The 72,089-nt window shown below is 34.6% G+C and overlaps 1 protein-coding gene and 2 long non-coding RNA genes across 5 annotated transcripts; 1 reads left to right on the plus strand and 2 right to left on the minus strand.

Moving 5' to 3' along the window:
- Positions 1 to 48,015: 48,015 nt before the first annotated feature.
- Positions 48,016 to 50,473, minus strand: LOC143304997 (uncharacterized). 3 transcript variants are annotated; one of them, XR_013061672.1, is made up of 6 exons: positions 50,322 to 50,473; positions 50,014 to 50,109; positions 49,659 to 49,937; positions 49,315 to 49,583; positions 49,135 to 49,231; positions 48,016 to 48,972 (listed from the first exon to the last, which is right to left on the minus strand). It is a non-coding gene; the product is annotated as an uncharacterized LOC143304997 (long non-coding RNA). The 3 variants fall into 3 exon arrangements; XR_013061673.1 differs by having other exon boundaries at positions 49,135 to 49,225; positions 50,014 to 50,473; XR_013061671.1 differs by having other exon boundaries at positions 50,014 to 50,473.
- Positions 50,474 to 50,489: 16 nt separating this feature from the next.
- On the plus strand, positions 50,490 to 56,023 carry LOC143304996 (omega-amidase NIT2-A-like). Its single transcript, XM_076627548.1, has 4 exons — positions 50,490 to 51,063; positions 54,625 to 54,809; positions 55,193 to 55,361; positions 55,636 to 56,023. Exons 2-4 carry the CDS (start codon positions 54,726 to 54,728, stop codon positions 55,767 to 55,769), a joined length of 387 nt encoding a protein of 128 aa, XP_076483663.1. The 5' UTR covers positions 50,490 to 51,063; positions 54,625 to 54,725; the 3' UTR covers positions 55,770 to 56,023.
- Positions 52,152 to 54,143, minus strand: LOC143304998 (uncharacterized). Its single transcript, XR_013061674.1, has 3 exons — positions 53,371 to 54,143; positions 52,935 to 52,986; positions 52,152 to 52,863 (listed from the first exon to the last, which is right to left on the minus strand). It is a non-coding gene; the product is annotated as an uncharacterized LOC143304998 (long non-coding RNA).
- Positions 56,024 to 72,089: the final 16,066 nt, after the last annotated feature.

Here is a 72,089-nt window from a genome sequence, read left to right on the forward strand (position 1 = left end):
TACTCGAGTGTCGTTCATACAGCGTAAATATACGTGCAGATACGTAAACCTTTTATGATTTTTGTATCAAAGGCAGACCTGCTATAATACTCGCAAGTGAAATATAATTCTACGAAAGAAAATGGAGCAAAAGAGTTTCCTTGGTAATATATTCTTCCTTTTTCATCACAAGTTTCCTCTTTGTTGTGCTTCTGTTACATTATAATCCTGTTAGATTTACGCGCGTAAAATTTCACTTTGTTGCACTATATATCTCATCATCGCCATCTGCCGAACACCTGTGAGAAACGCGGTTTACTTTGTCTCAAAGCGAGCAAACGTCTAATTTCACAAATTGGATTTTCATCAACAGCGAGAAGGGCATATGCGATGTAAAGGAGGCTGTAAGGGTGTCCTAGGGCTTACGGTGGTTGTCACGATGCCGGAAGTGGCGCCGAGCAGACACGTCAAGGGAGAATCAGAATCGCTATTGGCAAAAACCATCACGAACATTTGTCCTTCGCGCCACCAAAATTCTATCTTCTGAGATATTTTTCGCGTTTCCGAGGTCATCGCCACTCTCCTTAACTTTGCCTTACGATGTATAATATCTCGATGTTACGGTAGTTAGAAATTTGTATTAATTTGGAGAACCTTGCAAAAGTACGCAAATCTGCTACGATAGTCGGATAGAGAGTATCGGCAGAGATCTGTTCCTTTATCGTGAAACTCTCTCGGACAACTTAGATGCTACCAGATATCGATTCTCGCATCCAACCATTTCGTAATAAACGTAGATCACCCAAGAAATTTCTCAATTGTCATCCGTTAATTTCGCGCAACTTTTGCTTTATTTTAGCTACGTGGGAACCTATTAGTGCGCAAATGTTACCCCGAAAATGTTACTCCTCTGTGCCAAATATCGTTCACGTGTATAATCAAAGTTGCATAAAACCGCGTACAATTGCATCAGGAAATTTCTAATAATTTGCTCGTCTCGCAGGACGAAAACAGGCTCACGAAGGATCCCTCTGTTCTGGCTATCGAATGTACCGCAAGCACGTAGTTTCAAGTGTCCGTTCTCTAGAAAATTCGAAACAATTTATGGTCGATGGTCGAGTGAACGGTGCAACGGTCGAGTCGGAAAAATCAGAAAGACAAATCGTCATAGTTCGAACAGACCGGGAAGCAGAAACGCACTTCCATGATCATTTGTATCGTTGCTCGATCTGTTGCTGCGCAATGACCGAGCAAGCTGTTGATTTTTCTTTTTCTGCAATGCTACTATACTCTACACTCTATGCTTTATACCGTTCTTTTGCCCGCTATTTACCTTGTACGCGAACTTTTTATCGCTAGTGGATTGCAAAAATCCTTTTTTATCACGAATTTTACGTGACAATGCGTAGGTCAGGGTGGACGTAAGACAAAGGAAGGTGTAGATAAATAAGACAGGGTGTATTTAAAAATAATAAGTTATTTATTACAGTTTATTTAATATGTATACAGGCTATTCGTATTATAGCAGCGATAGCTAGTGTTAAATTAACAATGACAGTTTCCATCGTAGTTAATATTATATTGGTTATTGGCCATGACGAAGGCGAATTTTGATAGCCCTGGTCGAGGTCGGTGGTCTGGATCTATAACAAATAATACTATATTAATATAGCAAAGAAATGTCGTAAATATCGATATCATTTGCAAGGCGATTCTTTTTGGGCATAGTGAAATTATGTTGATCAGTTTGTGGATATTAGGTTGAAATTAGATAATAAAGTTATAGATTTACCCGTTTTAAGGGATTGTTCAGGCGCCGTTAATTCACTGGATATGTCGCCCTGAAGCAGGATGTTTAAATTTTGGATCATATATTGTACTGATAGGAAGTATTTTATCGATACAATTATGAGTTTATTTGATTAAAATATCTAACGTAGTGTCTAGTCACCAAACGAATTAGTAGATCAGCCGTGAACAATGGCAGTAATTTGTATAATAACAAAGGATAAGCCAAATATAGCAGAATGACTCATCGGCTAGCGGGAGGTTGTGTCTAATTATCAAAAGCGAAAGAAATATGAAAGATCCTAGTTTGTAGGACTTGTTGACAATCAATGTCAACAATTTTTTCGTTTGGTCCATAGAATGTTTTGAGTGGGCTGTATTTCGACACACGACAAAATTGATAACGTAAATAAATCTTATATATTTGTTTCAAGAAATGATAGCTTGTTTGTGAGCGGTATCTTTAGACAGGTTGTTGAAAACTGGATGTTAATTCGGATTTTATATTTTCAATAACTTCGCATGAGTATTTTAGTCAAATCTAGCACGAATCGAACAGGTGAAAACAATCTATACGGCGTTCGTGCTGAGGTGGTATGGTGATAGGTGCGTAAGGAACTACTCTTGGTGTTTTTAACGAACAATAGTTTATTTAGAACTAATCAACAATCAGAGTTAACAATTAACAATTAACAATTACACTTAACAGACAATTGGTAACAACTAACAAATAACGATAGACACCGAGAGATCATTCGACGCGTTGCTATGCAAATAATACCGAGGAGTTACGCATTTAATGGCGTAAGACAGACTGCCTGTGCTTTTGTTTCGGATCGCGCAGATTCTTCCCTTCGTAGCCCATCGATATCGTAGCTCTTCCGAGCTGTATGCTCTTCCGAGAATTCGGCGGAAAGAGTGTGAAGATATCGATGGTACATTGGGCACGTCGGTGTTGCGCTTTGGCGGCGTCGCGCTTTGCATCCGGAGCCGTTGAAAAGTTCCGTGGCCCGTGCCGCCACAGTGCTTGGCAGGCTTTTATTTTGTTTACCTAGTGGATCGGTATGATAGAGTTCGAGACATGTGGAAAGTACGGCTTCCAGGCAAGCAGGGGCTGATTCAGCGCATTAAAATAAGAAGAAAATTTCGTATAAACGTTTTCGAGTAGACGCTTGCTTTGTGTCACAGTACTTTCTTACCTATCTTTAGAGAAATTACTCGAATCGATCAGTTCCAGTTTCTACGGAAACGCGAATGCGTCGCGTCATAGATCGTCCATCTTGTTCGAACAGCTTACACGAATTTGTCGAAAATTTTGATCGTCACGTCAACTAACGTTTTATAAGTAAGAGATTTTAAACGCCCCCGTATTTAATAATCGAACGGATTCGGATCCGAAGAGCGTATTGGTCCGGAAATAAGGCCAGCACGATTTATCTATTTTCCAAGAAATCGTTCATCTGTGTAATGTTTAGCATCGCAAAATAAGCTATAAGCGGAACGTATGGTCATATTAGGCATATTATGTTATATAAAATTTTCTTCTTATTTCAGTATTCAGAATCAACCTCTGCCATATTTTCCACGTGTTCTGATTCACCTTGTATAATATATAAGAATGATAATTGCAAATATATTTGTATAATAACTCTATGATAAGCGCTTAATAATACATACAGTGAACTTGTAGAGAGTAACGTTTGCTGACTGTCGGAGGCACATTGTTGCTGTCTATGCAAAGACAAGTGCCCATTTCTTGTCGAAGAACTCCAGTCAATTCTAGCGTTTCACCCACATAAGTTTTCAACGCTGAAACATGAAAATATATAGTCGTTATTTTTTAGCTTTGCCTCTATTTGATCTTCATCTTATCTGCTTACGCGCTTAATAATAGAACTAGGTTTGGTCTACGTAAAAAGTAACTTCTTTTTATTAAGACTCATATTTATTAAGATTTAATAAGATACAATTTATTAAGATACATGTAACGAAAGGCAGGAAGTAGTAACATTTTACGTGAATTTGCATGGATCGAATATGCTGATGTGCTTACGAATAAGAGAGTATTGATCGATAATTATTAAAGCCAATTGTTTGTGACATGGGAATAAGCAAAAGTCATTTTTAAGTTTAAAGATCTTTAGTTTAGTATTGAAATGTGTTTAATGTATTTTAGCAAAAGTAGATAAAATAGGAATATTAAAAAGTTGTGTTTGGAAGACAAAATTTGACAAAAATGATGCATATACAAATGCCATCTGTGGTCATTAATATATTTTTTCGTTATCGACAGAACATTTTCCCTTGATTTTATTGACATACTGGATTAATCACTTCTTTAAGTTACTCGTTCTTGAAACAACATCAAAATCGTATATTGTTTCGTGCTAAAAAATCTACTAAATCCATTGACAGTGAAACGATATTTCGTATACGGTTCTTACAAGAATTATTATTATTTAAGACTTAGGAAAACGTATATACAGTAGCCACGCACACTGTGCGTATTTCTGGCGCGCGTTTCCGTTCAGTGACAGTACTTCGGCGGACTGGATTGCCGAAGCGAAAGGGTTAAAAAAATACGATAAAATCACATGTAGCTCTCTATTTGTCTAGTCGCTTTTGTAGCAATATCACTATGTCCTCTGACATACTTGAGGTTTCTTACAATTCATAAATTAAATGAACAACTGTGCAAGCGAAATCGCTGCTGTAGAATCCCCGCTTCTGTAGAATCAGTCGTATGGATTTGAAAATTTAGTGTGTCGCCGGGATTAGCGTTATCCAAAGTACGCCACAGGAATAGAACATAAAGATATTTCTCAAAATTTGTTATTGCTGGTATGATATTGCTGAAATACAAGGCTGCAGTTTCGTAATGTCGTCAAAACATTCAGTTCTTTTTTGGTCAGTCACTTTTCGCGTGCTTTGTATTGCTCTGTCGAATTTGAAAGTTTCTATTACGATAGCGGATGGTGCGAAAGACGCAAGTTTCTAGTATTTTAGAGATGTCTGAACGTCAGCTGCGTGATTATGTAACAAAAAATGGAGATATCCACTGAAATATTTTAACACGCAAGAGATTTCATGTTAAGACAATACACGCAAAGTAAATACACACGAATATAATAGTATATCCCTTTCGATGTCATTCGATTTTTGTATCATTCATTTTTTCCCCGATATATTTGAGCGATTCGAGATAAACAGGATACACTTCTAAACAATTTCTCTCAAAAGTGGCAGGAATTAATATTTTTTTATTCTGAAAACAAATAACTCTGGAAATATTGAAAATGTAAAAGAATAGGAAGCTTAAAATCCGTTCACTTGTCGATGCAATGAGCAGAACTATACATATTTGCGATAATAAGAAGATAAAGTATCTCTAATGATACTTTTAATACATCAAAAGGCAAATACTATAAAAAGATTCGACGCGCTCTTTGAATACAGCTACTATCAAGATGTATAAACATTAGAACACATAATTAGCCTAGATCGTGTCGAAGTAGTAAGTACGTATGTACTTTTGACGAATTTTTAAATTCAAAATTCTTTTGAAATCACGTTTAAAATACAGTTATTCTTAGAATATGATTTAAAATATAATCTTCTTTTTACTTTTTGCGTAATTTATTACGCAAATCATTACTAAAGAAAGTTACTTTCCAGTTGTGTTACAAAGTAATCCACTTTGTATACAGGTATGTAATAAATTGCCAGAAACTTTGATGAGAACGAACTTTTTATTAAAAAAAGTGACATCTTTCATGTATGATTTCCTCTTCAATCTAATATTTGCTTGGTAGTAGTATATCAAATATTTTTCAGCTAAAAGTAAGTAATAAATATTCGGTAGGTTTATATGCGGAATGCATAAATAATTGTTATGAGTATTGAAAGTATTACATTTTTCTGTCTAAATCGTTTCGGTTCAATTTGGAAAATCTTATTCTGCGTGTGCAATTAATACCAGCAGCATGTCAACTCTAAAGTTTCATATCACGAAAAGAGTTTATGCAAAGGACGAATAAGAGTTAAGTTTGACATCGAGTAAAGAAAACCCAATTTGAAATTGATCTAACAGTGTTTTTCTAAATTATTTCTAGGTATTGTTCAATTTGTTCTTTTCTCAATATTGTTGGATTTAATTAACGCAGCGTCATATTTACGCTAATATCTGCTTGTTAAGCATAATTTTAATATATAATAACATGATCTATAACTCTTTACAATTTATATTTTATCATGGCATATGTTTTAGAATATTCTCCGGCTTCTTGTAATTTTTATTCATACCTATTCCACGTGTATCATGTTCTCTTTATTAACTTGAAACGTTTTACACGCACAGGTGTACGCGAGTACTATCAATTACACGTACATACAGAACTTCCTCAAGCTAATATTATCAACTCTAGAGCTATTAATAAATGTTCATAAAGGGGATACTTCTTCACGACATGTAGTTTAATAGTTTATTAACACATTGACTGCCACGCGTGTTTTCAAAAAAATCTGCGTCAGGCCACGCGTACAGCAGTACCAAGCGTTCTCTGCTAGGTGCTCCTATCGATATTTTAGTAATGCGAATCGCTCAAGTGGTGGTCTCAAGAATGATCTTTCGTTTCGCTTGTTCGCTACATTAAAACCGCTAGCTGTTGTCGAATATAACGAAGGAAAGTGTGGTATAGATTATTCCGATCAAATGGTTTCTTATGCCACCACAATTAGAAAAGGAATCAAATGGTACAGAAAACGTGGCATTCAATTCCTTCTGGGAATTTCTGTTGTAAACGCTTTGACGGTTCACAAAATTGCAACAAGGAAAAATATAAATATTGGAATATTTAGACAATTACTAGTTGCAAAATTATTAGGGTTGTCTAAAAATACGAAGAATCCTTGTCTTCGACAGAGTCAGCACAATATCGCCGTTCGGAAAAATGATTCCGGAAGAAGCATTAGACGCGCGTGCAAACTATGTTATGCAAGTAAAAGACGTCGAATGGACCGAACAAAGGCACAAAAGAATTTGAAGAAAACAACAACTTCTTGTCCAAATTGTCCCGACCAACCTCAGCTATGTATAGAATGTTTTTCTTTATTTTATTTTTATTTTATATTTTTTATTTTATAACAATTTTTATTTACAACGTATTACAACGTATTTTTATTTTATAACAATTCAACAGTTTTATTATTATGAAATATCTTTTCAAATACCTACGACGATCCTTAGCAAGTAGTCAAATAAGCGACACCCGAATATGGGTTACGCGGCCTGACCAGAAACTTTGCTGACACCCGAATGCGGGTGTCGTGGTAGTCAACGTGTTAATAAATGTTCTTCAGTAAATTATTAATTTGAATTAAAATACTGGTGGAACTAATATACCTAATTTTGTTTTTATCATGTATTGTTTATGTAGATAGCTTGCTGAAAAAATTGTGCAGGAACGAATCGCGTAACAAAGTACAGTGCATTCGAGATGTAACATTTCAGTGCAAATAATAAATTATTTTCAAACAAATAATCAAAATTTTTATTTAAATCTTCTCGAGATTTTTACGTATTACAAGACAATTGTTATTTTATAAATTCAGAAACATAGTTATATCCACTGTATATACTACGTACATATATGTATAAAATATATGATTTTTTAGGAATATCTCTCTACTTTAAACTGTTACTAGCAAAAATACTTTGCAAGTAGCATTCTTATATGTTGGATTACAAGCTATTTCAATTAGCCTTGTAGTGAATATACTGTACAATATTTGTAATTTTAGCGAATGTCGTGATATTGTTCTGTAGGAGTACCAAAACATAGTTATCTTCTATTAGCAAATAAAATTCTATTTTTGATGAAATTTAGTAAAAAATATTAAAGTATCCGAGGAACAATTTCTTTTGCCTGCAAAAGTCACTTTGAGCAGGTGAAATCGAATCCTCAAGATTTTGATTAACTTGTGATGATCCGAGATACAGTAAAACTTTGCATCGCTCTATTGAAAAATATTCGTGCGCTAGGAATAAATCTCGAGTAAATAATGAGTTTGCTATTTTAAAGATAAAACGTGTAACAGGCATTACATGTAAGAAATACAATGCGGGCAAAATAACAGCTCACTTAACACTTCTGTTAATTTCTAAATACATAGGATTTTTCACCAGATATTAGCGCTTTTATTGGAACAAACAAATGAAAATGAACAATTCCGTGTAACATATTTCGGAGCCATATTGATCTGATATGTCAAACATATACATTGATATTTCGAAAATTAAAAATTATTTTCTAGAGTTGACATGTTGTTTTTCAGGTAAGTAAAATGTTTTTTAATGTATACTATATCTAATTTATTAAGTGTAATTACTAGTTATTTGCCCCACTTTTATAATTTCCTTTGTATATTATATACATTATAATCTAAAACGTATTTGTTCAACGTATTTGTCGTCCAATACCGATGATTTAGTCATAGACCGAATTTCTTTTACCTGTAAGTTCAATATTTTGGCAACTGAGACTAAATTAGAAGGTGTCCGTTTAATTTTTCTTCTACCTTTTCCCATAGAAAAATGTTTGAAAGTCCAAAACAGAAAAGAGAGAAATGGTCAGAGGAGAACATGAATGGGGCTTCGAAGCTACTCTTCAAAAATAAAATGGCCCAAAGACAGGTCACTGAAGCTTTCAATGTTTCAAAAACGACGAATGTGAAGTCTGGGCACACGTCGAATGCGCAGATCAAGAAAATATTAAGTATTTTCCATACGATATACATAATAATCAAATTTGAATAAGAATATGTATACTGACATCTAGAGGACTTTTTAAAACATTATTAACCATTTAGAGCAAAAGATCAAATAATTAAATAATTGATCGGTACTGGACGACAATTTTTCGTTTCCTACAAATTCCGACATTACTATTCTTGCACATTGTTAATTCGTCAATTCGTATTATTGAATTTCATAAAATTAATTTTCCTACTTTTATCAAGTTCCATTTGTGCTATAAAGTCACTTTGTAAATTCTCACTTTTATCAACTCTAGCACAAGGTACCGTGCGACTCTCCCCTGCATCTTAATTTGTATGTGATTCGAAATCCAAATTATTCGATATTTTTCATACCAAACTACGATAAAGATTCTTAACAACTTCTGCAAGATTACCTATACTAGCATTTATGACGTTCCTGTCTCACAAGATCAATAACCAAGCCTTTTCCTCGATTCTTTTTCTCTGATGAAACGTTAAATAGTTTTCTTCCTTCTTTCTGTCCGGATGAATTTTATCTTTTTCGTAGGTCATTGATATCTGGTCGCTTTTTTAAATTACTTTTTCCGTAGTTTTCATGTCACAATAAAGAGATTAAAAAATGCTGGATCAAAATTCTTAATGCTTTTCTCACCCACTCCGTACTGTTATCTTTCTGTTCATGTTCAAAATAGCGAATAGAGGTACATATAGAGGCGAATACTTCTGTGTTTAGTCTATTGACACCCCCTCCCTCTCGCCCCTTGATGAGGTTGACTCGTGTTAGATTACAATATCAGTTTGCCTAACAATCAGAACTACATGGAATTTTGGGGATATACAGGCTGAGTCTTCAACAGCAAACCACCTGAATAATTCTTTCAATTTTTTGAGACGCAGGGAAATGTTTGAAACAAAAGTTGTTTGGTTTCGAGGAGGCTATTACGCGATGGAAAAAGTTTTTCTCAGATGGACGCGTTTACGAGTTTTAAAGAACACTTTAATAGGCTTCGTTTTTTCTTTTAAGTGTAGCCGTGTAGTTTTGAATACCTATTTGTCCCATTGTTGCTCTTTTGAAGACGGATTTAAATATCGCGGTCATTTAAGGTCACTCAAGGTCATAAAACGTAGTAAAATAGTCCAATCGAACGTAATGTTTCAATATTCCGAAACAAAGGAAAATGGATTTACCATTTTCAAGATAAGCGGCCCGTTTATAAAACACCATTAAACTAGGAGACGCAATCAATTGGAGAAAAGATAAATTTTCTGTGACTACTTATCGTACTCGAATTCGACTCTACATCTTCGTTACTTTGTCGAAATTGCTATGTATAATAATTATTAATTATGAATAACGAAAGAAATCCTTAACCGAAAAATACTTCGTTATTCAGTATTCGTTGTTTAATATAATATAATTATACACCAATCAATAATAACACAGGTACTTCACAGTGAGATATTTGAATTATTCATCTAATATAAAGAATAAGAATTTTGGAACAAAAAATTAAACGGTTAGTACAAACATTCGATAATTGCACGAAAAAGTCCTCTACGTAGTTACACAGCCGTCGTGTCCACTTTGAGAAGGACAGATTTCCCTGAGGTATCGCGGAAATTTGGCGGTCCATTGCGATCGAGCAGTGTAACATGATCCAATATTATCAGTTATCGTTGAGACAATGTATCCGAGTAATCATTCAAAACTGAAAATTGCCTTATTTTAGGCTTTTTAAAATTAAATTTCCACTAACGCATTTGTAGGATTTCCCCGACTAAAATAAGATCAAACATGATATAATATGAATAATATTTAATTATCAATTATCAAGTAAGCAAATATGTTCCAAATTTTATCGTGTTTGGTGTCATTTTAACCAGTAAAACGCGAGAAACATATTAGCAAAAATTTCATTGATCAAAAATCGCAAATAAGAATCTTTCAACTTATCGCCAGTCTTTAACGAGGCTCTCTTTCTCTTTCATTCGCGTTGTCAATTTTGAGGAATAGAGTCGTTCCTACGTCTCCATAATTGTAACGTTTCAGTCCCGATTTTTGTGCAATTATCGAATGTAATTATTAAAATTGTATACACGACATATTACAAACATTGAATCGAATCTTCTTCTGCAAAACGTTATCGAACACGAAAAAACGAACACGAATAATCGAATCGAAAATTACTAAACGATCGGCTGTTGGATAAGTGTTTACTAAGAATCTGACTAAGTACACTCTCTTAAATGCAAATGACTCATTGAACTTTTTTGATATTAACTTTTTAATGAACGGCAATCCTCGAATAAAATCTTACTCAAACTGATAACATTAACAAAATATTTAAAAAATGTCAAAATCGGCGGTATCTCCTTTTTTTGTAAATATTTACCGGCTATTGAATCCATTGATTCTCGATTGCCTTATCTGTTTGCTTGTGTATATCTTTTATATATACATAGATGGATACACAAATAAGTTTCGTCTATGGCGAGATCAATTTAGCCACCTGAGTAACCAGCTATCTTTCGAATCAACAGATACAATACCGATACAATGATACGACATGCGATGTACATACTCGAAACGTTACAGATTGAATCAATGAATTAATGAATTAATGAAGAGTAACTGCTAATCATTGGTAGGATACACGCTTGTTAAAGATCGAAGATGTCCGTGAATTAATTAGCTTTGAAATTAAAAGGTTAGGTACGTGGGAGATTTTGCGTTTGAGGAAAATTATTCGAAGATAGCAATATGGTTGATGATACGGAAGTGTAGGGGTAATAGGGTGAATGCAACGAGCAATGTATAATAAACAACTGATAATTGGTAATAATGTATAAATAATTCGTAACGATTAAGAATAGAAGCAGATAGTAATATTTAATTAGAACCCATGTTTTTTGTTTCAACTTCCAATTTATGTTCCTTTGATAGCAAAAACTAAAATAGAATTGATTATAATAAATTTTGAATATAGGAGATTGAAAATTGAAATGGTTTATCAATTGGGCTGATTTCAAACTAATCTCGTAAAAAAGTTGTAAAGAGGAGAAATATAGCTTTAAGAAATACGCAATTAGTCGAGTGTTTACGGTACGTGCCAATAACAAGACAAGCTTTTGACTTTTGGAGAAGTCGACTGTAACAAAAATATATTATATTATATTATATTATATATTATATTATATATTATAGCTATAATTTTAGCAGATACTGTTTATCTATTTCGTTTTGCGTGTATTAACGTTCTCATGGTGTATCGTATAGTAATTAATGCATCAGATTATATACATATCGGTGTTTGTAGGTAACACGTTATACAGAGTGGAGAAGCAGCATCAAATTGTCACGATTGCGAAATAAAATGAGTGAACGGCTGGTGAACGAGCAAAATACTCGTACAATAACAAGTGAATGTAAAGGGAGCTCTAAATTCCAAGAAATTCCATTTTATCAGCCGAACAAAATGTATAATCTGATAACGTTTTGAGGATAGTAAGTTAGGCAGGCGAAAAAAATAGGTGTTAACGATCAAGTATAACAGATACAGTAGTAAATATTCAACAATTTTTCAACCGTAATGTATTTATACACAAATCTGCGTACTTTGTATCAAAGTTTCTGTTGAAAATGACAACGTGAGTTCGTGCTCGCCATCCATATGCAGATGCGTTAGTGATAAGAAATAGTAACTAGAGGATGATGCTAGTTACAATCGATAGATTTAATCGATAGGCTTAAGATGCTTTTTTGTTTTTATCCCTAGTTTTTGTAAGCGTGTGCAATAAAGGCTTTTTTTGGCTCAGAACGGTGTAATAGATTTATCCATTCAATAAAATAATAACTACTCTGATCTTACCTCTGAGTATAGAAATAACAACAGTTTCGATACATATATTTTTATGTACAGCATGTATAAAAAGTGTCAGGGCGTATAAGTGTCCACTAGCGTGATTTCGGAGGATCGGAGCCTCTGGATCGATTGATTCATGCAAAATTTTGTAAAAATTGACGTTTGCTGGCACCGTATGCTACTTAGCACGAGGATCAAATGGAACTTTACTGGGAAAGTATATTTGGATACCATGACGTGCAAGATATTATTCTTGTATATGTAGGATTTCTATACATTTTAATCAATTTACTTTTTTTAATCAATTTAATCCTCATTTTATCAATAAATCCAATTATTTTGCCATCTATCTCTATTACCGACTATCGAATTGTTCGTTGTTCCAAAAATGTGTTGCGCGCAATACTGGGCACTATTAAATAAATTTTCATTTAAATAATTGTTTAAATGTTAAAAGACAGAAATAAATTATTTGCAATTTCAACAAGTTTAGATATATTATTTAAAATAATGAGATTAATTGTTATTTACAAATTTTAGTTTCTATTTATTCTAAAAGAAAGCTAATAAAATCAGAATCTTTGTTTGAAAGTCTTTTTTCACGCAGTAGATAATTCTGTAATAATGTGAAATCACGCTGATTGCTCCATTCTGTTTATCACGGGCTATCCCACCTGCTAACGAAAACTTGTTGTTTTCTCGTTGATGTCACATTGCTTACTTTCTACCTGACTGCGAAATATAAACTTGTTGCGAATAATCTCGATATAAGACCCAATGAAATTTCAACGTCATTTCTCCAGAAAACGGTTCAATTGCGACTCATAGCTTATTTTGAAAAGTTGGCAAGTTGGTCCTCGCGATGAGTAGACGTTTGTAAAACTGTATCATCCAGAGTTGTAGAATTAGGATGGTCCGGTCAAATAAGTGTATTTTTTATATACTCTGTACATATACAGGCTTTTCCAGAATAATTCCATACCGCCAGACAGGATAAGACGTCAAACAAGAAAAAAAACATTTTTCTTTTCTTCAGCTTATTTTTGCGCGTAAACTTTTTGTATTTAAAGCTAAAGTTTGAAATAGTTGTCGATACTCTGTCACACTGAATGTATTTGATTGTAAGCTAGCTCAAGCAGAAACAAAGCCTTATACAAGAAAACTTCATCCTCTTCCTTTGACTTACTTTTGCATACAGAAAAATCTGCAGTCTAAGTGTGCTATCCTGAGGTTCCTTGATTATACATATCTTTTCTAAATTTTTCGTTTCTGTTAACAAAACTTCCATAAATGATAAAGTGCAGGTATTCCTAAAGGAAAAAAATGTAAAGAAACTAAAATTAACGCCCAAACACCCAAAATTTCAACATTAACCCGCCATATATATATTGTTAAATATGTAAATTCGCACGTTCGTGGGGAGACGCGATCTCGAGGAAGTGCGCCAACGGGAATCGTAAATTCCCGTTACGATTGACTAATCGACGCCACGAATCGTTCAATCCCTTATTTCTTTTGGGATAATGAGGGTAGTTAACATGAAGAGAACGCTGCTATTAACAGATTATTATATATGTCGGAGATGAAAGGAAAACCGGAGCCTTCCCTTTGCAATTTTGAGGAAGCCTTCTAATGCTTTAGCCTAGATTTTATCATAACTGTAATTAAGCAATTGTCATTTGTAATTGTTTGACATTTGTGAAAGCGAAAGTGGGTTCGAGGTGACAGCTGGTCGCCGAACGTAGCCACGGTCACGGGATAAACGTTTTGCCTGACGAAGGTGTGGATCGGTTGTATTGTTCTCCCTAGAAATCACATAGAATTGTACTTTGGAGATGCTGATATAATGGGACACACGTTGTATTAGGAATCAATCTCCAGACAGAAACTGCCTAGTATCGGCGTTTGGATCTTTCTCGATGTTTCCAAGGAGTATACAACAAACTTTTGACAGAAATTGCCTAGCAACAACGATTGGAACCTTCTCGATGTCTCCAGCGAGCATATAACAAACAAATGCAGTCGTATAGCGAAAAAGATTTTCATCAGATATTCATTCGTGTGATCGCCTTGGAAAGTGATACATCGAGCAATTTACCGAGTGTCTCAGCAATTGTATTTTGTGTTTAAAATTATTCTACGCATAATAAAGAGTTATCCCTTTGACCGTGGATTCGTTTGGAATCATTAGTTAAACTTATCATTTGTTAATCTTATCATTCATTAAACTCAATACTCATAATATTTTGTAAAATCTTGTATATTCGCGTAAATATAATCTCTGTTTCATAAAACGATAGCTAATTCAAACGAAGAATCGTTACACGCCTTAAATTCTAATGTTAACCCGACATATATATATATATATATATATATATATATATATATATATATAATATATATTATATTATTTATATATATATATATATATAAATAATATAATAATAAATCAAACTTGCTCGAGCCTGCTTGAATCTCTGTATCATTGTATCATAATGAGAACTTTCACAAGCCTAAATCCTGGCAGTCTGACGATCGAGAATATTGCTATCGGAAGAATCGCTCTCATCCGTAAACAAGATATTTCCAAGGATTGCGTTATAATTTTCTTAGCGGCTAACCATCGAATATTCGTCAAACGACATAATTTCGCACACGGCGAACCTTATAACGTACACCTTTTTGGCGTATTATTTTTCCCACTTTTTTTTTTTTTTTTTTTTTATTAACGTGGAGGAAATCCGCACGGACACCAGGTCGCTTCTGGGAAAAAGCGGCGTGGTAGTGGCAGACGCCAACGGACTAAAACCTCCACGATGACCGTCCCGGCAGCGATCTAGAGGAGCCCGGGAACTGGTGTGAGGGATACACCCCCTCCGCGCTCAATACACCCCCTAATGGAGCGATATGCGGCCACGTTACACCGCGCCTCGTCGCCGGAGCCGCCGTGCCAGACAATCCGGTTCCCCTGCCGGGCAGATTTGCGACGGACCTAGCGCACCTCACCGAAGCGCTTCCATGGCCTCTGCCGCGCCCTCGCCGGTCAATTCTCTCAGGGTGAGAGTATTATTTTTCCCACTGCTGCGTGTGAAACCCCTATTGGACAAACTGTTCTTTGCAATACATCGATGGATAAATACGCGCACAAACACGCAATACGTGCAATAGAATGCTCGAGGTCAATTTTGTGATCCTCTTTTTCAACAGATCTTCGCAAATCCGAAGGTGTAGAATTACCTCCCAAAGACATAAGATGACAACAAACACTTTCTTGACACACTGTATAACATTGAGGTATCCAGTTTTGCCACATACAATTTTGTCATTGTCACGTTTGACTTTGTTCATTGTAAAGTCAAATTTGCACACTCCATCTGTGAAATAGTACGAAGAAATCATAGTGACTTGTATTTCTTATGATATCATGATGCCACATAATATATAATACAATACAATAATTCGCGAACAGATCACTCGTTAATTGCTTTTAAAAGAATTACCACGGAAGCTTCCTAACACGGTACCCGGGGGCCAGGGATTTATTTCGTCGATAAGTTAGGTTATTAAACTTATGTTCTTTCATTGAAGACATCGATGGACGCTGTGTTCCAGAAATAGCCAATCACACTTGGCGAAGCATAATAGTAATTTACAATAACAAATACTTAAGAATGCCTAATTTTGTTAAACATAGGGTTCAATTTACAATTATGTAAATATTACTTCTTGAAAGTAACTTCTTAATCAATTTTAACAAATTTTGTAAAATCATGTAATAAATCTTATTATTTATCATACGCGTGTATTAAGCCAATTGCCAACCGAACACGTTCAAACTGTATTTTTTTCAAAACGGGACCTTAAGCTAAAAAGCTTTATTTCACATATTCGATTTGTTCTTGTATGTGGTATCAGCACCTAGTCGGATGCCCGCGTTATGCAGGACACCCTGATGGCGTTGAACGCAACGATTCAAATTGAACTGAAAAGTCGTTATGTTTTCAGAGGACTTGTGTGTAGAGGATGGTTGATCGTGAGATTTATTAGACAAGATTGCTCGTTGTTGAAACCTTCAAGTATATTTTCAAATGATTAAATAAATAATTATAGATAATGTTCGCAAAGACGGTAGATACTCGTAGATACTGATCCATAACTCTCGTGAACTCCTTACGATTGCGTCCGTTTAAACTGGTATAGTATGAACAGATCGGGGGAGAGTCGGAGAATTCAAATTCGTCTTTGTTCGACGGTTCGACGGTAACGTAACGGCGACATTGTTTTGCCCGGAGTTTATTTATTAATATATTATGTATGTCCTCACGATCTTGATACTCCGAAGCAAAAAAACAACAACATGATTTGAAATGTTCTCTAGCTCATGTACCGCTACGTGTACTTTCAAGGAGCAAAACTGACACAGTTCCGCTTGTGACGCGAGACGGAGATTATCGTTTCACTTCCTTTAACGCATTTTTGCCATTGAAAGACACTAATTTCTGTGACTTGCTTTATCTCTGTTATAAATCTCTCTTTATATTTAAAATTTTATAGTTTTTGTGCAAACGTAAAAGGTAAGTAAATATTAATAAATATTATAATAATATAATATAATGCTATATAATAATATTAATAAATACTTCGCTATTTACTTATTTTATTTCCATTAAGGTATATTGTATTTTTCATTGCATTACTTTCATTTTTATTTAGTGTAATAATAAACGCATACGTTAATATTCATTGGCATTAGTGTAATTGTAAGCTTCACTGTAAATTTAATAAAATTTATAAGAACGGAATTATTAAAACGGAATTATTATTATATATGTGTAATTAAACTAGATTCTATTCTCAATGTTACTTCATTATTTTATTATTGTTTCATATATATATATATTTTTTTTAATTTACATGTGCTTCTAAGTTAATAGAACTAAACACATGTGTATGTATTAATTGCTATATACGTCATAATTTCAACCATAATATTAAATTATGGTATGTATTATTAAAAAGTATAGTTTAATGTATATATTAAATATATATCATTTATTCGTAGATTTTAAATATGGATACTGGATCAAAGAAGGAGATTAAAGAAATGATTACCAAAGATATATCGAATATACATAATTACTTTCATTTCGAACTTTTTTAGTCTTATTGTTACGTCGATTCTTATATTTCAAGATCTAGTCTTGTATGTACGCTGGGGAGCGCTTTTATTTATTGATTCAACAAAGAATATCGTTGTAGGTGTCATACATGCGAGTAAAAGTAACGAAGTACGAGCAGTTTCACTGTAACATACTTCCTGATAATTTCTCGTTATTTATACCATAAGAAAGTATCAAAGAGGAACTCTTATCTCGAACGTGGATCTATTTGTCGATAATGCATGCGTGTAATACTCGAGTGTCGTTCATACAGCGTAAATATACGTGCAGATACGTAAACCTTTTATGATTTTTGTATCAAAGGCAGACCTGCTATAATACTCGCAAGTGAAATATAATTCTACGAAAGAAAATGGAGCAAAAGAGTTTCCTTGGTAATATATTCTTCCTTTTTCATCACAAGTTTCCTCTTTGTTGTGCTTCTGTTACATTATAATCCTGTTAGATTTACGCGCGTAAAATTTCACTTTGTTGCACTATATATCTCATCATCGCCATCTGCCGAACACCTGTGAGAAACGCGGTTTACTTTGTCTCAAAGCGAGCAAACGTCTAATTTCACAAATTGGATTTTCATCAACAGCGAGAAGGGCATATGCGATGTAAAGGAGGCTGTAAGGGTGTCCTAGGGCTTACGGTGGTTGTCACGATGCCGGAAGTGGCGCCGAGCAGACACGTCAAGGGAGAATCAGAATCGCTATTGGCAAAAACCATCACGAACATTTGTCCTTCGCGCCACCAAAATTCTATCTTCTGAGATATTTTTCGCGTTTCCGAGGTCATCGCCACTCTCCTTAACTTTGCCTTACGATGTATAATATCTCGATGTTACGGTAGTTAGAAATTTGTATTAATTTGGAGAACCTTGCAAAAGTACGCAAATCTGCTACGATAGTCGGATAGAGAGTATCGGCAGAGATCTGTTCCTTTATCGTGAAACTCTCTCGGACAACTTAGATGCTACCAGATATCGATTCTCGCATCCAACCATTTCGTAATAAACGTAGATCACCCAAGAAATTTCTCAATTGTCATCCGTTAATTTCGCGCAACTTTTGCTTTATTTTAGCTACGTGGGAACCTATTAGTGCGCAAATGTTACCCCGAAAATGTTACTCCTCTGTGCCAAATATCGTTCACGTGTATAATCAAAGTTGCATAAAACCGCGTACAATTGCATCAGGAAATTTCTAATAATTTGCTCGTCTCGCAGGACGAAAACAGGCTCACGAAGGATCCCTCTGTTCTGGCTATCGAATGTACCGCAAGCACGTAGTTTCAAGTGTCCGTTCTCTAGAAAATTCGAAACAATTTATGGTCGATGGTCGAGTGAACGGTGCAACGGTCGAGTCGGAAAAATCAGAAAGACAAATCGTCATAGTTCGAACAGACCGGGAAGCAGAAACGCACTTCCATGATCATTTGTATCGTTGCTCGATCTGTTGCTGCGCAATGACCGAGCAAGCTGTTGATTTTTCTTTTTCTGCAATGCTACTATACTCTACACTCTATGCTTTATACCGTTCTTTTGCCCGCTATTTACCTTGTACGCGAACTTTTTATCGCTAGTGGATTGCAAAAATCCTTTTTTATCACGAATTTTACGTGACAATGCGTAGGTCAGGGTGGACGTAAGACAAAGGAAGGTGTAGATAAATAAGACAGGGTGTATTTAAAAATAATAAGTTATTTATTACAGTTTATTTAATATGTATACAGGCTATTCGTATTATAGCAGCGATAGCTAGTGTTAAATTAACAATGACAGTTTCCATCGTAGTTAATATTATATTGGTTATTGGCCATGACGAAGGCGAATTTTGATAGCCCTGGTCGAGGTCGGTGGTCTGGATCTATAACAAATAATACTATATTAATATAGCAAAGAAATGTCGTAAATATCGATATCATTTGCAAGGCGATTCTTTTTGGGCATAGTGAAATTATGTTGATCAGTTTGTGGATATTAGGTTGAAATTAGATAATAAAGTTATAGATTTACCCGTTTTAAGGGATTGTTCAGGCGCCGTTAATTCACTGGATATGTCGCCCTGAAGCAGGATGTTTAAATTTTGGATCATATATTGTACTGATAGGAAGTATTTTATCGATACAATTATGAGTTTATTTGATTAAAATATCTAACGTAGTGTCTAGTCACCAAACGAATTAGTAGATCAGCCGTGAACAATGGCAGTAATTTGTATAATAACAAAGGATAAGCCAAATATAGCAGAATGACTCATCGGCTAGCGGGAGGTTGTGTCTAATTATCAAAAGCGAAAGAAATATGAAAGATCCTAGTTTGTAGGACTTGTTGACAATCAATGTCAACAATTTTTTCGTTTGGTCCATAGAATGTTTTGAGTGGGCTGTATTTCGACACACGACAAAATTGATAACGTAAATAAATCTTATATATTTGTTTCAAGAAATGATAGCTTGTTTGTGAGCGGTATCTTTAGACAGGTTGTTGAAAACTGGATGTTAATTCGGATTTTATATTTTCAATAACTTCGCATGAGTATTTTAGTCAAATCTAGCACGAATCGAACAGGTGAAAACAATCTATACGGCGTTCGTGCTGAGGTGGTATGGTGATAGGTGCGTAAGGAACTACTCTTGGTGTTTTTAACGAACAATAGTTTATTTAGAACTAATCAACAATCAGAGTTAACAATTAACAATTAACAATTACACTTAACAGACAATTGGTAACAACTAACAAATAACGATAGACACCGAGAGATCATTCGACGCGTTGCTATGCAAATAATACCGAGGAGTTACGCATTTAATGGCGTAAGACAGACTGCCTGTGCTTTTGTTTCGGATCGCGCAGATTCTTCCCTTCGTAGCCCATCGATATCGTAGCTCTTCCGAGCTGTATGCTCTTCCGAGAATTCGGCGGAAAGAGTGTGAAGATATCGATGGTACATTGGGCACGTCGGTGTTGCGCTTTGGCGGCGTCGCGCTTTGCATCCGGAGCCGTTGAAAAGTTCCGTGGCCCGTGCCGCCACAGTGCTTGGCAGGCTTTTATTTTGTTTACCTAGTGGATCGGTATGATAGAGTTCGAGACATGTGGAAAGTACGGCTTCCAGGCAAGCAGGGGCTGATTCAGCGCATTAAAATAAGAAGAAAATTTCGTATAAACGTTTTCGAGTAGACGCTTGCTTTGTGTCACAGTACTTTCTTACCTATCTTTAGAGAAATTACTCGAATCGATCAGTTCCAGTTTCTACGGAAACGCGAATGCGTCGCGTCATAGATCGTCCATCTTGTTCGAACAGCTTACACGAATTTGTCGAAAATTTTGATCGTCACGTCAACTAACGTTTTATAAGTAAGAGATTTTAAACGCCCCCGTATTTAATAATCGAACGGATTCGGATCCGAAGAGCGTATTGGTCCGGAAATAAGGCCAGCACGATTTATCTATTTTCCAAGAAATCGTTCATCTGTGTAATGTTTAGCATCGCAAAATAAGCTATAAGCGGAACGTATGGTCATATTAGGCATATTATGTTATATAAAATTTTCTTCTTATTTCAGTATTCAGAATCAACCTCTGCCATATTTTCCACGTGTTCTGATTCACCTTGTATAATATATAAGAATGATAATTGCAAATATATTTGTATAATAACTCTATGATAAGCGCTTAATAATACATACAGTGAACTTGTAGAGAGTAACGTTTGCTGACTGTCGGAGGCACATTGTTGCTGTCTATGCAAAGACAAGTGCCCATTTCTTGTCGAAGAACTCCAGTCAATTCTAGCGTTTCACCCACATAAGTTTTCAACGCTGAAACATGAAAATATATAGTCGTTATTTTTTAGCTTTGCCTCTATTTGATCTTCATCTTATCTGCTTACGCGCTTAATAATAGAACTAGGTTTGGTCTACGTAAAAAGTAACTTCTTTTTATTAAGACTCATATTTATTAAGATTTAATAAGATACAATTTATTAAGATACATGTAACGAAAGGCAGGAAGTAGTAACATTTTACGTGAATTTGCATGGATCGAATATGCTGATGTGCTTACGAATAAGAGAGTATTGATCGATAATTATTAAAGCCAATTGTTTGTGACATGGGAATAAGCAAAAGTCATTTTTAAGTTTAAAGATCTTTAGTTTAGTATTGAAATGTGTTTAATGTATTTTAGCAAAAGTAGATAAAATAGGAATATTAAAAAGTTGTGTTTGGAAGACAAAATTTGACAAAAATGATGCATATACAAATGCTATCTGTGGTCATTAATATATTTTTTCGTTATCGACAGAACATTTTCCCTTGATTTTATTGACATACTGGATTAATCACTTCTTTAAGTTACTCGTTCTTGAAACAACATCAAAATCGTATATTGTTTCGTGCTAAAAAATCTACTAAATCCATTGACAGTGAAACGATATTTCGTATACGGTTCTTACAAGAATTATTATTATTTAAGACTTAGGAAAACGTATATACAGTAGCCACGCACACTGTGCGTATTTCTGGCGCGCGTTTCCGTTCAGTGACAGTACTTCGGCGGACTGGATTGCCGAAGCGAAAGGGTTAAAAAAATACGATAAAATCACATGTAGCTCTCTATTTGTCTAGTCGCTTTTGTAGCAATATCACTATGTCCTCTGACATACTTGAGGTTTCTTACAATTCATAAATTAAATGAACAACTGTGCAAGCGAAATCGCTGCTGTAGAATCCCCGCTTCTGTAGAATCAGTCGTATGGATTTGAAAATTTAGTGTGTCGCCGGGATTAGCGTTATCCAAAGTACGCCACAGGAATAGAACATAAAGATATTTCTCAAAATTTGTTATTGCTGGTATGATATTGCTGAAATACAAGGCTGCAGTTTCGTAATGTCGTCAAAACATTCAGTTCTTTTTTGGTCAGTCACTTTTCGCGTGCTTTGTATTGCTCTGTCGAATTTGAAAGTTTCTATTACGATAGCGGATGGTGCGAAAGACGCAAGTTTCTAGTATTTTAGAGATGTCTGAACGTCAGCTGCGTGATTATGTAACAAAAAATGGAGATATCCACTGAAATATTTTAACACGCAAGAGATTTCATGTTAAGACAATACACGCAAAGTAAATACACACGAATATAATAGTATATCCCTTTCGATGTCATTCGATTTTTGTATCATTCATTTTTTCCCCGATATATTTGAGCGATTCGAGATAAACAGGATACACTTCTAAACAATTTCTCTCAAAAGTGGCAGGAATTAATATTTTTTTATTCTGAAAACAAATAACTCTGGAAATATTGAAAATGTAAAAGAATAGGAAGCTTAAAATCCGTTCACTTGTCGATGCAATGAGCAGAACTATACATATTTGCGATAATAAGAAGATAAAGTATCTCTAATGATACTTTTAATACATCAAAAGGCAAATACTATAAAAAGATTCGACGCGCTCTTTGAATACAGCTACTATCAAGATGTATAAACATTAGAACACATAATTAGCCTAGATCGTGTCGAAGTAGTAAGTACGTATGTACTTTTGACGAATTTTTAAATTCAAAATTCTTTTGAAATCACGTTTAAAATACAGTTATTCTTAGAATATGATTTAAAATATAATCTTCTTTTTACTTTTTGCGTAATTTATTACGCAAATCATTACTAAAGAAAGTTACTTTCCAGTTGTGTTACAAAGTAATCCACTTTGTATACAGGTATGTAATAAATTGCCAGAAACTTTGATGAGAACGAACTTTTTATTAAAAAAAGTGACATCTTTCATGTATGATTTCCTCTTCAATCTAATATTTGCTTGGTAGTAGTATATCAAATATTTTTCAGCTAAAAGTAAGTAATAAATATTCGGTAGGTTTATATGCGGAATGCATAAATAATTGTTATGAGTATTGAAAGTATTACATTTTTCTGTCTAAATCGTTTCGGTTCAATTTGGAAAATCTTATTCTGCGTGTGCAATTAATACCAGCAGCATGTCAACTCTAAAGTTTCATATCACGAAAAGAGTTTATGCAAAGGACGAATAAGAGTTAAGTTTGACATCGAGTAAAGAAAACCCAATTTGAAATTGATCTAACAGTGTTTTTCTAAATTATTTCTAGGTATTGTTCAATTTGTTCTTTTCTCAATATTGTTGGATTTAATTAACGCAGCGTCATATTTACGCTAATATCTGCTTGTTAAGCATAATTTTAATATATAATAACATGATCTATAACTCTTTACAATTTATATTTTATCATGGCATATGTTTTAGAATATTCTCCGGCTTCTTGTAATTTTTATTCATACCTATTCCACGTGTATCATGTTCTCTTTATTAACTTGAAACGTTTTACACGCACAGGTGTACGCGAGTACTATCAATTACACGTACATACAGAACTTCCTCAAGCTAATATTATCAACTCTAGAGCTATTAATAAATGTTCATAAAGGGGATACTTCTTCACGACATGTAGTTTAATAGTTTATTAACACATTGACTGCCACGCGTGTTTTCAAAAAAATCTGCGTCAGGCCACGCGTACAGCAGTACCAAGCGTTCTCTGCTAGGTGCTCCTATCGATATTTTAGTAATGCGAATCGCTCAAGTGGTGGTCTCAAGAATGATCTTTCGTTTCGCTTGTTCGCTACATTAAAACCGCTAGCTGTTGTCGAATATAACGAAGGAAAGTGTGGTATAGATTATTCCGATCAAATGGTTTCTTATGCCACCACAATTAGAAAAGGAATCAAATGGTACAGAAAACGTGGCATTCAATTCCTTCTGGGAATTTCTGTTGTAAACGCTTTGACGGTTCACAAAATTGCAACAAGGAAAAATATAAATATTGGAATATTTAGACAATTACTAGTTGCAAAATTATTAGGGTTGTCTAAAAATACGAAGAATCCTTGTCTTCGACAGAGTCAGCACAATATCGCCGTTCGGAAAAATGATTCCGGAAGAAGCATTAGACGCGCGTGCAAACTATGTTATGCAAGTAAAAGACGTCGAATGGACCGAACAAAGGCACAAAAGAATTTGAAGAAAACAACAACTTCTTGTCCAAATTGTCCCGACCAACCTCAGCTATGTATAGAATGTTTTTCTTTATTTTATTTTTATTTTATATTTTTTATTTTATAACAATTTTTATTTACAACGTATTACAACGTATTTTTATTTTATAACAATTCAACAGTTTTATTATTATGAAATATCTTTTCAAATACCTACGACGATCCTTAGCAAGTAGTCAAATAAGCGACACCCGAATATGGGTTACGCGGCCTGACCAGAAACTTTGCTGACACCCGAATGCGGGTGTCGTGGTAGTCAACGTGTTAATAAATGTTCTTCAGTAAATTATTAATTTGAATTAAAATACTGGTGGAACTAATATACCTAATTTTGTTTTTATCATGTATTGTTTATGTAGATAGCTTGCTGAAAAAATTGTGCAGGAACGAATCGCGTAACAAAGTACAGTGCATTCGAGATGTAACATTTCAGTGCAAATAATAAATTATTTTCAAACAAATAATCAAAATTTTTATTTAAATCTTCTCGAGATTTTTACGTATTACAAGACAATTGTTATTTTATAAATTCAGAAACATAGTTATATCCACTGTATATACTACGTACATATATGTATAAAATATATGATTTTTTAGGAATATCTCTCTACTTTAAACTGTTACTAGCAAAAATACTTTGCAAGTAGCATTCTTATATGTTGGATTACAAGCTATTTCAATTAGCCTTGTAGTGAATATACTGTACAATATTTGTAATTTTAGCGAATGTCGTGATATTGTTCTGTAGGAGTACCAAAACATAGTTATCTTCTATTAGCAAATAAAATTCTATTTTTGATGAAATTTAGTAAAAAATATTAAAGTATCCGAGGAACAATTTCTTTTGCCTGCAAAAGTCACTTTGAGCAGGTGAAATCGAATCCTCAAGATTTTGATTAACTTGTGATGATCCGAGATACAGTAAAACTTTGCATCGCTCTATTGAAAAATATTCGTGCGCTAGGAATAAATCTCGAGTAAATAATGAGTTTGCTATTTTAAAGATAAAACGTGTAACAGGCATTACATGTAAGAAATACAATGCGGGCAAAATAACAGCTCACTTAACACTTCTGTTAATTTCTAAATACATAGGATTTTTCACCAGATATTAGCGCTTTTATTGGAACAAACAAATGAAAATGAACAATTCCGTGTAACATATTTCGGAGCCATATTGATCTGATATGTCAAACATATACATTGATATTTCGAAAATTAAAAATTATTTTCTAGAGTTGACATGTTGTTTTTCAGGTAAGTAAAATGTTTTTTAATGTATACTATATCTAATTTATTAAGTGTAATTACTAGTTATTTGCCCCACTTTTATAATTTCCTTTGTATATTATATACATTATAATCTAAAACGTATTTGTTCAACGTATTTGTCGTCCAATACCGATGATTTAGTCATAGACCGAATTTCTTTTACCTGTAAGTTCAATATTTTGGCAACTGAGACTAAATTAGAAGGTGTCCGTTTAATTTTTCTTCTACCTTTCCCCATAGAAAAATGTTTGAAAGTCCAAAACAGAAAAGAGAGAAATGGTCAGAGGAGAACATGAATGGGGGCTTCGAAGCTACTCTTCAAAAATAAAATGGCCCAAAGACAGGTCACTGAAGCTTTCAATGTTTCAAAAACGACGAATGTGAAGTCTGGGCACACGTCGAATGCGCAGATCAAGAAAATATTAAGTATTTTCCATACGATATACATAATAATCAAATTTGAATAAGAATATGTATACTGACATCTAGAGGACTTTTTAAAACATTATTAACCATTTAGAGCAAAAGATCAAATAATTAAATAATTGATCGGTACTGGACGACAATTTTTCGTTTCCTACAAATTCCGACATTACTATTCTTGCACATTGTTAATTCGTCAATTCGTATTATTGAATTTCATAAAATTAATTTTCCTACTTTTATCAAGTTCCATTTGTGCTATAAAGTCACTTTGTAAATTTTCACTTTTATCAACTCTAGCACAAGGTACCGTGCGACTCTCCCCTGCATCTTAATTTGTATGTGATTCGAAATCCAAATTATTCGATATTTTTCATACCAAACTACGATAAAGATTCTTAACAACTTCTGCAAGATTACCTATACTAGCATTTATGACGTTCCTGTCTCACAAGATCAATAACCAAGCCTTTTCCTCGATTCTTTTTCTCTGATGAAACGTTAAATAGTTTTCTTCCTTCTTTCTGTCCGGATGAATTTTATCTTTTTCGTAGGTCATTGATATCTGGTCGCTTTTTTAAATTACTTTTCCGTAGTTTTCATGTCACAATAAAGAGATTAAAAAATGCTGGATCAAAATTCTTAATGCTTTTCTCACCCACTCCGTACTGTTATCTTTCTGTTCATGTTCAAAATAGCGAATAGAGGTACATATAGAGGCGAATACTTCTGTGTTTAGTCTATTGACACCCCCTCCCTCTCGCCCCTTGATGAGGTTGACTCGTGTTAGATTACAATATCAGTTTGCCTAACAATCAGAACTACATGGAATTTTGGGGATATACAGGCTGAGTCTTCAACAGCAAACCACCTGAATAATTCTTTCAATTTTTTGAGACGCAGGGAAATGTTTGAAACAAAAGTTGTTTGGTTTCGAGGAGGCTATTACGCGATGGAAAAAGTTTTTCTCAGATGGACGCGTTTACGAGTTTTAAAGAACACTTTAATAGGCTTCGTTTTTTTTTTTTTTAAGTGTAGCCGTGTAGTTTTGAATACCTATTTGTCCCATTGTTGCTCTTTTGAAGACGGATTTAAATATCGCGGTCATTTAAGGTCACTCAAGGTCATAAAACGTAGTAAAATAGTCCAATCGAACGTAATGTTTCAATATTCCGAAACAAAGGAAAATGGATTTACCATTTTCAAGATAAGCGGCCCGTTTATAAAACACCATTAAACTAGGAGACGCAATCAATTGGAGAAAAGATAAATTTTCTGTGACTACTTATCGTACTCGAATTCGACTCTACATCTTCGTTACTTTGTCGAAATTGCTATGTATAATAATTATTAATTATGAATAACGAAAGAAATCCTTAACCGAAAAATACTTCGTTATTCAGTATTCGTTGTTTAATATAATATAATTATACACCAATCAATAATAACACAGGTACTTCACAGTGAGATATTTGAATTATTCATCTAATATAAAGAATAAGAATTTTGGAACAAAAAATTAAACGGTTAGTACAAACATTCGATAATTGCACGAAAAAGTCCTCTACGTAGTTACACAGCCGTCGTGTCCACTTTGAGAAGGACAGATTTCCCTGAGGTATCGCGGAAATTTGGCGGTCCATTGCGATCGAGCAGTGTAACATGATCCAATATTATCAGTTATCGTTGAGACAATGTATCCGAGTAATCATTCAAAACTGAAAATTGCCTTATTTTAGGCTTTTTAAAATTAAATTTCCACTAACGCATTTGTAGGATTTCCCCGACTAAAATAAGATCAAACATGATATAATATGAATAATATTTAATTATCAATTATCAAGTAAGCAAATATGTTCCAAATTTTATCGTGTTTGGTGTCATTTTAACCAGTAAAACGCGAGAAACATATTAGCAAAAATTTCATTGATCAAAAATCGCAAATAAGAATCTTTCAACTTATCGCCAGTCTTTAACGAGGCTCTCTTTCTCTTTCATTCGCGTTGTCAATTTTGAGGAATAGAGTCGTTCCTACGTCTCCATAATTGTAACGTTTCAGTCCCGATTTTTGTGCAATTATCGAATGTAATTATTAAAATTGTATACACGACATATTACAAACATTGAATCGAATCTTCTTCTGCAAAACGTTATCGAACACGAAAAAACGAACACGAATAATCGAATCGAAAATTACTAAACGATCGGCTGTTGGATAAGTGTTTACTAAGAATCTGACTAAGTACACTCTCTTAAATGCAAATGACTCATTGAACTTTTTTGATATTAACTTTTTAATGAACGGCAATCCTCGAATAAAATCTTACTCAAACTGATAACATTAACAAAATATTTAAAAAATGTCAAAATCGGCGGTATCTCCTTTTTTTGTAAATATTTACCGGCTATTGAATCCATTGATTCTCGATTGCCTTATCTGTTTGCTTGTGTATATCTTTTATATATACATAGATGGATACACAAATAAGTTTCGTCTATGGCGAGATCAATTTAGCCACCTGAGTAACCAGCTATCTTTCGAATCAACAGATACAATACCGATACAATGATACGACATGCGATGTACATACTCGAAACGTTACAGATTGAATCAATGAATTAATGAATTAATGAAGAGTAACTGCTAATCATTGGTAGGATACACGCTTGTTAAAGATCGAAGATGTCCGTGAATTAATTAGCTTTGAAATTAAAAGGTTAGGTACGTGGGAGATTTTGCGTTTGAGGAAAATTATTCGAAGATAGCAATATGGTTGATGATACGGAAGTGTAGGGGTAATAGGGTGAATGCAACGAGCAATGTATAATAAACAACTGATAATTGGTAATAATGTATAAATAATTCGTAACGATTAAGAATAGAAGCAGATAGTAATATTTAATTAGAACCCATGTTTTTTGTTTCAACTTCCAATTTATGTTCCTTTGATAGCAAAAACTAAAATAGAATTGATTATAATAAATTTTGAATATAGGAGATTGAAAATTGAAATGGTTTATCAATTGGGCTGATTTCAAACTAATCTCGTAAAAAAGTTGTAAAGAGGAGAAATATAGCTTTAAGAAATACGCAATTAGTCGAGTGTTTACGGTACGTGCCAATAACAAGACAAGCTTTTGACTTTTGGAGAAGTCGACTGTAACAAAAATATATTATATTATATTATATTATATATTATATTATATATTATAGCTATAATTTTAGCAGATACTGTTTATCTATTTCGTTTTGCGTGTATTAACGTTCTCATGGTGTATCGTATAGTAATTAATGCATCAGATTATATACATATCGGTGTTTGTAGGTAACACGTTATACAGAGTGGAGAAGCAGCATCAAATTGTCACGATTGCGAAATAAAATGAGTGAACGGCTGGTGAACGAGCAAAATACTCGTACAATAACAAGTGAATGTAAAGGGAGCTCTAAATTCCAAGAAATTCCATTTTATCAGCCGAACAAAATGTATAATCTGATAACGTTTTGAGGATAGTAAGTTAGGCAGGCGAAAAAAATAGGTGTTAACGATCAAGTATAACAGATACAGTAGTAAATATTCAACAATTTTTCAACCGTAATGTATTTATACACAAATCTGCGTACTTTGTATCAAAGTTTCTGTTGAAAATGACAACGTGAGTTCGTGCTCGCCATCCATATGCAGATGCGTTAGTGATAAGAAATAGTAACTAGAGGATGATGCTAGTTACAATCGATAGATTTAATCGATAGGCTTAAGATGCTTTTTTGTTTTTATCCCTAGTTTTTGTAAGCGTGTGCAATAAAGGCTTTTTTTGGCTCAGAACGGTGTAATAGATTTATCCATTCAATAAAATAATAACTACTCTGATCTTACCTCTGAGTATAGAAATAACAACAGTTTCGATACATATATTTTTATGTACAGCATGTATAAAAAGTGTCAGGGCGTATAAGTGTCCACTAGCGTGATTTCGGAGGATCGGAGCCTCTGGATCGATTGATTCATGCAAAATTTTGTAAAAATTGACGTTTGCTGGCACCGTATGCTACTTAGCACGAGGATCAAATGGAACTTTACTGGGAAAGTATATTTGGATACCATGACGTGCAAGATATTATTCTTGTATATGTAGGATTTCTATACATTTTAATCAATTTACTTTTTTTAATCAATTTAATCCTCATTTTATCAATAAATCCAATTATTTTGCCATCTATCTCTATTACCGACTATCGAATTGTTCGTTGTTCCAAAAATGTGTTGCGCGCAATACTGGGCACTATTAAATAAATTTTCATTTAAATAATTGTTTAAATGTTAAAAGACAGAAATAAATTATTTGCAATTTCAACAAGTTTAGATATATTATTTAAAATAATGAGATTAATTGTTATTTACAAATTTTAGTTTCTATTTATTCTAAAAGAAAGCTAATAAAATCAGAATCTTTGTTTGAAAGTCTTTTTTCACGCAGTAGATAATTCTGTAATAATGTGAAATCACGCTGATTGCTCCATTCTGTTTATCACGGGCTATCCCACCTGCTAACGAAAACTTGTTGTTTTCTCGTTGATGTCACATTGCTTACTTTCTACCTGACTGCGAAATATAAACTTGTTGCGAATAATCTCGATGTAAGACCCAATGAAATTTCAACGTCATTTCTCCAGAAAACGGTTCAATTGCGACTCATAGCTTATTTTGAAAAGTTGGCAAGTTGGTCCTCGCGATGAGTAGACGTTTGTAAAACTGTATCATCCAGAGTTGTAGAATTAGGATGGTCCGGTCAAATAAGTGTATTTTTTATATACTCTGTACATATACAGGCTTTTCCAGAATAATTCCATACCGCCAGACAGGATAAGACGTCAAACAAGAAAAAAAACATTTTTCTTTTCTTCAGCTTATTTTTGCGCGTAAACTTTTTGTATTTAAAGCTAAAGTTTGAAATAGTTGTCGATACTCTGTCACACTGAATGTATTTGATTGTAAGCTAGCTCAAGCAGAAACAAAGCCTTATACAAGAAAACTTCATCCTCTTCCTTTGACTTACTTTTGCATACAGAAAAATCTGCAGTCTAAGTGTGCTATCCTGAGGTTCCTTGATTATACATATCTTTTCTAAATTTTTCGTTTCTGTTAACAAAACTTCCATAAATGATAAAGTGCAGGTATTCCTAAAGGAAAAAAATGTAAAGAAACTAAAATTAACGCCCAAACACCCAAAATTTCAACATTAACCCGCCATATATATATTGTTAAATATGTAAATTCGCACGTTCGTGGGGAGACGCGATCTCGAGGAAGTGCGCCAACGGGAATCGTAAATTCCCGTTACGATTGACTAATCGACGCCACGAATCGTTCAATCCCTTATTTCTTTTGGGATAATGAGGGTAGTTAACATGAAGAGAACGCTGCTATTAACAGATTATTATATATGTCGGAGATGAAAGGAAAACCGGAGCCTTCCCTTTGCAATTTTGAGGAAGCCTTCTAATGCTTTAGCCTAGATTTTATCATAACTGTAATTAAGCAATTGTCATTTGTAATTGTTTGACATTTGTGAAAGCGAAAGTGGGTTCGAGGTGACAGCTGGTCGCCGAACGTAGCCACGGTCACGGGATAAACGTTTTGCCTGACGAAGGTGTGGATCGGTTGTATTGTTCTCCCTAGAAATCACATAGAATTGTACTTTGGAGATGCTGATATAATGGGACACACGTTGTATTAGGAATCAATCTCCAGACAGAAACAGGTCGTCCCATATAACGTAATACGTTATAACGTCATCCCATATAACGTAATAAGTTATAACGTCATACCATATAACATAATACGTTATACCGTCATACCATATAACGTATTACGTTATAACGTTATAACGTTATAACATATAACGTAATACGTTATAAAGTTATATCATGTAAAGTAATACGTTATAACGTTATACCATATATCGTTACATATGTCACGACCGGCATACTTCAAATCCGACGGACTGACGATAGAGATAAAGCACTCGGCGACAATGTATATCGCGGAAGTGCCTAATGAACCATCAACATCCCAACGGTCCTTCCACCGAAGGTTCTAGAAGAAAGAGCACGTGGCAACGATCGCGGACGCCTAGCAAATGCATGGACGGTGGGGATGTTGAGGGATGACAAAAGAAAGTAATCGGATCCGATCGAAAGTAAAATCATAAGAGTCAGTCTTAGAAAGTCACGCCTAGAGTTCGGAAGTAGATTGTAAAGTGTATTGATGTTAGAAAAAAAATAAAGTTTTCTTTTTTTATTTTTTACCTCAAATTCCTTTTTTATTTTGTTATTTTACGTGACACATACATCGACACTCTGTGTTACCACAGATTTTATACGAAATAGTGAAATTGGAAATTGAATACTGTATTCAGAGTTAAAATATAATGCTATATGGAAATGAAATAGCACTTCAAAGACTTGATAGATTTCGTTAATAAAATAAAGCAAAATAAATCTTTAATTCACTCACTACGAATTTATGGTATTGATTAAAATCAATGAATGTAGAGTTACTTCCGATTAAGGGTACAACTGTTATAAATTAAGAGCATAATTACATTGAATTAATGGGAAAATGTTGTTATAAATTATTGGTATAACTGTTAAGAATTAATGATGTAATTGTTTTAGATTAATGGCTTAAATGTTATAAATTAATGGCTTAGAAGGTATAAATGAATAGCTTAAATGTTATAAATTAATAGTTTAAATGTATAAAATAACAGTTTAAATGTTGTACATTATTGGCTTAGATGTTGAAAATTAATAGCTTAAATGTTATAAATTAATGGCTTAAATGTTATAAATGAATAGTTCAAATGTTATAAATTAATGGCTTAAATGTATAAAATAATAGTTCAAATATTGTAAATTAATGGCTAAGATGTTGTAAATTAATAGCCTAAATGTTATAAATTAATAACTTAAATGTATAAAATAACAGTTCAAATGTTGTAAATTAATGGCTTAGATGTTGTAAATTAATAACTTAAATGTTATAAATTAATAGCACAAATGTTGTTGAGAATTGTGGATCTTTGAAGTCGAAATAATGTTATAAGAACACTAAATTTATACTGAGGATTAATTTTAAAATAGTAATATATTTATTTCATGGACGATTTCTTATATATTCATCGATACACACTTGCACGCGTCTCAGCACTTTCTTCTATACCCGACTGTTAACCGACTGAACAGTTTACATTCATCTGTTTTCAAGACGCCGCGCACACACATACATCCACACGCTGATATTCACATACAAGTATCTCTACTACACATTTAACCCAGTCCAACACAGAAAATTATATATATCTCAACAAATGTTATAAATTAATAGTTTAGACGTTATAAATTAATTGCTTATATGTTATATATTAATGGCTTAAATGTTATAAATTAATAGCTTAAATATTGTAAATTAATTTCTCAAGTATTGTAAATTAATGGCTTAGACGTTATAAATTACTAGTTACAATGTTGTTATTTGATATTTTTTTTTATTTACCTTATATTTAAATTCTTCTTGGATATTCACTATCCGGAATTTCAGGCACGAAAGAGCTCGCGCGCGACTTCCGCGTTCCTTATATATCTTGACAAGGTGTCGAGATGTCAATCAAACGTTAACGATCTCTTGACATAGCAAAGGACGGGTTTTCCATTATAATAAAATCAAATTGAACAATTTCTTAATTTTTATCGTAAATTGGCGCCTTCGACGATTTAATACGGTATCCATTTTTATCATTTTAATAGTTTCTACAAACTAAGACTAAATTCACACCTCCTTGATACTAGTTTTCGACTATCAATTAGTTTGAACAAAAAGGGAAAGGAGCCTAACGGCAGTCGATGACGTTACTGTGAAATATGTTATGGTATTTAAATAATCAGCCAGATAAAATTCATATTAATCATTATATTATATTATCGATATTCGTTCATTTACTCGTTCTAATTACAAAATAAAATGTTCTCCTTTCTTGAATAACACCTACATCACCGTCTGCGATATTTAAATTTCTTATTTAATGCTTATTTAAAAGTCAGGTACCTTTTTAATTCCTCTCAAGTTAAACGAGTAAATTTACTCGTTATAGTTGTAACATAAAATGGCTATTTTCTTCAATACCACTTGCATCGCTGTACGTGATACAAATATTAATTATGTATCGAATAATATGTACCAATTGGCTGTAATCGCGGTTAGGTATTTCTTCGTTTAATCTACCAAGAGATCTATTAGGCTATTAGCGAAAGACTTATTGATTCCTCAAAGATGTATCTTAACTTAAATCTTAAAGATTAACTAAATGATTATATTTGATTAGTTTTCGACAGTGTCTATCATATTCAGCCATCTTCTTTTATAATTAATACTGCTCGGATCAATTATTTTATAATAAATTGCAGATTATGCCACAGTATATTATAAGATATTTGTCTATAGCTCTTTTTTTCTAATTCATTGATTTTATTATTAGTCTCGTTGGTTTTTCCTGTGAGTATCTGCTGTACGTACATTGGAAATACATAATGGATACGTACATTATATATATATTTTAAAATATAAAAATAAAAAATTAACAATACTATTATAAATATTGCTATTATAATTAATTAATAATAATTTAATTAGATAATTAAATTAGAATAATTTATAAATATTTAACGTAATAAAATAAAATTTTTTAATAAAAAATTGAAATTTTTTAATAAAATTGATAAAAATTGAATTATCTTGTATATAAGTATATATTAATATATAATTATTAATTTTAAATATATTAATTTTAAAATCTTTATACATATATTTAATTTTATAAAAAAATTAAAATATAAATATAAATATTTTAACTTTAAATCGAAAAAAATGTATTATATATAATTAAATATTTATATATAAAAATTAATATAAATTATAAATATTTTATTATCTTGAGATATATAATTAAACTATTATTAATAATAGGTAATATTAATTTATAATTATTTATTTATTTATATATATATACCTCGGGTTTACATTAGAATTAGGGTTAGGGGCGTGAAACGAATCTTCGTTTGGGTTACACGTTGTCGTTATGCAATAGAGAAGACATTGACTAGTGCAAATACGATTACCATAGAACCGGACAAATAACCGTGGTAATTAGATACTCGAGAGACTAATGACAATGATCCTAGGTTCAATAACGAATCCGCGGGCAACGGGACGGTAGTCCTACGCACTCGCAAAAAATCTAAGTCGGATTCTGTGTTAATATTCGCTGACCGTAAGGAGTTAATCCTTTTTTGTCGATGAGACTGCAAGAGAGAGAGAGACTTTCCGACCCGGTGATACCCCAGAGGAAAAATATGACGGGGTGTGTCTAAGGACACGAGATCATCGGATTCGTCGGGGACATCCTACGTTCGGAAAGTAAGGGAAATTGACGTTGCTGCTAATTGGCCAATCTCCATATCGGTAGTTAGAAAAGGATGCTAGCCGCCCTTGAGGGAGGGTTGCTAGTGGGAGACGTCGTTTGTGGAAAAATAGGTCTCTCCTGTCTTCCCGTAACTGGGACAAAGACTGTGTATCTGTTGAAGGATTTTAGGTAACTAGATATTAGTGTTTATGACGGTCCTCGGGCTAGCCGATCACGTACTGTGGAGACGCGTCGACATCTGGTAAACATACTGCCCGGAGAATAGGATCTGCGTGTGGCGAGCTACGGGGCAGAAACCGTTTGAATGTTTACTGCCATGTGCCGCTACAAATCTTTCTTTTAAGGAGAGCTATAGGATTACTTAATGCCTTTGTTAGATGGAGAGTTCGTCCCGTTGACCGTGTGACACCAATTACCTCTCAGAGAAAAGACATCGACTCCCGACTGTCGGACGCCGACGCCGCGACGCATCTTAGTCCCCATCAGAGATAAGGCCCCAACCCCGACTTTCGGACTCCTTGGAATCCACACCAAACCCCCCAACATCCCCAAGCCAGGGTGTATATAAGCCGAGACTTCACCCAACCCGGGGAGTTCTCGTTCTAGTTGCTGTTCTTGTACAACACCCCTTTCTCTGTTCAACGTTATTCTACTGTAAGTGCCAAAGTCATAATAAAGTTCGATAAAAGAGAATTAATAGTTGGGCTACGACTCAGCTTTCTTTTCTCTCGCAACCCAAGTATCCATTTTACGTGACATTTTGGCGATCCGTGCCAGGATCCATCAACTTCAAGAAAACGAAATTACGCATTTCGGATGCGATCGACTGCAGATCAGCTCACTTTGCGTGAAAACGACTTCTACGGAAAGCGGACTACGGTCATCACCAAAACTGAAACTGGTCACGAAAAGAAGAATATTCAGGTAAAGAACTGGATTCTTTTAAATATTATCGTACTCGTCGCAATAGCTTCGCTAGTACAGACTCCAACAACAGTACAATAACCACTATGAGCAAAAAATCAGAAGACACATCTTCTGTTAGCCCTATGGCTACTGGTGTGAATCCAAGTATTCGGGCCATACTAGACGCTATGCAGAAGCAGAACGAAATCAAGTTAAGAAAACTGTTAAAGGAGACTATTAAAGAAGCTACTAGTCGGAGTTATCAGGGTAGTTTAGTTTCTAATAATTTGAACAAATCTTGGAGAAAACAGACGTTACTGTAGGAAATGAAGAAATGGTTTTGAAAGAATTTTCAAAAGAATTGCAGTCTAATGTAGAAAATTCTTATGAAAAGAAAGTATCAATTGACACCGCTTCACAGGATTATATTTTCATTAAAACAGACTTAATGTTTGATGTCAATAGCTCGACAGAATACCAGAAAGAGTCTGTGAAACGAAGGAAAGAAGATATTGCAGTATTGTATAATGATTTGTCACCATCTTCGTCACAAGATACTCAAAATTTACAAGAATGGTTTGACAAAAAAAGTAAAAGTTTAGGAGAAGCAGAAAAAGATCATAACAAGAAGGATAATATTTCAATGAGAAATATTTTGGACGGCGATACAAATAAAGAAAACCAAATTGAAACGAAGGAATTAGAAGCAGTTAGTAAATCAACTGCTGAAAATGATACAAAATCAATAGACAACGTTGAACAAAATATATCATTAGAATCCATACAAAAAGCAAGAGATAATGCTTACAATAATGAACATTTGCTTATAGAAGAAGACCAAATGATGACAGCGAAAAATGCGTGTGACACTACAGAATCAAAAACTTCAGCAGATCTTATGTCGAGAAATTTAGATGCTAATACACAAGAGAAGTCTTTAGAGAATAAAGATGACAAGAATCCATCTCCATCTATGTTAGATAGTAGTAAACGGAGCAGTCGTTATAATGTTGCTGCAAAGCCTGCTACTTCGCCAAAATTTGAAGAAATTGTTTATAATCAAACCAGACAATCAAACACAAATAAAATTTTGCGAAGCGCTTTAAAGACGAAATTAATCGAAGACAAGTCTGAAATAATTAATAAACACAAGGCATCGGAAAATGTAGAAAATAAATTTGCCAAAGAAGAAAAAAGAGGTGTTAAACAAAAATCAATTTCAGATAGTGAAAACGAAACAACTGATACTCGTCAACGAAGGGAAGTTCTTTTAACGAACACAGCTAGTGATAGCGATAGGTATAAATCTGTAGAAAATGATAATGCAGCAACGGGTGTAATAGCAACTGATGAAGCGAAACATAGAGGCAGACCTAGGAGATCGGATAAAGTCGAAGTTAAAAAAGATGAAGATACAAGGAAGATCCTACAAAATGAGAAGGGTGGATTAGAAGAACAAAGAAAACTCGAAGAAGATACAAAAGAAGAAACTGCAGAGACAGAAGTCAATTCAAATTGACTGTATATTAAATAATAAGTGCGATTTACTTGATACCGAAAGAGCTATTGAAATTAATGATACGGTTCAAGATATTAAATTTACTGAAGGTAGAAGCCGCACTCAAAATGATATGGAAGATGTAGTAGAAGATTCACAAGAATTATCTAATAAAACTAAGTTATCAGAAATAAGGATTGCACTTAACAAAATTGAATATACAAAAACTATTTTACGGAATAAAAAGAATTCATTAGAGAGAGAAAGAGGAGTAAGGAAAAAGAAGAAAATGTACAGACAGAAATTATTTCAAAAAATATATCAGATGATAAATGTGATTTGCTTTAGAAAAAAAAAAAATATTATCCACAAACTACATTAGGAATTTATCTATTTTAGTGAGGAGAAAGAGAAAGGATAGAAGAGTTGATCAATAGACTGTGGATTTTGAAGCGTTTATGAAAAACTTACAATTTTAATAAAATATTCAATGTAAAGTCTTTGTTATAATATTCAGATAGATAGATGAAAAAAAACTGAATTTGCATAATTACTCATGGCTTATTGATCAATCATGCGACTCGTTCAGAGGTAACTCGAGTTGTAAAGGCGACAATTTATTAAAAATGGTATATCTGACGTACGATGCATTTGCTCATGTTAAACTATTTAAATAAGTATAAAAATCACGCGAAAAAAAATCTACTGAGAATAATGTTGAACTAGTTAATAATAATAAATCATATAGTGAAACACAAACCTTAAATCAAGATTTTAAGTTCAAAAAAAAAAAGAAAAAAAAAGAAGAAAGAAGTTGATAAAATGACAGCAACATGTAGCAGCAGGCGAGAGAAAATAAGCCAAATTTCTAAAAGAAGAAACGATGCTCAAGAACTCGAAATTTCTCGAGTGGATATGCTAAACAACGAATTTAATGAACAGTTGAAAGAACGTGAAACAGCAATAGAAGACTTACATCAAATGTTAAAGCATCAATCGGAGATTCATAAAGTTACCTTAAATGAAGCAAGTTTGAAAATAGGAGAACTCTCTGATAAAATTAAATGTTTTAAAGGAAAAGATAGCCAGATACCGAAACGTAATGAATTACTCGAAGAAGAACAGAATAAATGGAGAAATTTAGAAAAAATGATTACAGAAAAACTTGAAGAAGAAAAATCCCGTTAGGAAACAGCTGAAGACGAAGTGAGAAAGCTTTCCAAATATAACGAGCAACTTCTAAAAGATTATCAAGAAATCCATAAAAAAAAAAAAGAGAGAAAGGAAATACGCTGAGGTTGTTCATCATAATCACAGGTAAAGAATTAAACATGTACCTCAACTGAAAGATAAAATCAATCGACAGGATTTATATGCGAAGAACATAAGAACACAATATATAGAACAGCACAAGATGATCGAAAAATTGAGAGTAAAAGGAAAACGTGTGCATAATAAAGGTAAAGAGAACACATAATGTATCTTCACCAGGGGCGCATGATCCAAAATTAAATAATAAAATAAAAGGTTTTGTTACTGAAAAGTTAGAGAGATTTCATGACAACAAAAGCATTGCCTGTGCAGAGTGCAGTGTATCAATGTGCACTAAAAATGCAAGCAACGTGACGATTACTTTTAGAACACCACAAGCACCACGAAAACACAATCAAGACCAAACAAGATCAAGTTCAAAAGTGAAGTTACGTGAGCTTATTACTGCTAACGACCAAAAATTGAATTACGATCCCGAGCATCAACTCGCTGATCTTCAAGTAGAATGTTCCGACAAAAACAGGACGACACAAGATTTCGAGAAGCACATAGAGGACATGAAGGAGGAAGTGCAAAAATTAGAATTGCAACTCGACGAGTTACAAAAAAAAAACACACACACACACACGCACGTAAAAAGAGTTCAATCTTTTGGAATACAAATTGAAGAACTAACAATAAAATTAGAAGAAATAACATAAGTCACAAATATGAAGTTGACTTGCTGGAACAAAAAAAAAAAGGCCAAACTTAATTCATGTGTTAGTAATTCAATGGAGGAACGTGAAGCTGGAGCTAAAGATGCAAAAGAGATAAAATGTAGTTCTTGAACCACAAGGACAAATAATCTGCCCTTCAATATGAACTAGACGAACTAAAGGGTGAATATGAAAAAGTGGGTGATTTTGGATATAAATATGAAGAAGAAACTAATAAATTGAAACTGGATTTTGAAAAATAAGAAAAATGATCCTTGTCAATGAAAATAAATTTGAAATATTGCGTAGGGTAGAAATTGAGGGTAAAGTAAAAGATATGAACGAACAAAATAATTTTCTTAGAAAAGAACTGGAAAACGTCCAAAAACTTTCCAAAGATGTTAATAATCGCTTACTCGAGGCGAACCAAGAATTAAAAGATTCACATAGAAAACACACTCTTATTTGAAAATTGAAAAAAAAGAAAAAAAACATCAGGAAGAATTAGGTGATATAATAAAACTTCATGATGAAGAAAAATATAAACTGATACAGCATTGGTGTTCTGTAGAATGTCAAACTGCCATAAAGGGTTACATTGATGGAAAAGTGCAGTAAATATTTAAATAACAATCCATGACTTCTTAAGTAATTGTAACAATCTTGATGTTTTACTATGGAACAACTAGATGAAGTGCACAGTGACATTAATAAAGTAGAATCATCGATAAAAGTAGATGTATCTTCTTCATTAATATCAGAATCAACGACTGATATTATAAAGAATGCGCATGATATTCCAGATGATCAAAAAAAAAAAAAAAAAGTCACAGGAATGTACAGATAATACAATTCACGATGGTTTAGTAGTAAATAAATGTGATGTAACAGATTTAAATAAAAACAAAAAAAAATTTTTTAAATAAGGAAAGTAGTGAGACAGAGAGCATAAAGAACGCTGCGATTAATGAAGTAGAACAAAAAATAATAAATAAGGACCCACAAATTGATGATCAATATAAAAAAGAAAAAAGATGAGAAATTTCAAGAAGAGCAAGCAGAGAATACAACTGAGATTGGAGATCATTCAAGATATGCAGGTGACACATCTTTAGATAAAGAAAGTACGAACGATGTTGAAATATTTAATACAAATGAGGGTGAACAAAACATTGAGAAACACAACGTTTGTACAGTGTTAAATATAGATACAGTTAGTGTTACTAATGCTCAGTGTCAAGCATTAATTAAAACACTTGGTGAAACTTTTGATGATAAAGCCCAAACATTGCATCTCACGGATACAGACACAGATTTGTCTAAACTAGTTGATAGTAGTTCAGAAGTAATGGTACTGACTGTAGAAACTATTATATATTAATGATATGAATGAAAGTACAGAAGAAAATATTGTTTTAACTGTACATGAAAAGGATGCTGTTGTAAATTCCAATGAAGAAAAAAAAATGTTTCTGCAGAACAAAGACGAATGAAGAACGCTGAAATTGTAAATGAAGAATTTAATTCGATAGGTTAAGCACGAAAAAGTGATGGAACAATTATAGAAGTAATTTCAACAGAAATTGTGGCTCAAGAAGTTTCTGAAAATTGTAGCCAGAAATACAATTATGACATATTAAATCATACAAAGACAAGAAACGATTCTATAACTCCTATTACCTCAGGAGTAATTAGTGATCTAGAAACTGCAGATGACATTGATATTAAAGAAAAGAATAACAAGAAACAACAAATGGAAATGGCAAGATTGATCTTTTGATAGTTCACATAAAATTAATGTAGAAAAGAAAATTATTCATAATAAAATTGTCGTACTTATACATGTTGCTAATACAGAAGGAAGGAATAAATCTATAAGTGAAGCAGATAAAGTGCGCATAACTAACAAAAGAAGTGTCATTCAGGATATCTTTGATGATTGGGGCATTGAAAATGCAGATGACAGTCAGTCGGTATCTAAAGCTCCAGATACTGTGGAAATTGAATTGAAAAGTTTACTAAATGACACAAAAACACGAACTATAGAGGAAAGCACAGTTGTACTGGTTGACGAAGAAATTACATGCATGGAAAAAGAACCAGTTGTAGATGCTGAAAAGGTTTTAGAAGTTGCTAGACAAAACAAAGAAATGCAAGTATCAAAGGAACAACTGGATAACAATCAAACTATAAAGAAACAACAAGATAGTATAAAACCATTACTCAAAGACCACTAACTCATTCTATATCACAGGCTGTTAGAAAGTCTACAAAAGATTCAACACGTGATACTGCGGCATTTCGTCAAACTTAGCAAATTATCCCTATTAATCGTAGTCGAAATTTAACCAGCCAACAACCTTCACAGGTTGAAATAGCAAAAGCATATACCACGACGAAGAAGAACAAGTACAAGTCGAGCCAGTCAGAGTCCAATTCCATCGCTCCATACTGAGGAAACACTAAGATTTTGGAGGACCAAAATCAATCTAAAGAGGGGTTATGTGACATCAATCACATCTCAACCTACATCAGTGATAATACATCGACACCCGACCTTCGGACACTTTTGGACACATCACCACCTTATCATCATAGCATACACCAAGACTGTGAGGCACCTTAGTCCACATCAGAGATAGGATATGGACCCCCGACCTTTGGACACTTTTGGATACATCACCACCTTATCATCATAGCATACACCAAGGCTGTGATGCACCAAAGTCCACATCAGAGATAGGATATGGACCCCCGACCTTCGGACACTTTTCTACATCATAACCTACACCTATCCCCTCAACATCCTAAAACCAAAACGTATATAAACCGAGACTTCACCCAGCTCGGGCAGTTCTTGTTCCTCTTCTAGTTGCTGTACTCATACAACCCTTATTCTCCGGTTCGGTGTTATTTTGTAAGTGTTTATAATAAAGTTTTATAAAGGAAAATAAGTAGTTGGGTTACGACTCAGCCTTCTTACTACCACCCAAGTACCAACTTTACGTGACAGGAGCCGCCTCGGACCTAAGACTGATAATATAGGACTTGGGTTAAGTAGTAGAAAGGTAGTCGCGATACACTGTGTGGTTTTTAATAGTTCTTACACACGGTGTGTACGCGAACCTTTCCCACCAAACTAGATTAAGAGTGGGGCCGCTCCACTGGGATACGTCGCAAGAGAGGGTAGGAGATCCGACCGGCCTTGGATACAGTATCCGGCCGTGGGAGGGAGGAATCCGTCTTCAATGTCTCTGCCATGTACATAGCTTTGTTTCCCCCTCCTTCCATTGTATCTAAGGCATGAGCCTGCTAGGTAAGCCTTACTGATGAGTCCACTAGCAGGCTCTGGACGAAACACACTTTTTTTCTTCTTTTTCTCCGTCTTCCTTCATATATCCGTGATAATTGTAGCCTGCTGGCTGTAGATGTCGCTTGCCGGGGTGTAGTACTGCTGTATTTCCTTCTTATTTAGATGTCGTGGAAGAAAAATCGGACTTTGGAAGAGTACGAGGCGTCGGGATTTGAACCCGGGATCCGAACGTTTGTACTCTATGGCGCTAACCACTGCGCCGCCGTCGTCCGACACTAGTTGGTTTCGAGTGGTGAGATTTGCGTTCTCGTGTGCCGCCACGAGAGGAAATCTCAGTGTGGGTGTGCTTTCTGAACGAAGAACGCGGATTCGTTGTTCACACTTTTCGTTAGGAAAGTGAGGGTGCCCATTGATTATAGCCAACGTTAATGAATGAAGATAGGAGGAGGAAGCCTCCTACCAACGTGGCTCGTGGGTGACATTGTTTATTGGAAAAATAACTACCCGCTTTCTCCGTTATTTGTAAGAGTGCGCAATAAACCTAAGCATTGTTCTAAGGACCATCCATAAACCGAAAACACTTACAGGGTTAGAGATTCCTTCAAGCTATTAAGATTACGTCAAAGGATTCAGTTTATAGGATATAGTATGTAGTAGATCAGTATATAGTATAAAGTTTCAGACGGCGCACGGACCATCGTACGCGCCGTAACAGAGAGAGTTATAAGAATATACATAAAATGTAATTAAACATCGCAAAAGTAACTTAATTAGAAATGACTAGAATGTATGATGTATAATATAATGAATTCAAATTGTCTAAAAAATATTACAAATTTATAGAGATTTTACTATAAAATGTTTTTAACAGAAGCTGATACAGTTATATAGCATTTTCAAGCATTTACGAACATTAATGTACGAATTTGAAATTAGCAATATTGAAGCGCGGTACTCGGAAAGACGAATGTACATGGATAATTGTATGCACTAATCAACGATACGGTTATAATTGCATGCTTGATAGAAAAATATCATCGTAAAATTGATATGATTTCATGGAAACGCGTCTAACTTGGTATCTCGAAAGTATCTTAAGCAAACTAATTAGCGTGCCTGTTATGTCTTTTAAAATGTAAATTAACATGTAACAAAGAAACCTTCATCAATTTGATTCGCTTCAAACTGCGCAAATAAGTAGTATAAATAATATTTGTGATAGATTTGGCATCAATTCCATGTTTCCTTTAATATTTGCCTTTAGAAAGTTCAATTCGTTTCACGATTATACAAATTACTAAAAAAATGTCTATATTAGTAATTTATTTATTTTGCATTAATCGTGACATGTTAGTTGCATTATGTTATATGTAAACTACCACAGAGGAAAAATGATAATCTTTCAGTTATTAGTTTTCTGATTTTAATGTCATTTTATGAGTACTTTAACACGAGGTACTTGTAAATGAAAACAACCAATTAGGTCTAAAAACATAAGCCTGTTACCAAGACTCTTATTAAATTGAACAAGCTTTTCAAAAGTCGAACGTGTATATTAACGCGAACTTATTATTTGACTGATTTGACTGACATCCGAAATTGGTGAGATCATATGAAATTTTGCTTTTCGCGGTTCGGTGTATAAGAACGCGTCACCGATTGCTCAACTTTCGATATAAAAAGCGGATCAAGTCTACCGGATTATCCTACAGACACGCATTAATTCGTAAGAGTTAGTCATCATCTGGATAATAATTATCTGAAGAAACTTTCAACGTGAAAATATAAAATTTTCATTGATTACATATTGCGTTCGCCATAATTGAAAAAATGGTAAACCTTCGATCTCATCTTTCTAATACACATTTTCTTTACCTCGTGATAAATAAATTCTTGGAAATTTAGGAAAATTTTCAGTGATCATTTTAAGGAATTTGACAAATTTCCAACGAGACTATGTGACACCGTTAGGTAAAAGTGATTCAAATGTAGTAGCGATATTAAACGAGAAATCTATAAAGGTGTCATTAGAAATTCTAAGAATGTCTCTGCATCTTTCTCTTAGGTATCACGCCAATAGTTTTCATTACCGTGATGTAATATTTATCATGCTTATTTTGTACGTAAAACGAATCGTTGGAATATTCCCGAAGCTAACGAAGCATTTCCCAAAAGTTAAACCGAAGAAATTAACGCGAATAGTTAAGTGAAATTTTTCCATTAACTTGCTGACCAACCGGCAAATAAAAAATCATAAAAATTGTTTCAATGTGTTGAGGTCACGCATAACTTCTTTTTTCATTGACGATTACCAAACAGGTAAAATTTCGAAATTGTACGAAGGCCACGTGACCAGATCGTATTGGAATTTGAAGTGCATGGAAAAAGACAACTCGAAGTACAAACCTTGAGCTGTACTACTCGAAGTACAAACGTGAACTAATGGATGCAGAAAAGCAATTAACGCCAAACATCCGAACAGCATCTTGGAGCCCGTCATTGTTCTGAAATAAAAGAAGTGACGAATTAAAAAGACGCAGGACTAATAATAATAAAGGAAACTTAGTTCGTATTATAAATTGAATTTACATCAGAAAAGAAGCACGATCAAGCGAAACAGATCGTAGAAATGACAAATATCATCGATATACGTTTCAGTGTAATTTCACTTTTGAAAATTATTTAGTTTAATACGATCGTATTCATCGCTCTGAAACTTTCATTGTGCTGCAATTTGTGCTGCGTCTTTTTAATTTCTCTATCTTTCTGTGTTTTCGGAAAAATTACTTGAAAGATTAAGAATTGCTTGCCTTATTTTATTTTCGATTAGTTAGGATTTGATTATTCCAGGTAAGCTTTATTATTTATAACAGGTTTTATCACTTGTTTATTATTTAGGAGTTTGTTATTTTAGGATTAGTACCTTTTAGGATTTCTTATCCTTCGAGTTTCTGTTTCAGATATCTAGGTCTATTTCAAGATGTTTTATTACATTAGGATTATTTATTCGATTAAGATAATTTAAGAGTTTCACAATGTACAAAGAAATAATCGCGTGAAATTTAGATTTATGCTTTAAACGTATTAAACACGCGGTAATTTCAATGTCTATAGCCTCGAACGTGTTCTGATTAGTTGTGTCATTGTTTGTGACATTGAAATCACAAAAATCCATTGCAAGTGTGCTGTCATGCAATGTGGATGTAATTGGGTTTTTTGGGTATTTCCTGTATCGTCTGATTTGTACAGTACTATTTTAACGCAAGGACAGGAAAGTTATTATATATTTCCCGTCCATTATTTGAATTGTTGTGAAGTGTAACGAATTATATTCGATTCGAGGAGATGTTAATGAATTACCCATTTCATATGTCATTACATGGAAATAAAAATCATTGCAAAAATAATTGATCTAATGACAACGGAATTTCCAATATTTTTTTGTTTCGTCACGTCTTTTTCATAATATATCTTTTATAGGTACGTGATTTATTAATCGTTCGAATGCAAATAATTATTCGTATAATATTCAAATGATTCTAGCCATAAAATAAATTAAAACGATACCTGTCAATGATATGCAATCTGCGTATGACGTCAACCTCGATCTATGCTTATACAAGAAATTTTATCAATCAATGACTAGATATACAATAATCAAATATTATAAAATTTCCTGAAAACCTTTAGGTGTTAATATTAAGGTGTTAATATCTTTAATATTTGCAAGTTATTGTTTAGCGCTAATTAGTTAGAATGTAACAAGTGGTGTACCAGAATTGAGATAATTAAGCCACACGAACAATCTTATTTAGATCTTTTTAATTTTTTAATTCTCTTTTGCTCTAATACTTCGTAAAATTAATCTTCATTAGCTACTACACTTCATAGAATAACAAGAGATAATTTTTCTTATATAACGTTTCATTCATAAAATCTATCATTAAAGTATATCTTCATAAAAATATCATTCCATACTAACGGTATATTTGGTGTCATACGAGATAACAGTTACCAGTGATGACATATGTAACTTTATAAAGATATCTCGTTTTATTATATATTAAAAGAATGTACTCATTGCTGCTATATTTCAGATGAAAAAAAAGGAGGCAATGATTTTACAGTAAAATCGTTCGTTTACAACTGATTCATTTACATTTCATGATAATACTGTGCATTCTGAATATGCTATGATTTGGTTTAAAATAATAAATAGTCCATTCTTGCATACTATTGCTCCAGCTTTACTTGTATTTTCGATATTGGTATAAATAGAAAGACAATTAATGTCGTTCGAGTCTATTTTCGGATCATTTATATTACGTTTAATCCATATAGTTATTATATGAGACATAGTATCGTAAAATTTGAAAGAATAAAACGTTCGTACAGGAAGTACATTTTATAAGAACTCCAACAAATCTGCGTGTGCACCTAAAATACAAACTGATAGTGATTGTTCATAAGTTTATATACATTATCTAATGTCAATCGAAGGTATCAATTCTCTCTCTCCATAAGAGTACTTTTTCATTTATGTGTGTTCAAAAATACATGTGTTCAACCGTGAAGCATATGTCACCTACAACGAAAAAGAGTTTTCCTATACTTAATATTTCCTTTATATACCTATGAAAGTCTATTCTTCGCGTAGTATGAAATTATGAATAAATCTGGAATATTGTTCAATCTGAAAAGAAAAATAACTTATTGACATCATTCATTGATACGAGATTCAGAATGTTTGTTTTGTCTTGCAGAAAAAGAAGGCAGCCCTTTCTTTTAATGTGAAATAGAAAGCGAAAATTTGAAAACAGATTTTTTGGAAATTTACTTGCAAATATCGTTTTCAATATCGTGATTTTCTTCCCAATGGTACTGTACTTTCAAATTTTCCAGTATCCCTCTAAAAACAAAAAGTCGAACCTCGTTATTATTAACGTAGGCATTATAAGGAAGAGAAGTATTAGAAAGCAGCTCCTTTTTATTATGGATTTCTTTATAATCCTGTAAATAAGAAATTCCGGAAATTTTTTCCTCAAGAATTTAATTCTTGTGTTTTGATTGATAATTATTACACTGCATACTAACTTTTCGCATACTCTTCGCGTCTAACAATTTCCTAATAATAACTACTTCAAAATTACATATGTTCTTGCACGAATTCAAAAGTACGTATGATACAATTACAATTGATTCTAAAATAATAATTATTTGAAGATATTAAGATACTAATTAAACGTTTCACTATATTTCAAAATCTGGAACAACAAATTTTTATTTATAAAAAATGAAACTGTGGTTATATATTCTTTGTCATGATGCTATTTCTTATTACCATGTCGGCATTTTTTAAAATTCATTTTGTTATCTCGACGCAATATGAAAATTCATATACTGCTTAATATTTTTTACATATTATCCATCCACCGCATGATATCTCCTGAAAAATCAAAATATTAATGTTATATTATTACAATGCTTCTTAAATTTCAATTTTTGACAAATTTGAAATCCAATATATTTTGCACAATTATTATTTATCAAAAAATTCTAAGTTAGTAACTTTCTTTTCAAATGGCAAATAACATATACTTTGACTTACCTGTAACTTTTTGCTCCTAATCATCATTTCCTCTTATAGAACATCATTATTGTTCTTATAATTACTACCAGTGTCATAGATATTGTAGTGGCTACAACTGAATTAATAGAAAATGATAAATAACTGTGTATAACACTAACACATAACTGTGTATAACAATGACACATAACTTTTACTTACATATCAGTCGATAAGGGATTACTGTGATATCCTGTTGATGTTTCTTAAGGCACTTGATTAGGTGTGATACGGTATCATTCCTTATGGTATACTGTAGATAAGTATTTTAGAAAATGACAAGAATAAATCTAAATTATTCAGAGGTTCCAGTTTCGGCTTAGACATAAATACAGGACCATTTGCAAAGAAGAAAGGGTGCGTTTCTACAGCCTCGTTATAGTAACCATGAATACCAATCTCTGAATTACTGGTTAGTAAACATAAATATCCTATAAAATTTAATATATTTCTTTAATTTTTAATACATACATGAGTTAGTAGTTCTAAATTATGAATCATCCTACCTGTGATATTACACTTTTCCTTATAATATCATCACTCAAGTGAACAACATTAAGATCATGTAAACCATGTCATCCTATCTTACTGTGAAGATACTTAGTTATGTTATCTAACATTATAAAAATATCATCAAATTCAAGTCCTTTTATTCACATCACATGGCCACGACGATCTGGTTCTTCGTTATATAATGTTCTAAAATTTGTCGTACATATAGGATGTACAAACCGTGATATCAAGGTATCAGTTCTTCCTTCCCAAGGGACAGTTTCATTAAAATTCTGATAGAATTAAAAATTAATTATTAATATTCTAACAATCATATATGTTAAATACATTATAGTCAACGATATATACCTGAGCGAATGTAGGGGTGATTCCTTGATAATTATAAATGTCATCAGCCCACATCATTGTGCCACTTCTTTGTACTCCAGCCTCTAGATTAACAGCCTAAACAAACATACAAAATTTTATAGAAGCTGTACAAAATATAGTATATACGCGCAATATTGAAGCGTTCAAGGGGATATAAAGGTAATGTACATCACATACACGTGTACTCTCATGCAACAAAATACAATTAGATTTAATAGTATAAGCTCTTTTATTCATCATAATAGATTGGAAATTTAAGTGTCTTACGAGGGTGAGTAAAAAGTTACCCGCTCTGTCGGTGTAGAATTTATTTTAAGCAATTGTCAAAAAAGACATACATCATTTTTTGACATAATCACTCAATTTCTGTATACACTTTGTCCATTTGCTGAAAGACCTTCGTATTTTCTCATTAAAAAATGTTTTGGGCTGAGCTGCGAACCACCATCGTCGTCTTCACCTTTTCATCAGCTTTTTCGGCATCCATCTCGCACAAACTTTTTAAAACCCAAATCTGTCGTGCACTATTGCATAAGCAGAGCCGTGGCTGATTTGCAAATGATTTGCCACATTATCCAGCTTCACTCGTCTATTCCATAGAGCATAAGTTCATGAGCACGTTCAATGTTGTCATCATGGATGTGGACGGGTTTCCAGCTGTTTTTTCATAACACTTCTGCGATCTTCTTTGAACTTTTGTGCCCATTCAAACACACTTCGTGACAAAACACTTTCTCCATAATGTGCATTAAATCTTTGATAAATATAGGCATCAAACATAACCTCCGACCACAAGAAACGAATCACAGCATCCTGCACTGTTTTCCTGCAAATCACCATTGCAAAGCGCCATTACTCGCGCAACGGTCACAAACGAATTGACGTGACACAATGAAACCTACGCAGCAGCAATGAACAGATATTGACGTCATACGAAGAGTGCAGATGTATCAATACGGTGGATAGAAGTTTTAACTATCTGGAGTGCGGATAAATTTTTACCGAGAGTCGTATAGGAATCTATAATCTGTAAGTACACCTTTGGCTGAATGGAAATTTCTCTTACATATAGTCAAAAATGCAGAAACAGTGTATTGAATTGGAAAGTGATAAAAAATAAGTGAAGTTTCGAGGTTGCATGTGATTGCATGAGTACACAGGACGTTTTTAGCGAATAAAAAATAATTTTGAAAGACACGAGACTTATCTTGTATTTCATGTACTCTCTGTGTCCGAATTTCCAGAAGCTCTCTATCTTATGACGTGTTTTAGATTAGCCGGAAAATTTTGTATGTACATACAAGAAGTATACGATCTAAGTGGAATATTCCATTATTCTCTTGATACAACAGAAACGAAATTTACAGAACTTCTCAGAAAGTTGGTTTATTATTACCAAATTAATAGAATTAATATACGTTTATCATCTTTACATACCTAAGTCGTGGAGGTTTATCGTGCGTAAAAAATTAGTGTCGTTTCAAAGTTACATTTCGTACATTTTAAGCCTATAATTTGTAACGTACAAAACAATGTAAATTTGAGCTGTTTCTTATCTCCACAATAAGAAAATCCAACTTTACGTTTTTTACACAATGATGTTTATGGAACAGTAATATCATATTATTGCATCGCTTGGAGAATGAAGTCAAGGTACGATGTGACCCTAGTGTAAACGCTGGGATACCCAGCTGTGTCGCACTTATAAGCATAAGACACAATACCTATTAAATACGAGGTTCATTCATGTTGTATCAGCAGTGGTCCGCCGCGGTCAGCCTGAAAGGATCGTTAAATTTTTAATCAAAGATACTGAAATATATCGATCGAATTGTATTGAAATTATACTTATATACAGTAATAATCTTCTATTGATTTGTGTATTGAAATACTCCAATTTATAATGTACATGTTATATGTATTTTGAGCAATACTAAGATTAGAAGGAAATTAGATTAAATACCATAATGAGGTGTGAGAAGTGGGCAAGACTATTAAATTGTGTTTATCTATTATTCCTAATGTTTAAGACGTCGATTTGATGTTAATTCGAATTGACGTGTCTTCAGATACCGTATAGTTTGTAGTAACTCTATAACTTAATTACCGTACAAGAATCCTCTCCACCCTGAGCATGTTCGGCGCATATTATACCATCAGTGAAATCAGGTGCATTAGGAAATTTGGAATAAGCTATTTTGCATTCGGCGTTCTTAATCACTGGCATTTGTACTTCCATTAATGCATTACGTCGTGGTCGTCCTACGAAGAAAATAAGAAAGATATTTAAGACTGGAACTGTTTAATTTTATTATAAAATTGATATCACTTACTATATCTTAATGCTCCCCATCCAGCAACAAGGGGGTTATAGCCGACGAAGTTGCTCTTTCGTAGGGGCTCTTTCGTACAAATGGGATATACGTACCCTGAAAAATAAAAAAATAAATGAAAATGCAGGAAACGAATGACCAAAAGTATGAGAAAGAATTGTACACGCTTTATGACACAATATATGTGTACAGTAAGAAATTTCAGGATATGATACTTCAGTAATACTCAATAGCATACATATATATATATATATATATATATATATATATATATATATATATATATTTGAGGAGTTACTCGAAAATGGCACCTCCTCCACCAATCTAAGAATGGCAATATTATGATTGTGTATGTTTTCTATTCCATCCATATGTGCACAATGTGCTGCGGTCAAAACATGCCTAGCCGATATCAGGGAACCTCCGCACTTCCATAGTGGTTTGTCTGGGTTTCGGGGATTACGAAAACCTAATGCAGCGATCCATGGCCAAGCGCCTAAAATGCAATAGTCATAGTTGTGAATATACATAATTTTTTCTCACATAATGAGTAACAACGATTATTACCTATTCGATATTCGATCATACAGCAGATGATAAGTACATACGTACAAATACTCTGAAATAGAGATTTGATAAAGACAGAAATTAAATTTTTATTCCAGTGGAATACAAATTATTAAATAATTCTATATAATTTCTATTTGAACTATACCGAACTATAAAGTTCAAACGTGTAATTTCTGCCCTAACAGTTTTTGATCTCTATCCATATTATTACTCCTATATCAATTTTTTATTTCAAGCAAAAAGATACTCTTCCTAACATGAAGTAAAAGAAAGAAATAATTCAAGTTAATAAGTAAAGTTACTACCGATAAAATCATAGCATTATTATTTAGTCTAATTGAAATGTACATTGATGTGCTGTTTAATGCCTTTAAAGTTCATTCTTTGCAGTAAATGGCTTATTATTAATCGGAAAGAAAGACATAAAACGTACCAAGTTCAGCTGGTTTACCATCGACCACCCTGGTATGAGAGACGTTGCTAAAACCACAGTATGGTGGTCGCAAAGCCTTATACTTATACACAGTTTTTATTAAAATTTCTCTCTTCTCTTTGTTTGGATCGTTCGGACAGCAAACGATCGTAACATTGCCCTGGTATCTGCACACTGATCGTCTATAAAAATCGGTGGCTGTACGGTACTGTATCTGCCATATTTCTTGCAGAGGTTTACATTTTCTGTAGTCAAGGCACCTGCCTTCTTGATTGTCCGGTGTGGTACATGCTGGATCAAACAATTTTAAAACATTTATACAGTTCAAAGATGCGTAAGAAAGCGACACCGATTACTCAACTTTCGAAGTAAAAAGCCGATCAAGTCCACCGGATTGCCCTACAGACACGTATTAATCCGTAAGAGTTAGTCATCATGTTGATAATAATTATCTAAAGAAACTCACGTGAAAATATAAAATTTTAATTGTTATATTAATAATTTAATTATAATTTAATAATAATAATTTAATTTAAAATGAGTGAGGGCTAGGAGATCATCTGGATCGGTGGAGATAGGAGTTAGCGGGCGGGAATTGAGGACTGCTTCTATTTCTATGATAAGAATATTACGGTGTTAAGCTCATATGTTTCTGTTTCTCCACTCGCGCTGCGCCATAATATCCTTTGATATTTCCGATCCTCTGGTCGTACGAGGAATTGCCGATACATTTTCTCGATGTCGCCAGTGAGTACGTACTGATGAGCGCGGAATCTAATTAATATACAAAATAAATTGTGAATTGATTCGAGAATATAGGATTTCCCCATTTTCATGATTATCGTAATTTTTGTATAAATATATTTTTTAACATACTAATAATTAGGTACTTATAAATTAGTATTATCAATTATTTTGCATTTATAATTCCGCCTCTAGTATAAGTGTTAATTGAAAACTAACTTTATGTTTCAAAAAGTACTAGCAAAGTCGTTGAGTAACAAGCCACTGATGCTAACACAAATAGCATTGTCGTAATTAAATATTTCTAAATATTCATTTTTCATTTTGAACCTGTAGAAACAATTTATTATATATACTATTAGCTAAGTAATTGCATATTTAATTAAGTCGAAATATAAAACTTAGTTATTTTAATAATTTAAAAAATAAAAAACTGACAAACATTTCAATTTAATTTATGGTTGGAACAAAAGACAGTTATTTTTCATTAATTGAAATATTGCAATGCAGAGTACTTTCCAAAATACGCCGAGAGTATTCCTGGTGGTGAAACGAGCGTTGCTTCATCGAACGCAGCTAAAGAAAACAACATCTATGTAGTTGGTGGTACGATGCCTGAAATAGAGGGCGATAAATTGTACAATACCTGTACTATTTGGGGTCCCGATGGAACTTTGATAGCAAGACACCGAAAGGTAAGTAATATATTCCTTTATGGCTTTGAATTTGAAAATATTGGGGTGAAGAAAGTGACTCTATCTAGGAATAATTTAGGAATATACATATGTACATACGTATACTATAACCAATTCAATAATTTACGGTTTATAAAATATAATGATACGGGAAACGCCCATTTTTGTTGTAATGTGTAATATAAATTTTTCACATACGAAAATACTTATTTTTTCTCCTTTTTAAACATTATTAAATGATAAGATTTTTTAATAAAAGAAAGTGATAAAAACGCTGTCAGTTATTAAATAAAAAATAATTAAAGTTTAGGAGTTGGTAACTTTGATATTAAATTACAAAAGTTGCAGCAATAGAATTAGCGACTACATTTTTATGTTATTAGGTACATCTATTCGACATCGACATTCCTAATAAGATTACTTTTCGAGAGAGTGATTCACTCAGTCCTGGTAACTCCCTAACGACGTTCGATGTGAAGGGCTGCAAAATAGGTATTGGCATTTGCTATGATATTAGATTCGAGGAAATGGCACGCATTTATCGGAACAAAGGTACAGTAACTTAATCGATCAATACTTAACTAGCAAAAAATTAAATATCTTTCTTAAATATATTCTATATAAAATTAATATAATCTGTAACTCTGTATAAAAAGAAGCTTAATTTAAAAAACCAGTATATTTGCTGAAAATGAAACAAATAAAAGAATTAAAAGCACAATAAGAGGACTGTCCTCGCATATTCAGAAATGATGGAATGTGAACCGTGCAACTACGAAGTTAATTGGTATTCGGTGGCTTCATATTTCCTGCTTCTCCGGGTTAGGTTGCCAAATGCTGATATATCCAGCGGCATTCAATATGACCACTGGACCACTGCACTGGTCATTACTTCAGCGTTTCAGAGCGAATGATATTCAATTATACGTTGCCTGCATATCACCGGCTCGTGTTCCTTAAGCAAGTTACGTCGCATGGGGACATACACAGTTGACCAATCCCTGGGGAAAGAATCTTTACGATTTAGAAACTCAAGAGAATATGGCAGTCACCGATATCAAAAAAAAAAAAAAAAAAAACTGGCGAACCGTGTGTTACCACAACGAGACACGCGATGCTATTTGTCGCTTTAAATTGTGCCGCAACTCGTTTTTGAGATCTTTGCCAGGGGCGCGTTAAAATATGCTGAAAATATATTTCTGGCTTTTCTGGAGTTTAACTGAAATATGACAAATAACGTTGTAAAACATATCTACTTATGACTTACAGAGTAATTGAGTGTACAAAATATATATATACAAAATAGCCAGCGATTTAGGGCTTTAAAAGATCAAAAGGAAAGAAAAGAAAAGAAAAGAAGAAAGATAATATGTTGTGGCAGTCTAAGTCGATCTAAGAAAATAGATAAAGGGAGGGAGGGGCAAAGCTAGTTAATCTGGAAAGAATCCGAGCGTCAATTTCAAGCATTTACAGAGAATCAAGCGGGCTGGTTAAAGTCGTGAGTTGAGCAATTATCCCGCGTTAGGTTCAATCAGGTTAGTCCCACGCGAAATTGATCCAACCATGCGAAAACGAGTGTATTCTGATTTCTGTCGCAGATACTTCTGGCTAGTGCAGTACCTACACGGTGGTTGTTGAAATAGCCGCTTCTCATCTATTTTCCGCAGCGCGGACATCATCCTTTGATCCCTTACGACTAACGAAGTTTTCGAAGATGTACGGCAGTTTGAGATTCTACTTGAAAATGATCATGATTGCGGTCTGTGTGCCGTCTGCTCTTCTTTTTGTCCTTCCGTTAAAGACTGGTAAGTTGATACTGATTAATTATGCGATCGAAACCCTATATTCCGCTAATTCCCTAACCCTAAAATTCCGCTAATATAATATTCCTTCTTTCTTGTATCTGTCTGCCACTCAGGTCGTTTTACTAATTACAATAAGTAATTTCGACTTCTTTGCGCTCTCTTTTAACGCATTCGAGACCGAAAGAAATTCATATCAGTCAGTAGGCAAGGGTATAATATACATATTTTATATATAACTTATGTAGTAATGTATGTATCATGTTAATTTCATATTTTTTTCAATATAGAATTATTATATATGTCGGGTTTACATTAGAATTAGGGTTAGGGGCGTGAAGCGAATCTTCGTTTGGGTTACACGTTGTCGTTATGCAATAGAGAAGACATTGACTAGTGCAAATACGATTATTACAGAACCGGACAAGTAACCGTGGTAGTTAGGTACTCGAGAAACTAATGACAATGATCCTAGGTTCAATAACGAATCCGTGGTCGACGGGATGATAGATGAACGTACTCACAAAATCAAAGTCGGACGCGTAATATTCACTGATCGTAAAGAGTTACTCCTTTCATCAATAAGATCGCGAGCGAGAATGCCTTTCCCGTCCCGATAATGCCACAGAGGAAAACTATAATGGGGTGTGTCTAAGGATACGAGATCATCGGGTTCGTCGAGAAAAGCCTTCGTTCAGAAAGTAAGGGAAACTGGCGTTGCTGCTAATTGGTCAATCTCCATATCGGTGGTTAGAAAAGGATGTTAGCCGCCCTCGAGGGAAAGCTGCTAGTGGGAGACGCCACTAGTTGAAAAATATGTCTCCCCTATCTTCCCGTAGTTGGGACAAAGACTGTTTGTCTGTTTGAAGGACTTTAGTTAACTAAACCTTAAGATTTATAACGGGCTCTCGGGCTAGCCGAACATGTCCTGCGGAGACGCATCGACATCTGGCAATCATCTTACTCGAAGAATAGGGTCTGCGTGTGGCGAGCCACGGGACAGAAACCGTTGGAATGTTTACTGTCGCGTGTCGCCACGAATATTTCTTTTAAGAGGAGCTATAGAATTATTCCATATGTTTGTTGGGCAAAGCGTTCATCCCTTGACCGCGGCTACGTTGGGCGACAGACTGTCGCCTCGAGCCAAAGCTCACCGTCACTAATCTCGAACAATTACAATCGGATTGAATAACTACAATAGTTTAGTTACAGTTATAGTAGACTTTAGATTGCAATGTTGCGGGGCTATCCGAAGGTTCCGGTGTCCTTTCATCTCCGACATACAAATATATTTCAATCAATCAATTTGGAGAGTTACATATAAGTATAAACATATATACCGAACATGTAATAACCTAGTAAATATTAGAGACAGTGCTTCCAATACTATGCAATAAATACAATATTATCAATTTATGAAATATAAGTATACATGAAGTCAAAAACTAATAGTTTAACGAATACATAAAACATACAATATTGTATTATTAAAGAAATGAAGGTTACATTGTCAGAAATATATATATGTGTGCGAATTCTATCAAACCGATAATCTAAGATACATACTTAAAACTAGCCTACATTCCGGTAAAGAATTATAAAATAAGAACTATATTACGGAACATGCATGTCTATATATACATATATAAATTATATTCTAAACTAAACTACTATTAATGTATGCGCATTCTACATTATTGATTCAAATCGATAATCTAAGATACATACTTAAAACTAGCCTACATTCCGGTAAAGGATAAATAAATAATTGACATTTCATTTCGTATGAATACTACACATATATATATATATATATATATATATATATATATATATATATATATATATGTATATTCACACGAACAATACTTTTGTCACTTTAAAACAATATTAATAAATAAATGTTCTAATTGCGGTAGAATAAGGAAAAACGAGCGGCAGACGGAAAATTACTTCGAAATCAAGCAAAACTAAAGACCCGTCACTATAACTTTACTGATGACATTTATGAGCAGCCATGTTAGATTTACACGCGTATGGCGACGGGAATATTAGGGATTAATGGAAGTCAGTCGCGAGAAATAAATCATGAAAACACATTGTTAACACTTTTCTTTAATAAAATCTGTGCGCAACTACAAATGTAAAAAATATATATATGTCGGAGATGAAAGAACACCGGAGTCTGTAATTGAACAATTGTAGTTATTCAATCCGATTGTAATTGTTCGAGAGTTGTGATAATGAGCTTGGGCACGAGGCGACAGTCAGTCGCCGAACGTAGCCGCGATTACGGGATGAACGCTTTGTTTAACAAAGGTATGGAGTAATTCTATAGCTCTCCTTAAAAGAAATATTCGTGGCGACACGCGACAGTAAACATTCCAACGGTTTCTGTCCCGTGGCTCGCCACACGCAGACCCTATTCTTCGAGTAAGATGATTCACGCCCCTAACCCTAATTCTAATGTAAACCCGACATATATATATATAATTAATTAAAAAGGGGGAAATATAAAATTAAAAATACATATATTTAACAAACATAAAATAGATATCACATTTAAAAAAAATATATATATATATATATAATTAATTAATTAAAAAGGGGGAAATATAAAATTAAAAATACATATATTTAACAAACATAAAATAGATATCACATTTAAAAAATATATATATATATATATATATCATACATAAAAGCAAAAGACATTTAAAAGGAAAAAAATAATAATAATAAGGAACCTCTGATGGAAATGCCTCCGCAAACATTGTTCGAACGTCGATCACCGGAACCTAGGGAAACAACAAGAAAGGGAAAAACATCAAAATCGCAAACACAATCATAAGCGTACCCCCAGCGGACCACCACCGCATAAATAAGCAAAGCAACGTAGAGCAGGGCTCATTATTATTCCGGTGAACATTCTTATTACGTCCATTGCTCATTATTATTCCGGTGAACATTCTTATTACGTTCATTATTCTTCGTTCATTATTCTTCGCTCATTATTATAGTGATCATTGTTATTACCGTTCATTATTCTTTGTTCATTATTATTGCGATCTTCGTTATTACGGTTCATAATTATTTTGTTCACTCTTTGTGTTCATTGTTACTACGTTCGTTATTGCGCTCATCTTTAGAAATTTTGTATAGTATTTTGCGCTTCGGTGTCTTTAGTTTTTCGGTCAAGAAAAGAGAGCCGCGACTAAGTAAAAAGAAAATTTTATCTTTGAACGCGCATTGTAATTGCGGTATTAATCCAGTTAGGATTAAACGCAGGTTTAAGAATCGAAGACCACATGATGGCGTGTTTCATCTTAGCCGGCCTCGTGGCGGACCCAAACTACATGACATATCTTAGGACGGTAAGACTCGATAAGAATCTAACCTCGAGGGTCGTGAAATCCGATCTCCTACTTGAGGAAAGGAGAATGGAAGCGGCCATGGGTCCCTCCGAGAAGAACAGTGCAATGGCGGCTTGCAAACAATCGAAGACCAAGCCCCAACAAAATCAAGATGGCGCTAAGAAAAAGCACAAAAACCCAAAGGATAAAAAATGCTATAAATGTGGAAAACGAGGCCACATATCGTACAACTGCCATGAGGGAAAAGAAGACAAGGAAGAGAAAGACCCAGAAAACAAAGTGGAGAAAGGATCGGAAGATAAACCGAGATCCAAGGGACTTATCTCCACACTGGCTTTATCATCTATCAACCACGTGGAAAGGGACAGGATCAGCTATCTTGACTCGGGAGCCTCAAACCATATGACCCCGGATAGGTATCGGTTCGTGGACTTCGTGCCTGCGACTGGACAGATCCGGATTGGTAAGGGGTACCTGGAAGTCAAGGGAAAAGGCACGATCGTCGTGAAGATGACCAAAGCCTGTGGCGGGTGGAGTCTATCCTTGTCGAACGCCCTGTGGGTGCCTGAATTAGATGTAAATCTAATCTCGATCAGGCAATTGGCAGTGAAAGGCGTCACCACAGTGTGTACGAAGGATGAGGCCGTCGGCACACATGATGATGGGGATGTGGTATTTAACTCAAAGGTAGGAGACAACGTGTACTAGCTAGAGACAATACCACCTGAGAGGCATGTAGCAAACGTTTCCATGGAGAACGATCAAGAAGAACCTGGAAATGATGACGACCACGCCGAGGTTATTGAAGCTAAGGCGTACAAAGGTATCGTGTCATGGCATGAGAGGTTAGGTCATCTACATGGGGACGCGATGAGAAAGATCCCTGTGAGGAACGTGAAGGAGGGCTCTAGGATACATGAGGAACCATGCGGGGTCTGCGTGAAAGGGAAGATGACAAAAGTACCATTTCCGAAGACAGCCCACCACATGTGTCAATGTCCTTTAGAAATAGTTCACAGCGATATTAGTGGCAGAACGCAATGCAAGTCGCTGGGCGGAGGTAATTATTTCGTAACGTTCATAGATGATTTTTCTCGTTTCATGCACGTCAGAATCATCAGTAGGAAGAATGAAGTACTCAAGTGCTTCAAGGAGTACCAGGCGGAGGTGGAGGCTTTACACCAATCCAAGATAAGTGCCCTTCAAACAGATAACGGGGGTGAGTACACAGGAGAAAACTTCGAGAACTACCTGAAGGAGAAAGGCATCTTACACAGGAAAACTGTTCCTAGAAACCCTGAACAAAATGGGGTCTCCGAACGAGCGAACAGAACCCTGGTCGAGATGTCCAGATGTTTACTCATCCAATCTGGACTCCCTGACTATCTGTGGGGGGAGGCTGTGAACACGGCATGCCACATAAGAAACCTATGCCCATCCGCTGTCATCGGAGACAAGATCCCACTGGAATTATGGAAGGGTAAGGGATGTGACCTCCAAGGGGAGATAAACAGACTGAGAGTGTTTGGATGCAGAGTCTGGTATCTAAAGAGTCCAAGCGGAGGAAAATTCGAGAGCAGAGCGGATGAGGGGATATTTGTGGGATATGACAGACAGGTCAAAGGTTATAGAATTTACCTACCGAAGATCCAAAAGGTGATAATATCCTGTCATGTCAGGTTCGAGGAGAACACGTTTCCCTACAAGAGCGCTAAGGCGGAAACGAACCATATAAAGGATAAGTCCTCGGAATGGATATGGGATGTAGAAACCTTTGAACATAGGGGAGAAGCCGGTCAAACTGACGTCGAGACACAGAGTGACGGAGAAAACGACGAAGGGGAAACCGACTACTTTATGGACAGTTTAACGTGTGAGGACAATCCAGTGAATACTGTGAGTGTACCGTTTGTGCCGAGGAGGTCGGCAAGACTACACAAACCAAGAATATGTGATTGTTGTGCTCACACTGCGACTGTTTGCAAAGTTCAAAACGTGTGTGTACCTGTGAATGTGTATGAAGCCCTGAGGGGGCCAGACGCTCAAAAATGGACTGATGCAATAAGGAAGGAACTAGACAATCTAAAAAGTAAAGATGTGTGGGACATTGTGCAAAGACCCTTAAATAAAAACGTTATAGACTGTAAGTGGGTGCTTGTGATAAAGAGAGACCCTGATAGGTATAAGGCTAGGCTAGTAGCTCGGGGATTCTGGCAGAGGCCTGGAGTAGATTATTCAGAAACCTTTAGTCCAATAGTAAAACGCAGAACTCTAAGAATTCTGCTTGCTCTATGTGCGGAAAATGAGTGGGTTTACGAGCACATCGATGTGGAATGTGCGTATCTCAACAGCCCTCTGGACGAGGATATATACATGGAGCAACCAGAACTCTTTAGAGTTCCAGGTAAAGACAGAACTAAATTTGTGTGTAAGCTCAAAAAGAGCCTGTATGGACTGAAGCAAGCTGGAAGAATGTGGTTTAGACACATCAATAGCATTTTAAGAGGTATGAGTCTGAACCCATGCGTGAGTGGTCCATGTGTGTATGTGGATGCGTCTAAAAAATTTATTGTAGCTGTGTATGTGGACGACATCCTTGTGTTTGGGACGAATGAGTGGATTGAGATATTCAAAACTAGGATTAAGGACAAATTAGATGTTAGAATGCTAGGTGTAGACACTCAATTTCTTTCCATCCACCTGAGTAAGCCAAACAGCACCACTGTAGTATTCGATCAATCTGTACAGATAGGTCAAATGCTGGATCTGTTTGACATTACTCGTGAGGTTGGGGTGGTGGGAGTGTCGACACCGCTAGCTAGAGAATGTGAGGCTGGTTTTGATATTGAACGTGATGAGCCTTTCGACAGTAAATTATATGAACAAGCTGTGGGGCACATAATGTATGTAGCTACTGTAAGTCGTCCTGATGTTGCGTGTGCAATAGGGAAACTAAGCCAAAGATGCGCGAATCCGACTGTATCCGATTGGAAAGCAGTGAAGCGGGTATTCAGATATTTACTAAAGACCAAAGACTTGAAGTTAGTATACCAAAGGACCGGGCAACCTCTGAAGGTGTTTTGCGACTCGGATTTTGCGGGTTGTACGGTAGACAGGAAATCCAGGAGCGGGTATGTGTTCATACTCGCTGGTGGTGCGATATCCTGGCTATCCAAAAAACAACCGATTATAGCTCAATCGACGTGCGAAGCGGAATTTGTGGCAATGCAGGAAGCAGCAAGGGAAACAGTGTGGATTTCTTTACTGTTAAAGGAATTGGGTCAACTGTCATATTGCCCTCGCCCCTGCAAGATATTCTGCGATAATATCGGAGCTATTTCATGGTCAAAGGACGAAATAGTTGCTGAGAGTTCTAAGCACGTCCAAGTGCGTTACTTTTACGTTAAGAACTGCGTATCGAGGGGGATACAAGATTATACTTATGTACCTAGTCCTGAGAATGTGGCTGACATTCTCACCAAAGGCCTAAATAGAATTAAGACTCAGCAATTTACCAAAGCTATGGGGCTTGTAGAAACTAGCGATCAAAGGGGAGTGTTGAGAAATGTTAAGTTGGTACGATCGCTGCTTACTACAAGCTAAGTTGGTACGACTTCTAACGACGCTCTTTTGTCTTAGAAGTCGACCACGTTGTTGTATTGACTTGGAGATTCCTGTGTGGTGAGACGTGTTATAAGACTGAAATATATTGGAGAAAACGAATATAAGTGAATCGTTATTTTATAAACCCAAAACCTTATTAAATAACAATCAAAGCCATGTGTCCTGGGTTTTGGTTATGGTGTATGCAAATTCGTCAGGCGGTAAGTTTGCCAAGCTTAAAGCTTTCTCTATTAGTTTCTTCTGTGTGGTGTATCTTTGCGTCAGTGTATAATGCATCATGGTATAATGTTTTCATTTCTCGAGTTTATCAGAAATAGGAATATCCTTTTATAGAAAAAGAAAATTTTATATTTATATATATTATATTTTTTTTCTTTCCTTTTTTTTCTTCTTTTTTTTCTTCTTCCCCTTTTTCTTTTTTTTTTGTTTTTTTTATTGTTAAAACCTTTGTTTTATTTTAGGTTTTACGTACTTGTTATCAGTGAAAATAAATATTATGAATACTACTTGGATTGGAATTATATACATATATGCGTACAAAATCCATTTCTACATGTTAGATATAATAATATAACAATACTACGTAGATTAATACATAATAAAATATCCTTTTACTCCGGTTATATTTATTACTAACTCTCAATTAATCTATCTTAATTATTTTCTAACCACTTTCTATATTTATCAGCTATTTTATTTCTTCTTGTTAATCTGCGAAATCCATGCATGTACACTTCCTTGTATGGTGATTGATTGTTCACGAGGTAAGTTGCACTTTCACTGTTTTCGTTATTCGATGAACTAACACGTTTTACATTCAAACAGTAATTCGAACACTCGTAATAAACTTCTTTTCTTTTTCCAAGTTTCCGCTATCTGTGTCATTCGACGAACAGTGCCACGCCTCCACAGCACCGTTATAACATTTAGCTATGCTGCTCTTTGCATTAAGGCAATTGAAGTTAATTCGTTCGTTTATTTTCAGCTGGTACATGGTGTTCCGCAAGCAGGGAGCCATAACCTATTTTGCATGTAGACCTTCTTGTATGATGATTACTTGTTTACAAGGTAACTTTCACATCCCCTCTTTTAATTATTTATTGAATCGACATGTTGTATATTCAAACAATAATTGGAGAACACATAATAATTTTCCCTTTTTCTTTTTAGGTTTTTGCTATCTGTATTATTGGACGAACAGTATTACACCTCCTTTTGATTTATCCATAATATAGTTATAACATTTAGTAACCTTGTATTTTGCACCGAGACAATTGAAACTAATTTATTCACTTATTTTAGGTAGCTGTCATACATTGTGTTCCATGAACAATGATCCATAACCTATACTTCCACGTACACTTTCTTGTATGTTGATCACTTGTTCACAAGGTAACTTTCACTTTCACTAGTTAATTGTTCATTGAGTTAACACGTTTTATATTTAAGCAATAATTGAAACACGTATAATAATTTTCCTTTTTCCTTTTAGGTGTTCGATATCTGTATTATTCGACGAACAGCACTATAACATATACTACCGCACTACGTTGCCCACTGAAACCGCTTTATTCGTTGCTTATTTCGATTATGCGCTAGTTTTAACTTGTTTAAATGCACCGTTCGCGGAATCCCTTTTACTTCGATCTTGACGTTTTGGTTCTGCAAGATTTCTAGCACTTTGTATGGTCCAGTATATTGATCGGAGAATTTTCCTTTACTGGGTTCTTTTAGTAAATATATCGAATCTCCTATTTTAAAATCTTGGGGGTTGATTCGTCGGTCGTAATATTCTTTTGATCTTAGTTTGGATTTTATCAAATTTTCTCTTGCCATTCGTTGTACGGTGTTAATTTTATCGAACAGATCTTCGAGATATTCTGCGTAAGTTGGTTCCATGTTCTCTTCGATTATTACTTCACCAGTAGGTTCTCTGGCTAGATGTCCAAAAACTAATTCGTGCGGGGAGAATTTCGTTCCTTCGTGTACAGAGGTATTATAGGAAAACATAGCTAATTCTACCCATTCGTCCCAATTTTTGGAATTTTCAATGTATAATTTGAGATATTCTATCAGCACGTGGTGAGATCTTTCGATTGAACCGTTACTTTGTGGATGATATGCCGTCGTGGTATATTGTTTGATGCGGAATCTCTTTGCTACTTTCTTCATTAGTGAGGATGTAAAGTTCGTTCCTTGATCAGTGAGAATAGCTCTCGAACGCTTTACCTGGTGTGTCTGTAAGTACCATTGGTTGCTTTGCTTTTATTCTTGTGAGTTTCTTCAATTGACATTCCTTACATGTTCTTACGTAATCTTGAATTTCCTTTTTCATATTTTCCCAATAGTAATGTTGTCGTATTCTTTGATAAGTTTTTGTTATTCCTTTGTGTCCTGCTACGCTTGATTCATGTTTTTCTCGTATTATGTTGTTCCGCGCTTCCACAGATGGGGTAATTACTTCCCCAGTGCAAATGGTGATGGTTAAGGTTTTTTCCATAAATATTTCCTTTAATTTTCTGATTGTATATCGCCAGGGTATTTCCTCCAAGTTTCCTTTGCTAATGCTGAACGAAGTTAACTGTTTTTCATTTACTGCGTCTAATAGAGATCTTAGCGAGTTTAATAAATTTTCTGGTGTTATTGGAATATTTCTATTTTCCTTTATCGGTAGGAATACAATGTATTTTCCAGAATCGTAATTCAATCTTGCTTTTTCTAACATTAAATCTTCATAACGAGGTAATTTTCCCGTTTCCTTCATTTCTAAGGCTCCTTTATCTATCGGATTGCCATGTATATCTATAAATACTACTTTATGGTCATTTACTCTCGCAATTGAGTCTCGGATTTCTGAAATTCTTAGTTCCGCAATTATCGTAGGTCTCGTGTCCTTTTCTCATTGTTGAATTAGTTCTGGAATTACAGTGGAGGTCTCTTTTTCGCTTGTTGTATCCGTGCCTTCTTTTTCTCGATTGGTTATTTCTCTATCTGTACTTACATCGATTTCTGCTAATGCTTGGTCTAAATATTTTATGGAGGTTTCTTCTATTGTAAAATGTTTTCGGGTAAAACCCTTTCCTTGATTTTTAGAATCACTGGATTGAGGCAAGACGTGTGGTTTAGCTTCGAATATGGGAGAGTCTTCGGTTGACGTATCTATTTCGAATCTTTTTGAGACAGGATAGCGAATCGGTGAGACTTCCTCTCTCTTTCTGATTGGTAAACAAACTTCCGGAGGGTTCCTAGATAATGCGTCTGCGTTTGCGTTCGCCCTGCCTTCTTTGTATACAATATCAAATTCGAAGTCCGATAACTTTAATTTCCATTTCCAAATTCTTGAAGTAGGATCTTTGATAGAATGCATCCACACTAAAGGTTTATGATCGGTTACGATGGTAAACTTTCTTCCGTAAAGATACGGTCGGAAGTGCATTGCGCTGTAAACAATTGCCAGACACTCCTTTTCTATGGTAGAGTAGTTTTGTTCGGCGGGATTTAATAGCCTTGAGGCATACGCAATCGGCAAATCCTTTCCGATTGGCCCTTGACTCAGTACACCGCTTATTGTATATCCTGATGCGTCTGTAGTAAGGTTAAAGGGTTTAGAAAAGTCTGGATATTGCAGGATGGGTTTCGCCACTAACGCTGTCTTTAAATTATTTAATGCGTTTTCTTGATTTTCTGTCCATTTAAAGGGAGTGTCTTTCTTTAATAGTTTTGTCAACGGTTTCGCGACCTTGGGGAAATCGGGGTATAAATCTTCTGTAATATCCTGCTAGTCCCAGAAATTGTTTGATATTTTTCGCCCTCTTTGGTCGTGGAAATTTTGATACGGCTTCGACTTTCTTTGGGTCGGGTTTCACGCCATCCTCACTAATTATATGTCCTAAATAATTCACCTCGTGTCGTAAAAATTCGCACTTATCAGGTTGTAATCGTAATTTAGCTTTCCTCAGTCTTTCCATTAATTTATTAAATTTAATTTCGTGTTCTTGGAGAGACGTGGAATAAATCACTATGTCATCCAGATAGACGAATAGTTCTATTCCTTGCAGACCAGATAATATTCAATTCATCAAACGTTGAAATGTTGCTGGGGCATCTTCTAATCCAAAGGGCATTCTTTTGAATTGAAAATGCCCGTATGGTGTCGAAAATGCAGTTTTGTGGGCATCTTCCTGTGACATACGGATCTGGCGAAAGCCCGATGCCAAGTCAAACGTGGAAAAATATTTTGCACTTCCTAATTGATCCAATATTTCTGTAATGTTGGGTAGTGGGAAGGCATCGCCAATCGTTTTATCGTTCAATTTTCTATAATCGATGACTAATCTCCAGCGCTTATTTCCTTGCGAATCGGGTTTTTGGGCACAATCCATAACGGGGAGTTATATGGAGATATTGATGGTTCCACTACGTCCGTATCTAGTAGTTCTTGGACCTGTCGATTTATTTCTTCTCGATGTATTGGTGGATATCGATACTGTTTAGTATTGATGGGTATATTATCCGTTGTAATTATCCTATGTTCCAGAACTTCGGTTGCTTCCAATGTATCTCCTGGAATATGAAACCTATCTTGATTATTACGAATCAATTTTTTAGCATTTTCCTTTTCTTCTTCGTTCAAATGTTCGAGTCGTAGTAACTCATTTATTTTATCGTATCTACTTTCCTCCGATCTTAGAACTGTATTGCACGCTGTCCTAGGAAGCGGGGGGCGGGGGGGGGGGGATTTTCAAATTCTTTAATTACCATCGTTGGTGTTGTAAATACGTAATCTCTCGAAGTAGTATTTATTACTCTTATGTAACCTTTTCCTTTATGATTCCTCACAACTGCATTACCAAAATAGATTCCCTTGTTCGGCTCGATTCTTGGAATAAATCCCTCTTTTATCTCTGGATTAGCGATATTAATCGAACACGTTATTGTACTTCGCTTCGGTATAATTATTTTTTCTTTAGTATCGAAGGGAATATAAATATTTCCCCATCTGATATGTTTTCCCTCATAATCTAAACGAGCCTTACAACCTGCAAAAAATTCGGATCCTAGGATTCCGTCTTGATCGATTAGCAATGAATCATCGACTACATGAAAAACAACCGGATGGCCCGCAACCTGTATTACCGTCTGCCCTAAGAAGACCAGGCTCGTTGCCGTAATTCCTCGCACTTCGATTGATTCCTTTTCGTCGATGATGGCTGAATCGAGTATAGCAGGTTTCTTGATAATGTTGATTTCCGATCCAGAGTCTAATAATAAACTCGTCTTAGTCTTTAGATCTGGGGAAACTATTCGTGCAGTTGGGGTCGTTGGGGAATCGTTAAATTTTATTGAAATAATTCGGAGAGGTCGCCTTCCGAATCTGAATTCAACTCCTGATGATTTTCCTTCGCCGGTTGCTTGTGCTTCACTCGTTTCCTTTTGCCTTGAGATTCTGGATTCTCTGTCTGTGACCTCGTTTGGTTGTGGGATGACTCCCCCACAATATTTAGTGGTTGTTCGTTCGATCTTATGGTCGGCATTGCGTTCGCTCTGTCTCTCGTTATGGGTGGTGGAGTCGATCTCGCGGGGGTCGCTGTCCTTGTTGTGTTTGTTGCCGTCGGCGCCGGTCGCCTGGTTGCCGCCTGTATACTCTTGGGCGATTCGGCGTATCGTTCCTTCGTGGCTCGCCCCATTCTCCCGAAGGACGTGTTTGGTTTCCCGATGGTCTCGAAGCATAGGGTACGATTAATCCGGCATCTACTCGGGCTTTAAATTTGTAACAGTCTTTCACTAGATGCCCGGGTTTTTTGCAATAGTTACACGTGATATTTTGTCTTGTAGAATTCAAAAAATTCTGCGATGGAGGTAGCGATCTTCGATCTTGGCGGTTGTTCCTGATATTGTTGTTAGTGCTCGAAGGATGTGCGTTGTCGCGTCTGTAATAGTTCGAGGGTGTCGGTCGCTGGGGTCGCGTTCTATCGGTTATTTGTTTCAATTCGTGTGTTGCTTTGACGGCTTGACGATACGCATCTTCTAAAGTATGGTACCCTGCTATTTTTACTCGCACATATACCTCGTTCGGAAGTCCTTTAACGAAAGCTTCTTTCGTTTCCCAATCTATAGTATCTTGGATATCGGGGGATATGATGCCGTAGTCGCCTCTTTCTCCGTCCATTATTGCCAATCTAAGATTTCTAACGCGATCCATATAATGTAATATGTCTTCCCCGGGTCGTTGAAATATCGTTCCTAATTCCCCTTTATATTCGTTAAGAGATTTCTTTGGGCCGAATAGATCCTTTAATTTGTTTCCGAAATCGTTTAGACTCATTAATTCTGTGTCTTCGATGGCGAGGAGCGCGTGTCCACGGAGCTTATTTACTAACAATTTTAGCAATTGAGGTTCTTGATATCTGGGAATCATATTTCGCGCGCGCTCACAAGCTCTTAAAAAGTGGAATACCGATGGTCGATATCCGTCAAACACTGGCACCGATTCGATCGCATCTTTTAGCTTAATTGGCTGGGTATGTCCACACGGCTGGACCGTCTCTTGTTGCGTTGTCGGCGGCGATACGGGTGTTTTAGGTTCTTGTTCTGTTTTAAGTTCGAATAAGCCGCTTTGTAATTCGGCGAGTTTTCCACTCATATCGCGAAAGTTCGCATCCCATGCTTTAAGCTTTTCCGACAATGTCAAAACCATTTCTTCGTCCAACGATTCCACTACACTCGCCATTGTTTCTTAAATATTTGTTAAATATATATATTAATCAAGATAGACTAACTAAATATTAACGACAAGACATGACTGAACTCGGTGCAAAGGAATAAAGTTATGCTACACGAAATAACTGGTAACACAATACACAAAACATTAACTAAATTAAACGAGACTTACATAAATGCAAGTCACGTATAATCGAAACAATGACTATTGAAATTCGGTAACAATACAATCCATGCTATCGCATTAAAGTAGCACACGGTATTGACACACACAATATCATGAAACATAAAACAATATTACAAAACACTACTAAATAAAATTATGGTGATTAACAATTAATTAGTTATTTCAACAACACGTTACTGTTGACATTAAACCAACGCCATACCAAAGAGACACGCGAGCGACCATGTTGAAAAATTCGTCGCGCGCACATACAAATAACAGCCAATGCAATACAATACAGCATCATAATAGCAATGTTAGGTACTAATAAAAAAAAAAACAGAAAAAGGGGGAGAGAGTTAAGGAAGATATATATAATAAATAACAACTAACATAATTATAACATATTATATATATTATATTATATACAGGGATACAGTATTCGTACAAAGGAACAGATCCAAACGAAAATTATATATATAAAAAAAATAAATAATATATATATGTAATATCGTGATATAATATATTTACAAGGAATGGATGATACAGATGTTAATCGGACAGAAAAAGACGATTGTTGTTCAACCTGAACTATTCACACCAAACGTACAGAAAACAGCACAACTAAATAATTAGATAACGACTCGACTTTCACAAAATGCAATCAACACTCTCTCGGCAACGCCACTCGCAAACTCTGTTTGTTGATTTGTTGTTCACCCGCTGTTGTTCACTCTGTTGTTCACCCGCCAACTCCCAGGCCTCTCACTCACGATACTACATATATACATTAACTATTTTTATATGTGTGTACAGAACTGATGGCGAACTCATCAACCATTTTCTGAACGACGGATGGAAGAACATGAATAGCAATCCACACAGTGGAACTGTAAAGTATTTGTACGCCACTCACGAAACCAAACACTGATGCTATCCACCTGTAAACAAACAGCATTTATAACTATGCATATAATGTTCACTTATGTTCACCACTATATATATATACACGCATGTTGTAAAGTAGGCGATATTTATAACATTCACTTCCATTGATAATGCAAGTGACTCATAAAAATAAGCCGTCATATTTACCATTGCACGCACATATATATATATATATATATATATATATATATATATATATATACTCGAAAACAAGGTACATTTGTGATATTTATTTCTATTGATGATATATACTTATATATTTATAACAATAAAACAAATCTCATTTATACTACTTACCAATACGTACGCATATATGTATATAATTACAATCCAAGTAGTATTCATAATATTTATTTTCACTGATAACAAGTACGTAAAACCTAAAAGGTTTTAACAATAAAAAAAAACAAAAAAAAGAAAAAGGGGAAGAAGAAAAAAAAAGAAGAAAAAAAAGGAAAGAAAAAAATATAATATATATAAATATAAAATTTTCTTTTTCTATAAAAGGTTATTCTTATTTCTGATAAACTCGAGAAATGAAAACATTATACCATGATACACTGACGCAAAGATACACCACACAGAAGAAACTAATAGAGAACGCTTTAAGCTTGGCAAACTTACCGCCCGACGAATTTGCATACAC

This window comes from Bombus vancouverensis, unplaced genomic scaffold (genome assembly GCF_051014615.1).
Source record: "Bombus vancouverensis nearcticus unplaced genomic scaffold, iyBomVanc1_principal scaffold0071, whole genome shotgun sequence".
Classification (NCBI taxonomy): domain Eukaryota; kingdom Metazoa; phylum Arthropoda; class Insecta; order Hymenoptera; family Apidae; genus Bombus; species Bombus vancouverensis.

Coding starts and splice junctions, on each gene's coding strand:
- LOC143304996 (XM_076627548.1), top strand. CDS start 54,726: ATGCCTGAAATAGAGGGCGATAAATTGTACAATACCTGTACTATTTGG. Junction 54,810..55,192: donor TGATAGCAAGACACCGAAAG/GTAAGTAATATA, acceptor TTATGTTATTAG/GTACATCTATTCGACATCGA. Junction 55,362..55,635: donor ACGCATTTATCGGAACAAAG/GTACAGTAACTT, acceptor TCTCCGGGTTAG/GTTGCCAAATGCTGATATAT.